General features: G+C 44.6%; 1 protein-coding gene across 1 annotated transcript; it reads left to right on the top strand.

Annotated features, from left to right (window-relative positions):
• The first annotated feature begins 37,597 nt into the window (after positions 1-37,597).
• Positions 37,598-40,850, top strand: Nkx2-3 (NK2 homeobox 3). The gene is made up of 2 exons (XM_008831942.1): positions 37,598-37,940; positions 39,353-40,850. Exons 1-2 carry the CDS (start codon positions 37,598-37,600, stop codon positions 40,084-40,086), a joined length of 1,077 nt encoding a protein of 358 aa, XP_008830164.1. The 3' UTR covers positions 40,087-40,850.
• The last annotated feature ends 31,239 nt before the right edge of the window (positions 40,851-72,089 follow it).

Here is a 72,089-nt window from a genome sequence, read left to right as displayed (position 1 = left end):
CAACAGATAAGTGGACATAGAAAATGTAATATATAAAGACAATAGAATAAAAAAATAGAGAAGGGGGCTGGAGATATGGCTCAGTGGTTAAAAGCACTGCTCTTCCAGAGGACCTGGGTTTGGTTCCTACATGGTGACTAACACCCATCTTTAACTCCAGTTCCAGGTGATATGATGCCTTCTTCTGACCTTTGTAGGTACTGCATACATGTAGTGAATATACATACATACATACATACATACAGGCAAAACAGTCATACACATAAAATAAAAATAAATAAATCTTTTTTAAAAATAGAAGATGGACAAAGAGGAAGGAATCTTGTCATTTTGGCAATATGGATGAACCTGGAAGTCATTATGCTAAATGAAAAGAGCCAAACACAGAAAATCAAATACCACAGGAGCTCTTATATAAAGTCCAGCAGAGAGTAGAATGGTGGTAAACAGAAGCTGGTGGTGGAAAATTGTTGGCCAAAGAATAAAAATATTCAGTTAAATAAGAGTGAAAGATCTATTGCAGCTTGGTGACTATAGTTAACAATAATATATCAGACACTTGGAAATTGCTTAGGGAGTATATATTAAGTATTTGCCCCACAAAAACTAGTAAATAAAAATCTGGGAAATTATCTGAATAAATAATTCTCAAAAGAAGAAATACACGGGCTGGAGAGATGGCTCAGCAGTTAAGAGCACTAGTTGGTCTTAGGCCAGACATGGTGGCACACGTCTTTAATCCTAGCACTTGGGAGGCAGAGGCAGATGGATCTCTGTGAGGCCAGCCTGGTCTACACAGTGAGTTCCAGGCCAGCTGGGGCTTCAGAGAGATCCTGACTCAAAAAGGCCAAAAAAAAAAAGCACTAGCTGCTCTCGTAGAGGACCCAGGTTCAGTTCCCAGCACTCACCCACATAAGGGCTAACAACCCTCCATAACTCCAGTTCCAGGTGATCTGACGCTCTCTTCTGACCTCTGCAGCATTGCACAACACGGGCACACTCACACACATGCAGGCAACACACTCATACACATAAAATAAAAATCAAAAAAATAAATAAATAAAAAGAAGAAATATAGTCAATAAACATATAGAAAAATACTCAATATCTTTTTTTTTTTTTGGTCTTTTTGAGACAGGGTCTCCCTGTAGCCCCAGCTGTCCTGGACCTCACTATGTAGACCAGGCTGGCCTTGAACTCACAGAGGTCCACCTGCCTAAAATATTTTATTATTTTTATTTTATGTGTATGAGTGTATTGCCTACGTGTAAGTGCACCCGTGTTGTGCAATGCCTGCAGAGGTCAGAAAAGAACTTCAGATTCCCCTGGAACTGGAGTTAGAGATGGTTGTTACCTGCCATGTAGGTGCTGGGAATTGAACCCGGGTCCTCTGCAAGAGCAGCCAGGGCTCTTAACCGCTGAGCCATCTCTCGAGCCCAGAAAAATACTCAATATCTTAGCCATCAAGGAAACACAAATCAAAACTACAATCAGGTTTTACCTCACCCCCAGTTAGAATGATTATTATCAGAAAAAAAATTTTTTTAAAAAATGACATCGTCAAAGATGTGGGGGATGGGGGAAACCCTTAAATTGTTGGTGATAATGTAAATTAGCATGGCCCTCTATGGAGAATAACATGGAGGGGTCTCAAAAGACTAAAAATAGAAGTACTATATGATCCAGCTACCTTCTTTGCGTTCAAGTGCACACTTACGTGCGTGCGTGCATGTGTGTGAAGGTAATGCACTCAACATACAAAACAGGCACTTGCATACCCATATTTATCACAATACTATTCACAATGCACAGCTAAGATATAAAAGCAGCCTAAGTGCCCATCAGCAGATAAAGAAAATATATTATTTATTTACAATAGAATGCAATTCAACCATAAAGAAGAATAAAATCCTATCAGTTGTAGGAAAATGGATGGAACTGGTGGGCATCACGTTAAGCAAAATAAGCCAGACACAGAAAGGCAAATATCACACATTCTTTCTCTTGTGTAAAAACTAAAACACAAAACAGTAGAAGCCAAGCACATTGCCATAGACTTATAATCCCAGCACTCAAGAAGTAACAGCCAAAGGATTGGGGAGTTCAAGGTCATCCTTGGCTATAGAGTGAGTTTAAGACCAGCCTGGGCTACATGAGAACTTGTCTCAAAAAATAAAAAAAAAAAAACCAAAAAACAAACTGAAAGTAGAAGAGGGATTACTTGGGTCTGGGAAGGGTGCCTGGGGAAGAAAGGGAAGGGGCAGGGCAGACAGAAGAGGATGAATGGAAATTATCAGTGCATGACTTATACACATATGGAACTATCACAATGAAGCCTATTAACATACAATTAACATGTATCAATAATTATGATAATTAAGAGTGGTCTCTTAAAAATGAGCACATGAAGATGGGCGTGGTGGTGCATGCCTTTAGTCCCAGCACTTAAGATGCAGAGGCAGGCAGATCTCTGTGAGTTCGAGGCCAGCCTGGTCTACACAATGAGTTCCAGGCCAGCTGAGGCTACAGGGAGACCCTGTCACAAAAACATCAAAAAAAAAATGAGCATATGAGGAAATTGATCTGTTAATTAGCACTATTAAGTATTCTACATTGTGTGTATATATAAAACATTGTGCTATATATCATAACCATATTCTTTTTGTCAAATAAAAACAAGATACAAAGTATGGTGAATGTATTTCCTTCTACCACTTTAAATAAGTTACTTTAGGAATTTCTTCTTTGTAGAATATCTGATAAAAAGTCATTTTGCTACATAATCACCATCTTTGAATATGATAGTACACAGAAACCACTTCTTATAGTGCTTGGCTCATAGTAGATACTCAATAAAGTGTGGCTGCTCTCCTTATATGTTTGTTTTATTAATCCTTTTGTGGTAGATTTGACGGATTTTTATTCTGTTCTTGTCTGGTTTAATCATCCATGGCTGTTGGTCCTTTTTCCAATTCTGTTGCTGACTCACCACATGACCTTGGGCGAATCTCATGTCTTCTCTGAGCCTGGGTTTTTCTTCAATAAAGCAGGGTTAGCATCTGTCCAATACGCTTCTCAGGTGTTTATGAGGATAATGCATGTGAAAGCACCATGAAATGCATAAAGTGCCCAGCAAATCTGAGGTATTACTAGGATTAAGTCCTGTGTGAATCATTCCCCCAAATGGAATGTCCGTCGCCCCAAAGCTGGGGTGAGGTGGAGCGAAACTAGGTAACTACATCAAACTAGTTAACGCTTAGACCCTCTGGGATAATCCCACCAGCAGTGTGGTACTACTGTGGGGGTATCTGATTTGGGGCACCTTGTGAGTTTAAGCGAGCCCCTTAAATATGACACTGCAATTGTAATTTGAGGTTGGAAAAGGAGAAAACAAATGGTCATAAGTATTTACCAGGCAACCACAGAAACCGGCCACATATACTATCATAAAAACTAGCATAATTCTCACTCTAGGAGTTTGAAGATGCTTCCAAGTGAGAAGAGAGGAAGAGAGGATGAGACCACCAGCTGTTAAGCATATACATGAATGCAGGTATCCATGTTCAGAAACATGGAGTAGGTCAGGATTATGTTCACCTTGATAAATGGAATCAGGACACCAGGAAAATGTCCTATCAAATACCCCAGAGGAAAATTAGGCTGGCATGGAACTACAATTAACTTTGTTGTTTAAGCCCCCAATTGTGCTAAAAGCAAATAGTAGAGAAAATTTCACAGAAAATGGCTAAGTTTTTAAGTCAGTAATACAGTGAAAATCAAATATACAAAGACCATACCTGAAAGGTCTTTAGATTAGCCATAAAGTAAAATTAATACAGTTATATTTGCATGACCCTTTAAAGATATCACTGTAGGTCATCCTCCACGGTAAAAGCAGTGTTTTTAAATTGAGTGCTAGAAGGAGTGCTTGAAGGTTTAAAGACTTTGTTGTTCTCTGTCCCCTGTGTCCCTCCCCTCCTAAAAAGCAAGCAAGCAAGCAAGCAAGCAAGCAAACTACCTTTAACCCCTAGGATCATTGCAACAAAAAGCTGCATCATAACCAGCACTCTAAAAATGAGGCCAAATAAACTGAGTAGATTTACCTGTCTGATCTCACTTGTTCTCTGAATAGATACTCACGGTAGTTCAGCCTTCAAATTTCAAGCCCTGCCTCTGTACTCCTTGGATCCCATTTCTTCTCTGAAGGATAGCAAAACAACCTCAAAAGTTTCCTTCTCCAGGAGAACCAAGAATGGAGAACAAAATGGGAAATGGTCTGGCCCTGTCATCTGCGGCAGCAAAATTCATGATTTATAAATGATGGGCTGCACTTCTGATGGGGAATACTTAGTGGGCAAATGAGGCTGAAGAGTCAAGCACGTGGCTTTCCGGAGTTATTAACATGGTTGTAAGCATAGTTGTCCTCGACTGAACACCTTTCATTCTGAAAATCTGGCTGCCTCTATCAGATGGCAAAGGACCCTACCCCAAGGTTAGTAAAGTTAAATGCCTTCAGAGGCTGGGTAAACAGTGAATAAAGTGGGTTAGGAATATGCCAATATAGAATGTGGGAACTGTGGCAAATCAGAAGAGTACATGCCCGAGTTAAAATTTTAAAAATCTAAGTTTTTTTAAAATTTTATACATATGAATGTATTGCCCGCATGTATGTGAGTGCACCCATGTTGGGCAATGCCACGGAGGTCAGAAGTGGGCTTCAGATTCCCCTGGAACTGGAGTTAAGAACAGTTCGTAGCCACCGTGTGGGTGCTGGGAATTGAACCCGGATCCTCTGCAAGAGTAGTCAGTGCTCTTAACTGCTGAGCCATCTCTCCAGCCCCCAAAATCTAAGTTTTTTAAATGGCATGTGGCCAATGGCAAGAATATTACTTCAGGGCTGGAGAGTTAACTCAGTTGATAAAATGTTAATTCCTAGAACCTATGTAAAAATTAAAAATACTGGGCATAGTGGTGCACACAGCACTGGGGAGACTGAGACAGGAAGATTCCCAGGGCTCACTGGCTAGCTAGTCTAATCTAATTGGTGGGCTCCAGACCAATGAGAGATCCTGTCTCAGGGAGTTGGAGGACCTTTCTGAGGTTGCCCACACAGGCACACACAGGAACACACACACATACTCAGAGAGAGAGAGAGAGAGAGAGAGAGAGAGAGAGAGAGAGAGGCATTTTTAAAAGCATTACTTCTACAACTAAGCCCTTGGGTTGCCAAGCTTCAACCTGGCATTATATAACGACTCAGGATGGTAAAGGCCTTTCTACAGGCTGCTCTTTGAACAGTGCTGAGCACACAGTAGTTTGATGATGACTGCTTCTAGAATTGATAGGTCATGATAATGAGGTTTTATTGAGTTGAGGAATCTGAAGTAATTTCCTTTCATAATGTCTCCTCCCTTGCTCCCCAGTCCAATGCCCATTCCAATACCTGCTTATTCATTTATTTCTACACTTTCAGCCTGGTTACCCTGAAGCACGCTTGACTTCTAGAAGTTCAAAATACTTGAGTTTCCATTCATCAGTGTTGGGGTGCCTCCCACCCGCTTTCTTCCGCTCCTCCTCCTGTCTTCTCTCTGTATCCCTCTCCCTCACTTTCTCCTCTCATCCTGTTTGGCCATTACCCCTTCCTCCCATATCAGAAGTTGGGTTACTTAATTCCACAATCTTCCATCTTCCTCATTAGTTCTGATCCTGGTGTCCCGGGATTCTCTTTCTTAACCCTCCAATTTCACACGCCCCTTTTCATTATAATAAAAACCATCTAGTAGACCTATTCACACAATGGTAGAACTGGCAATATATTATTCTTCCAATATGTTTAGCCTCAAAGAACAACACTGAGTACAAACAACTTGGCCAGGCAATGGGCAGCATTAGTATTTGGCCAACTGACCTTCTAGATGACCTTCAGATCTCAGTATCACTTTCACCTTAAATGTAAAATGAAGATAATAAGACCCAGGTCAACTTTCTTCTGCTCTAAAGTAGGAAGAACACAGCTATACTGGCATAAGTTCACTAGCTATGCACATAGGTTCATACCTCAACTTTACTTCTTACTAGATTTTGGACAATATACTTAGCCTGTCTATGCCTCATTTTCTCCAGCTTCAGGAAGAAGATAGTAATAATGCCCCCTTAACAGGTTACTGTGAAAACTAAAAGAGTTAATATATTTAAAGTCCAAGAAGAGAAGTTAGTACATACAAAGATATAAGTGAGTGGTATCTGTTATTGGCTGTAAATTAAGCCCTATGGGGCTGGAGAGATGGCTCAGCGGTTAAGAGCACTGACTGTTCTTGCAGAGGACCTGAGTTCAATTCCCAGCACCCACATGGCGGCTAACAACTGTCCATAAAATAAATAAAATATAAAAAAGAGTAATACATATTTCATTGCACTGGAAGAGTAAAGAGACACCCGCATTAAGGCATTTAGCACAGTACTTTGCACCCAGAAAGTGCCCAATAAAGTGTTCAATAAATCTATAGCACACTTGATTGTGTGGTAGACTAAATAATGACCCCTGTTGTTAGTCAAAGTTCTCCAGAAATACAGAACCAATAGGAAATAGATAAATGATAGATAGATAGATGATAGATAGATAGATAGATAGATGATATAGATTGATACACACATACATAAATACATACATACATACATACATACATACACCTACAGATACATAGATGAGATTTATCACAGGAATTGGCTCATGCCACTATGAGGCTAAGTCCCACAATCTGCTGTCTGCAAGCTGCAGAGCTAGAAATGCATGTGATATAATTCAATCCAAATCTGAATCAAGGGAAAATGTTAAAGTGCTAATCTGAACCCTAAAGTCTGAACCAGAAGTACTGGTGTCTGATGTCCAGTACTCCATGTCCTAGGATGGGAGAAGAATGTCTCAGCTCCAGCACAGCTCAACTTCCCCTTCCTCCATCTTTTTGTTCTATTCAAAAACCTAACAGATTGGATGATACTCAATTGCACTGGTATGCGTGGACCTTCATTCAACTTACTGATTCAAATGCTAATCTCTTCCAGAAACACCTTCAAATATACATCTAGAACTATTGTTTCACCAGCTATCTGGGCAGTTCTTAGTCCAGTTAAGTTGATATATATAATTAAACACAATACCCCCCCAAATACATGCAGGTCCTATTCCCAGAACCCTGTGGATGTTACTTTATGTGGCAAAAAGGACTTAGCAGGCCCTCAAATGCAGAGATTAGTCTCAGTTATCTAGATGAGCCTAAATAAATCACAAGTGTCCTATGATAGGGAGACAGAGGGGTTTGGACTATGAAAAAGAAGATAACCACATGACAGAAGCAGAGGAAGTAGATTCAGAGACAGAGGATAGCGTGCTACTGGCTTTGAAAGTGGAGGAAGAATTCACAAGCCAAGAAATACCAGTAGCCACCACAAACTGGCAGAGGCAAGGAGCAGACTCCCTTCCCCCTGTCCTGGATCCTCCAGAAGGAACTAGCCTTACCCGCACCTGGATTTCAACCTCCTAAAATTCAGTCTGAACTTCACGCTTCCATAACCATAAGAGAATAAATGTCTGTTGTGTAAACTACTAAGCTTGTGGTCATGTGTTGCAGTAGCCATAGGAAGCTGATATCAACTGTGCTCCTTTTATTCTGAGTCCCTTTATGGCACACCAGGACCTTCATGGGAGTCAGAGAAACAAGAATCCTCAGGGAGAAAGAGATATTAACACTGTGGGAAGCTGGGCGTGGGGGCATGGGCCTGTAATTCCCGAATTTAGGAGGGTGAAGCAGGAGAATTGTGAATTCAAGGAATACAGAGTAAACCCGTTGTCAGCCTAAGTATTCTAGTACAGACATATCTCTGAACAATAAACAAAAGGGCTGGCGATGTAGCTCAATGGTAGAGTACTTGCCTAGTATGCATGAGTCCCTGGGCTTGATCTCCAGTGCTGGGTTGGGGGCACAGACACTGAGGGTGTAACACATTCTGGTGCCTCTCTTGACCATGATGAGAACCCAGTTAAACTTTCTTTTGCCCTGGGTTTGGAGGGAAGGGAAAGAGCCTTATGGTCCAGATCTATTTGCAGTAATCCAAGAGTCAAGAGCCAAAATTGTTGTTTTTGCAGTTTTTAAAACAATAGAGTTTATGTCTTTTCTAAATGCATCAGCAGGACCAGTTGAGAAGGCCTGGAAAGCAACAGCTAAGATTAGCTTCCCAGCTCCCACAGAGACCTTGAGTGGCTGTCAGCTCTGGAGGGAACAGCAGCAAAACCTCACGCAAATGGCCTATAAAAAAGGCCTTGTCAGAGGCACCTTGACCTGTGGAACTTCTCTGGTACTCAGATTCCCAGCGGCCCTCCCAGGGTTATGCTCCCTCGCATGATGTATTTCCCCTGCCTTTTTTAGAGCTGCATTATGCTTGCTCCAGGAAACAGCCTCTTCCTTCTCATAAACACAGCCTTGGGTTCCTGACCAAGCGCCGTGCCACTCCTTGGCTCCCTGTCCATCCATCACACCTTGCTGTCACCCTGGCTGTGATTATGGAGAACCAGTCCAACTCCAGAGGTGAACTCAGGATGGGGAGAAGAGGGCAAGCCCTGGAGGAGCTGAGGGTCACACACACTCCAATTCCAGCTCACTGGTGAATTCCTTGGAAACTAGCCTGTACAGTGAGCAAGTATTTCCAATGACCCAAATGAGCATAGTGGAAAAGTCCTGATAAGGTCACCACCAGGAAAGGTCTTTCTTGTGTTCAGGGGCCAGGCATAGGATAAGACAGAGATACCACAGAGAGACTGAATTCTTAAAGGAGTGTGTACCTTATAAAAGGGGGGATGTACAGAAAAGCCCTGGATCCTTATAAGCAAAAGTAGATTAGTTGACTACAGGGAATTGAAGGATCAACATGACCACACCCAAACACATGCTCCATTGGCTCTGGCAATGTATCTAGCATTCCCACTGGTGGCTTAAAAGAAGCTAGACACTATCCTCAGTGGCCCAGTCCATCTTCTCCGTCATCTTGCTAAGTAGGTACCTTGGTGGCATACATGAGTAATCCCAGCACATGGGAAGCTGAGGCAGGAGGATCAAGAGTTCAAGGCCAACCTGAACTACATAGTGAAACGTTGTGTCCAAAAACAAATAAACAAACAAAAAGTAAATATCGGAGGTTGTAGCTCAGTGGTAGAGCCCTTGCCCTGCATGCAGGAGGCCCTGTGTTCAACTCCAATCGCTGAAAATAAAGGAAAAGAAAGGGGAGAAGAAAAATAAAATGAAAGAGAGAGAGAAAGAGAACGAATAACCCCCTGCACCCCAAAGTAAGTGCCTTTATAGGAAATTAGAGCAATAAAAAGTAAGTTGTAACCAGCACTGGAGGGTCAGGGAGGAAAACGGGGAGGCAGGCAGATCTCTGTGAGATCAAGGCCAGCCTGGTCTACATAGCGAGTTCCAGGCCAGCTGGGGCTACAGGGAGACCCTGTCTCCAAAACAACAACAAAAAGTAAGTTGTGAAAAGTCACAGAGCCAATAAGTGGCAGAATCAAGATTCAAGGCCAGGTAGCGGCCAGGGTCTGCTTTGTGCTCTCAAACTGTCAGGGTGCAATCCTGCTTCTCGGGAGCAGCTAAAACTTTGAAGTCAGGACTGTCAGTGCTGATATTATCCAGGAGGGTAAATGTGGTGTTTTAAAAGTATTCTCGTCACTGCTCTCGAGGTTCCCCCCTTTTTTCCCCCTCACTATGGCTCTCTCTGGAATTTGATCAGTTCTCCACAATCATAGTCAGGGGAATTAAAAAAGAATTTTATTTTATATTTTATTTTATTGAAGCAAAGTCTCTCAATATTGCCCAGGCTACCTCAAATTCCTGGGTTTAAGCGATCCTCCTGCCTCAAGCTCCTGAGCTGGGACTCTATGGACATGCCACCTTGCCCAGCTGTGGGAGCTTTTTAGAATGCTGGAGATTCTCTATACCAGGGTAAAAACAGCATTACACAGCATATACTGTACAAAGCTCCAACAGGCTGTACATTTGAGATCTGTGCACGTTCCTATACGTGCAATTGCACCTTAATTAAACATATACCAAAAAAAAATCTCTCATTGACCCCTATGCTTATTACCAGGATCTTTTTTAATTCCCTTTTTTTATTCTTTGAGAATTTAATACAATGTATTTTGATCATATTCACACATAAATCCCTCTTCCCCAATTCCCAGAGCCACTCTCCTTCCCTACCTGCCCAGATTTGTGTCCTCATTAAACCCATTACATTCTATTTGTGCTATCCATACATCTTGGGTATGATACGGGCCATCCTTTGGAGCATGATCAACTGACCAAGAGTCATAGCCTTAAAGAGAACTGACTCTCCCTCTCCCAGCAGCTATTAAATGCCAACAGTTTCCCAACTAGGTGCTTGGGCTTCATGCCCACCTCCCTACTCCATGCTAGGATTTTGTCTGGCTTGAATTTGCCCAGGTCTTTATATACTGTCACAACCTCTATGAATTCATAAATGCAACTTCACTGTTGTACCCAGAAAACAATTTCATTGCAGCCACCTACTGCCTCTGGCTCGTCTTATCAATGTTTTGATTAGCAGTTATATATGAGATAGGGCAGTAGAGGGCAAAGGGACATTTACATTATAACCACTTGTCATTTTTTTAAATGTTTCTGGAGCTAGCAATCAAACCCAATACCTGGCACATGCTAAACACAGATTCTTCCACTAAACTATGCCTTGGCCTTCTTGTTGACGATTATGTTTAAGAACAACAGCATTGGATCTGATGCAATACATACCTGTAAGAAAATGGAAGCTGAGACTTGGAACAGCAGAGAAAGAAGGGTGGGGCTCACAGTTTTGCCTGGCCCTGGGCTGAGGACCCTTTACCGTGAGCATGTGGTATATGCTTATTTTATCCATACTTTACCCTATTCATAACCCATCAACTTGATTTGCCCCCAAAACTGCTTTGATGATTAATATTTATTGTTAAATAGTCTAGATTTAAAATCATTATGGAAATATAACTCTGGGTGTGTCAGTGTGTCTGTGACAGAGTTTCAAGAAAGGTTTAACCAAAGAAGGAAGACCCACAATGAATGTAGGCAGTGCTATCAAATACGGTGGGGTCCCATACCGAATAAAAAGGAGAAAGTGAGCTGAGCATCTCTCTCTCTCTCTCTCTCTCTCTCTCTCTCTCTCTCTCTCTCTCCCCATTTCCTGGCTGTAGATGCAGTGTGACCAGCTCCACCCACCACCCCTTCCCTCCTATGATGGACTGTGGGACTGTATCCTTGAACTATGGACCAAAATAAATCCTTCCAAGTTGTTTTTGTCAGGCATTTTGTCATAGCAGAGAAAAGGAATTAATACACCACTGGATTCAGAGCAAGCACTCCCCTCTGATCCTAGCCAATAGTCTTCTCATTATCTGTGACATTCTACAACCTCTGTTTGTTGATCAGCCCTTTGGAGGCACCCTATCCTTCCCCCACCCCATCTCTCTTGTTCTTTCCCTGTCTGTCTCCCTCATTCCTCTTCCCTCCCTCCTTCAAGTGCTTCTACTCTGTCTTCTTTGTGTCTCTTTCTTCTGATGACCTTGAACATGACTCTACTTCAAGATCTCAGCTTTGGCCCTCTTCCAGCTCGCTGTCTATTCTATCTCTATGCATCTCCTGCCATAGCCAAGCAACACGGCATCCAAAACTCAGAATTACTGAGTCTTACAGATTCCTTTTCTAAGCTATCCCGAATCTCCAAACACTACTCAACATCTTTATCTAGAAGTTTTTCAAAAGACTGTCAAAGTGAAGGGATATTATTGTCCTTTCCCCCATAATCACAATCGGCTCCAAGCTGGAATTCTTCCATTCACGTTCAAACCTTGGCATCTTTCCTGATAGTTCCCATATCCTAAGATCTCTCCTTTTGAAAAATCTCCCCCAACTAATTCCTTCTCCCAGACAGACCCTCATCAGCTTACCTCAAACTCCCAGGGGAGCAGCCAGAGAGGCTAGAGGTTTTGGTAAAGTAATTCTTTCCCCCAAATAGTTTCCACTAAAGCCTAAAGCTCATATACCAAGTCATCACTTTGTGTAAAATATCACTAACTTCTGAGTTTTTTCTTTTTTTAAGATGCAAAATTCCTGGGAGGAAGATCTCTGAGTTTCAGAATAGGAAGACAAGTTTGAATCTCATCTTTGTTCATATAGCAAGTCCCTAGCTTCATAGAACCCACATTTTCTGTATTGTTACTGTCGTTAATGTTTTGAGACAGGGTCTCACATAGCCCAGATTCATGTGGCTCAGGCTGGTCTCAAAATCACAATGCAGCCAAGAATTGCCTTCAACTCTTAAACCTCCTGCCTCTCCCTCTCAAGTGCTGAGATTACATGTGTATGCCGCCATGCCCAGAAAAGTATGTGTGTATTGATTGATTGATTGATTGACTGATTAATAGCTTGATTAGTACTAGAAACTGAACCTAGAGCCTTGTACATAGGAGGCAAGTACTCTACTAACCAAGCTAAATTCCCAGACCAGGGAATTTTTTAAACAAGGATTGAATGTCTTCCCTATTTTGAAATTAATATTGGTTTAAGGGGAAAATTTTAAAGACTTTAATGCAACCAAGTGCAGGAGCACATGTTTGTAATCCTAGCTACTTGGCAGCTTAGGCAGAAAGATTACTTTAGCTAAGGAGTTTGAGGCTAGCCCAGGGAACATAGCAAGGCCCCATCTCAAAACAAAGAAACAAAGAAGGAAGGAAGGAAGAAGGAAAGAAAGGGACTTATGTGTATATTGTATATACAGTGTATTGTTTTATACCCTCAACAACTTTGTATGAATGGTTTTGCTGGGTGTCTTAGAGAAGACAAAGATACTCAATACTAAGGATACAGAGCCTGCTTGAGCCTACATTCTGCCTTAGAGAACCGTTTAATTCTAGTATATAAACAAATAGTTGCACAACTATATTTGCATAGTATATATATTTTTGTCTCATAACATTTTATGTATAAAATCACTTGTAATAATGCCAAAATTAGGAGAGAACTGAGGAAGAGTGGTCAACTAAAATCTAGGGGGAAAATATTTAGGGTAAAATCACAAGAGGGGCTGGAGATATGATTCAGCAAGCACTTGTTGCTCTTACAAAGGATCCAGATGTGTGGCAGTTCACAACCATCTGTAACTCCAATTCCAAAGAAACAGATGCCCTCTTCTGGCCTCCTCAGGAACCAGGCACACATGTGCTATGCATACGTGCATGTAGACAAAACACTCATACACATAAAATAAAAACAAACAATTCTTTTTTAAATGTCAAAATAGCCCCCCAAAAAGTATGTTAAAATATTCAACAAGGAAAAAGAAGTGGATAACATAAAATGGAAAATGTTAACAATTTTTAAATCTAGGCAATGGATATTCATTATGACACTCTGCCTACCTTTATGTATGTTTCAACATTAATTTAAGAATATGAAAGAAAATAATAACAAAATATTTTCCATATTCTATTAACTTTATACACAATAAAGTGCATGTTCTTATGTGTGGGTGGGTATGCAGGTGTATGTACACATATATTCTATTAAATTTGAAAGTGAGTTATGAGGAGCTGGAGTGATGGCTCAGCAGTTAAGAGCACTGGCTGTTCTTGCAGAAGACCCAGGTTCAAATCCCAGCACCCACATGGTGGCTAACAACCATCCATAATTCTAGTTCCAGGCGATCTGATGTCCTCTTCTGTTCTCTGAGGGCATTACATGACCCAGATGCACTGGCATACATGCAGGCTATACACTCATATACATAAAAATAAAATAGTAAAATATTTTAAAAATGAATTATGAAATAAATATGTTATCATATTTTTACCCCAAAATTGGGAAGAAGCCAATGAGGTGGTATACCTGCAATCCCATCACTCAGGAGGCAGAGGGAGGAAGAGCAGATGTTCAGCAATAATATGAGTTTGAAGCAGGCCTGAGTTACATAAGAGCCTGTCTCAACAAGCAAACAAACAAGGTACAGGGGAGAGAAAAACACTATAGACTTTGGCAGTGGTAGTAATACTCCCAAAACTATAGTTTAGCTATTGCTGGATGTGACTATGATTATTTTTAAATTTTTTATATTACCTTCCTGTATTTTTAAAATTTTATCAACTACTAATCCTTTTACCAAAGGCAATCACTTACCTTTTGTATAATTAGATTGTGAAAAGTGCTTGAGACTGGGTGGGAGTACAGCTTAGTGGTAGAACACTGCTAGCCTGTAGGAGGCCTAGGTTGTAAATTACAACTTATGAAGTCCATAATTTAACAATATCTATTAAAATTTTATTGTATGTGTGTGTGTGTGTGTGTGTGTGTGTGTGTAGAGACCAGAGGTTGATGTCGAGTGTCTTCCTCAATTGCTGTCCACCTTCTTTTTGAGACAGGGTCTTTTGCTGAACCTGGAGCTCAGTGCTTCAGCTAGGCAGGCTGGCGGGCAAAACCCAGGGATTCTCCTATCCTTTCCCCTTAATGCTGGGGTTCTAGGCACACACACTGCCACTCCCAGCTTTTCACATGGGTGCTGGGTGCCCTAACTCAGGTTGTCATGCTTTCATGGTAGCACTCTACCTACTAAGCCATCTCCCCAGTCCTGTCCATTAAATTTTTAGATGTTCATACCCAAATTTCAGAAATGAAAGACAAGTGAAATAAGCAGGCTAGAAAATAAATCTCTCAAAATAAGAAAGTAGGAATGGAATGGCCTGCGGGTTCCTCTGCAGCGTAGGCTTGTCCCTACAGCAGAATGTTATGTAGAGGTGGAAGCCACATTAAGAAGGGCCATCCCAGAGAGAGACAGGTGCAGAAATGTTGTGAAGAATGTTCTCACCTATGCAGAAAGTGAAAAAGAAGAAGGAAACAGTATGTGCATACTTGCATGTGAACAAAATGTTGTTTTTTTCTTTAAATATATTTACAATGCTGATAGCATTGGTTGCCCTTAGGGGGAATCGAAGTAGTGAACACCAGGAAAATTGAATACTTAGACTTTTTTTGAAAAACATGAATGAAATACCTATTTAAGCCAGACAGGGGGGTGCACACCTTTAATCCCAGCACTGGGGAGGCAGAGGCAGGCAGATTTCTGTGAATTCAAGGCCAGCCTGGTCTACATAGTGAGCTCCAGGCCAGCTGGGGCTACAGGGAGACCCTGTCTCAAAAAGACAGAAAGGAAAAAAAAAGAAAAGGAATACCTATTTAAGAAAACTAATAGAGGGGCTAGAGAGATGGCTCCATGGTTAAGAGCATTGGCTGCTCTTGAAGAGGACCAGGGTTTGGTTCCCACCACTCACACAGTGGCTAACAACCAACTGCAACTCCAGTTCCAGGAGATCTGACACCCTCTTCTGACCTCCTTGGGCATTGCATGAAACAGGTGTACTTACATACATGCAGACAATATAGTCGTACACATAAATTTTTTAAACTAAGAAATAAAAATTTAGAAAGAAAATTAATAGAATTAAAGTTTAATAGAAAATACTATAAAAGAAAAAAAAGGAGGAGGTGAAATCAAGTCAATGCATTTCTAAGTGTGGAGAATTTCTAGAGAATGAACAACCAGAATGCCACCCAAGGCCACCCTAGAAGCTTCTGGTTACTACACGTTACTGTGATGCTACCAACAGAGGCTGCTGGGAATAACAATATTCTTTGTTGACTTGCCCCATAGCACAAATTTAACGCTACATTTGGAGCTGGGAGTTCCAGTCCTGCATTGTCCCCAGTAGGACAACAGGAAGTGAGAACCTTCTTCATTATCCTTCATAATCATTCTTTGATTCTCTTTTCCAGTACCAAACTTTCCCAACTGTTCAAAATTTTATCAAGGGGGGGTGAACCCTGAAGAAACAACCTTTATTCCATTTGTTTTGGTGCATTTGTGAGTAAATCATCCACCGGGCATATTGCTCTGAAAGTTTCCCCTTTATCCAAATCCCTGCTTCTGTGCTTCCTCTGTTCCTTGGAGAGATGTGTGCTAAGGGTCCTGGAGTGAGTTATACTGGGCTAATAAACACAGATCTCAGAGAGTGCATTCTGGAACAGATATAGGACACTGGCCTACAGATACTTTTCTGCACATATATCAGGCTTGAATTATCTCCAAGCTGCTTTCCAACTTTTACATTCTGCTGTTCTGGGAATCCAGAATTCTCTGATACACCAGTTGGTTAAACAGTTTGTGAAAGCCAAACATATTGATGCCTGTCTGTAATCCCAGCACTTGAGAGATTGAGGCAGGAGGAATGGGGGTCTGAGGCTAGCCTGGCTGTGGAAGGGTGTTAAGGACAGGTAGTTAAAAAGCTGGATAGATTACCTGATTATTTTTTTTTTTTTTTGGATACAGGGTCTCACTGTGTAGCCCTGGCTGATGTAGAACTGGCTACATAGACCAGGGAAGCCTTGAACTCACAGAGATCTACTTGCCTCTCTTCCCAAGTGCTGGGATTGAAGGCTTGGGGCACCACGCCTGACCGGTTTATTTTTGCACTATTATTCAGGTCTGATTCCTTTCTGGAATAAAATTTGACATGAGGATCCAGAATTTAACCTCACAGAATAGCACTACCTGTGTTGTTTAGTTTTTTCACTTTCCAATTATTGAGGAGAGAGAAAGAGAGAGAGAGTGAGAGAGAGAGAGAGAGAGAGAGAGAGAGAGAGAGAGAGAGAAACAGAATGAAGAAAGCTGAATCCCAAACTAGCAGTTGAGAAGGCTGAAAACCAATCCAATTTTTACCTCAGAATCCTCAAAAGCTCAGAAGAGGTAACACCTGGAGATTCTTCCCTGAAAATTTGACTGGTCTAAGGGGAAATAAAAATTCTGACCTTGGAGTTTCCGAAAAATAAAGCCAATTCACGCAAAGCAGAAATGCAATGAAGTCTGTTGTCAGAAGCACCACTCCCACTTTCAGATCTGAATCTGGACAGTTTTCCAGACATGTGCTGAAGGCCGTTATCATGAAATGCAAGGGCTAGGGATGTAGCTTAGTACCACTAAAGAAAGGAGGAAACTGGGGCTGATGACTCAGCAGTTAAGAACACTGGCTGCTCTTGTAGTACATCCGGGTTTGAATCCCAGCACCCACATGGTGGCTAACAACTGTCTGTAACTCAGTTCCAGGGGATCTGAGACCCTTTTCTGTCCTCCATAGTCACTGCACAACACAGGTGCACTCACACACCCACAGGCATAACACTGATACACATAAAATAAAAATAAATAAATCAAAAAAAAGAAAGGAAACGAAGCAAAATTCATATTTCTCACGAAATACAATAATCACCAAAAGATAAAGAGCTGAAGGTGTCATTTTACTTATAATACTCTTGCTCTAGATTAGTACAAGACCCTGAGGATGAAACCCAGTAGAGAAAGGAGAGAGGAGGCGAGCAGAGGGGAGGAGAAGGGAGGAGAGGAGAGAAAGGGGAGAAGAGAGAGAAAAGGACAAGCGGAGAGGGGTGAGGGGAAAGGGGAGACAGAGAAAAGAAAGGGGAGAAGGAGAAGGGAGAGAGAGAGAGAGAGAGAGAGAGAGAGAGAGAGAGAGAGAGAGAATACAACTTAAGGACCAGGGGGTGCAGCTCAGTGATAGAGAGATTGCCTAGCATGTGCAAAGCCCTGGGTGTCCTAGTACTGGGGGGAAAAAGCAACTTGGAAGATACAGCCATTATACAGAGCAGAAAACAAAACAAAATGATCAATAAGACAAGATACTGCAACCATGAGACAAGAGCATAGTGTTAGTGTCCTACAAAGTAAGGGACAAAATTTAAAAGGACAACAAAATGTAAAGGACAAAATAAAGATTTAAAACATCAAAGCAGGGAAAGCAAATGCTACCCAAGCTTGAGGATTGGAATTCGGACCCTCAGCACCCCAGTAGATGCCAGATGGGTGCGGCAGCCTCCCTATAATCCCAGTGCTCGGGAGGCAGAGACAGGAGATGCTTAGGGCAAACAGGGAAGTTAGACTAACTGAATCTACTAGCTCCAGGTTCAGTGAAAGACCCTGCTTCAGTAAATAAAGTGGGGAGTGATTGAAGAAGACACCCAATGCCAACATCTGGCCCACACAGGTACATATGTGTCTACATACATGCAAACATACAAAGACCACACACATATATACATGTAAAAGAACCCAAAATCCACATAATAGGAGAAAGAAAATGGACAAAAATCAATAATCTAAGAAAACTTCCCAAACTAAAGGGCATGAATTAAAAACCTAAAAGGGTTCACCAAATGTTCAGCACAGTGGATAAACCCTCAGGGCCATATTATTGTGGAAGTTCACAATACTTGGTGGGGAAGCTTCTACAAGATTCCAGAGAAAACACAAGTGATTTAGAGGGGATTAAGATTCTCAGCACTAACATGAAAAGCTAAAAGACAGTTTATTAATGTTTCCCAATTCTAAAGAAAAAAAATCCTAAACAAGAATTCTAGATCTAGAAGTCATCAATTAAATAAATATAAGGATGGAGTGCAAATTTTCACATAGCCAAGATGGCTGGCCTCCCATGAGCCCTTCCTTTATTTATTTTTTATGTATATGAGTGTTTTTCCTGAGTTTCTGTAAGTGCACCCATGCTGTGCAATGCCTGAAGATGTCAGGATATTGGATCCCCTAGAACTGAAGTTATAGGTGGTTGTGAGTTGCCCAGTGTGGGTGCTGGGAACCAAACCCCAGTCCTCTGCAAGAGCAGTCAGTGTTCTTAACCACCGAGAAATCTCTCCAGCCCCATGCCCTTCTTTTTTTAAACACTCTTGGAAGTGTGCATACAAAATAAAGCAATAATCACACGGAGAAACCAGTATGGCACATAGGGAGGTAATCCTTAACAAAACTAGAGATTTTCAAAGAACATTTATGCCCACATTGAAGAGGACAGGATAGTTCAGACTAGGGCAGTGAAATTCAAGGACCGAGTACTGTCATCACCAGGATTTCCTTTACCCTAATAGCATCTTTTAACCTGAAGTGCCCAGGTGAACCTGGCTCTGATTCTTGCCTAGACTCGCTTTACCCTGACAGTGTACGGATTAATTCTAGCTATCCCTTCCATGCCAGGTGACTGGGCCAGTTAGAGCCCTTCATTTCACCCTTCTGGGATCTGCTTTAAGAGTTAGATAAAGTCTATAGATGCTCAGAAATGAACCACACAAATCACCCCAGTCTCTATGCCCCTCTATCTACTGCACAGCCAGACCCCAGCCCACACTACAGACCTATCAGAATCCTTGCTCCTGAGTGCTAGTTTCAGGACTTAATTATGATCTTCCCCATTGATGTCCCCAAGAAGTTTCAGGCAAATTCTCAGGAAGGCTGCAATAAGTCTATCTCTCAGGCTGTTTGCCTCCTGAGAACCTTTATCTAATGGCGGCAGAATTGAGTTTGGCCCTTGGGTTCTTTCTTCACCACCCCTCCCCCCCCAAAATCCTCCAGAGTAATAGGATGGTTAAAGAGACACTCACAGATTGTACATTTCTAAGGAAAAATAATAGTTCACATACTATTACTTGAGAGCAAAAGAAGGCATCCAGTGGAGAAAGGGAACGTACGAGTCCCAGCAATGTTTCATTTTTTACATGGTGGTGAGTTCATAAGTACTTGTGTTGCTGTTAGTAAGACTGAACATATTTTAGACTCTTCTGAGAATTTAGTACATACATACATGAACACCCATAGTGATTATATAAAAGAAAAATATTCAGAATCCTAACACCTAGTGACAACAAATGTTAGCATTTTCAAGTACGTTCTTCTATCCCTTTTCTCTATATTTTACGTAACTGAGATATGCACGTACAATTTGTATATTCTTTTTTAAAGACTTTTACATAAGCATTTATGCTACTAATTTCTTTGCATAGCTACCATTTTAGGAACCAGGTAAGACTGCATTGAAACTATTATCTCTCTCAAAGAGCATAGCTCTTAGAAATAGCATGACCTGAATTTTTTATGCTGGTAGCAGCTTATAACTGAACATGATTATAGAGTCACATAGACTGGATCCCCACCACTCCATCACCCTGTACAAACCCCATCTTACTTCTGAGTCCAGTTCAACTTCCATTTCCTCCATAAATCCTTCTCAGAGAAATCTTCTTCACCCTTCCAGAGTACTAGTAATATATTCTACCAGTTTTAGAGCTATTTCTGTTCTTTTAAAAAAAAAATATTTTATTATTTTTATTTTCGGTGTATGAGTGTGTTGCCTGCGTGTATGTGAGTGCACCCATGTCGTGCAATGCTGCAGAGGTCAGAAGAGGGCTTCGGATTCCCCTGGAACTGGAGTTAAGGATGGGTGCTGGGAATTGAACCTGGGTCCTCTGCAAGAGCAGTCAGTACTCTTAACCGCTGAACCATCTCTCCAGGCCCTCATTTCTTTTCTATACTATAAATTCTCAGAGACTAGAAACTTGGCAGTTGTCTCTAGAGAGCCTAGAAAATGCTAAGTTCTCCATAAGTAATAAGCAAATAAATTGCAAAGACTGCTTTTTCAAGTCTGTCTTTTAGTGTTCTGCTTTACAGTTTCTCTGTAAGCAATCACATATGGGCTTCCATGCACATTGAATATTCTTGAATGAAAACACATTCTGTTTATGTGTAATTATCACATTCAGAAATTGGAAACATGATCAATCACCTCTGCTGGTCCTGATAATGGATTTGATATTTGGTTTGAGGGCTACATTAAGGAATATTTGAGCTATAAAAATAATATTTGTGTTTACTAAGGGCCTATTATGTGCCAGACACCAGCCCAAGAAGTTTGTATGCCTCTATAATTTAGCTCTCACAGTTACACCATGAGGTAAAAGTTATTTAGTTTCCCCATTACACAGCTGAGAAAACTAAGTCATTTTTCCGAAGGCCAATCAACTTGTATATGAAGATATTAGAACTCTATCCCAGCTGTATCTGATTCTCATAGCCCTCATTTCTGAACCATAATACCTCCTTAGAGGTAAAGTATAAAATCTCAATCTTTTTTTTTTTTTTGACAGGGTCTCACTATGCTGCCTTGGAACACACTATGTAGACCAGACCTACCTCGAACATATAGAGATCCACCTGCCTCTGATTCCCAAATGCTGGGATCAAAGGCATGTGCCATTACACACCCAACTCAAATCTAAATCTTGATCCTCATCTCTCAGGTCCACATCGCAAAACAAATTCTGTAGCAAATGGTTAACGCTTGTCAGTATAGTTTTATGGATAAGTCCAAAAGGACATTAGATAATGTTTTAAAATAATGTTCAAAATAGGAGTGCCAAGGGAATCTACTATTTCACCATTTAGCAAATACTAGTTCTTAGCTAGTCTTCTCATATGAACCTTAAGAAAAGGAAGAGGAGGAAGAGGAAGAGAAGAAGAAAGAGAAAGAGAAGGAGGAGGAGGCGGAGCCCTATATCCCCAGACAGTTCTTTGTATGTTCTTAAACAGAGGAGTGTGTCCAGTGGTAGGGTAAAGACAGGAGTAGCAGGAAGACAGACCTCAACTGTCCCACAGCTTGGCTGGGGCTCATCTCCATTGAAAGGAAATTTGAAAATGTAACAAAGTCTAAAGTGCAACTAAGAAGGAGCTGATTTCCTGAGCATGGGAGGATAAGCTTGCATGCAGCAGGGGAGCCCTGTGTAAGAGGTGGGGCTACAGCTAAGCTAATAGGACTAGCATGTAACTAGACTGCCATGTGTTAAGTCTACAGCTACCGAATGTGTGGCCAGGAGTAAAATGGAATTTACTAGAAAATATCAACTTTCAGCTGTGTCCAATTCTTCTGGTCATAAATTTCTCTTAATAGAAATATTGGAACCAGATCTTCTGATTTTAATCTCTATTCCCTATCCAGTCCATGTGTTGTTGTTGTTGTTGTTGTTGTTGTTGTTTTCCTTTCAAGATGTGGTCTCCCAATGTAGCCCAGGCTGACCCTGAACTCCAGATCCTTCTTCTGCCTTCTGAGTCCACTCTTTGTCCACACAGACCCACCTGCTGTCTCTGAGGCTGTGATCTAAGACATGGACGATTACAAAGAGGGGAGATGGTACTGCTAGAGTTGAGGCTCATGCCAGGTTAAAAAAATTTATTAACTTGAGCTATGTTTACTCTGTGCTGTCAATTATAATCACTCGCTTAATCTAGGACTAGCGGCTTCTTGTTGATGTATTTTTCACATTTCTTAACATTTGGAACAAGCCCCATTTTGGCACTTTAACCTTGTAACTATGTTCACTAAAGTTCATGGCCTAACTAGTTACCCATTACAGTAGGAAAGACAGGTTCCCAATGAATATGCTAAAGGCTCTCCCTGTCTTCCAATAAGACTTCTTTGCCCCTTGGCAATTACACAGATATTAAAGCAAGCCTTGTCAAAGGAAGCTTGATGCATATTGGCTTTACTAGCCTGGATTACATACCAAGAACTGGCCTAAGAAAAGAGGGAGAGAGACTGACAGACATGCGAAAGGATGTCTATGAACCTATTAAGGGTAAGGATCTCTTCTTTACCCACTTCTACATCTTCCGTAATATCTACATCAATTCCTATGAGGAGCAGTTGCTCATTGAGTGAATGAATGAATGAACAAATGAAAGTTCCACAGGTGCCAACTCAGGAAGATACTGGAAAGAAGTTCAGAACATAGAGGCACTTGAAAGCAAAAGGGAAGACAGTGCTTATGTTGAGTGAGAAGGAAGCTGGAGCATGGCTTGCCACTGCCCCCTTAGTTATGTTCTGAACTTACCATCACGTGCAAGATAAAGCTTGGCATTTCAGTATAGTGGACTATCTCTGTCAGTAACAATGAGGTCTTCAACAAGTTTCCCTTTCTGTGTGCAAATACAGGCTCAAGGTAGAAATGGGGACCCAATAGTTTCTGAAGTCCAGAAGTTTCAGAGACTCTGCCAGCATGCTGGGTCCCTTCACTTAGACACTCTGCCCTTGGTCTAGTTTCTTTCTCTGTTACTCTCAAATGCCCTCTGCCTATTGTGCCCACCAAATTCATGTATGCCTCAAACTGTCTCAGGGGAAGAGCTTCTATCCAGAGTTCACATTTTTCCGATCTCTGTTCTAACCCTCAAACAAATCTTTCTTTGGTTATTCAAGGAGCCAATCCAAATGCTGAGGCAGAATGGTAAAGTCCAAATGCAATGATCGTCACACTTCATGTAAAAACAATTGACAGTATCTTCTGAATGTAAGCAACAAACTCAGGACCATTAGTAGCATCTGTGATTTCATCAGCAACAGAAATCTCTGGTATAGAGCTGATGAGATGGTTCAGTGAGTTAAAGCACTGATAATCTGAGTTTGATTCACAGAACCCACACTATGAAAAGAGAGGACCAATGTTGTCCTCTGATCTCTACACATGCACCTGTGCACACCTTTAATCCCAGCACTCAGGAGGCAGAGACAGGCGGATCTCTGTGACTTTAAGGCCAGCCTGGTCTATGTAGTGAGTTCCAGGCCAGCTGGGGTTACTGGAAGACCCTGACTCAAAAAAAAAAAAAAAAAAAAAAAGGAGCCATCTGTAAGCACACATGCCTAGAAACTGACCTTGACTAGATTAGGAGAGGCAAGCTTCTCCTGCAGTTCCCCTTGGCAAGGAGAACTTGTGCCTTTGTTTTCCCAAACTGAGCTGCACTTTTCCCAGTTCCAGATCCACTGTTTGATATAAATATTGACTTGAGGGGTTAAGAAAAGCACACTCTAGATGAACAGAAACTTCCTGGAACAAGTCAACACCAATCAGAAATTGAAAGTGAGCAAGAGGGACTAAGATCACCCGTTTTGCCCAGTGCCAGCACCACCATCCTTGCTTAATTTCATGTTTACCGGCTGGCATCAGAGAAAATAGGGTGTTCCTGTCCTTTACGAAAGAAGCAAGGGCATCCAAGCTGGCCAGACGCTTGGGCAAATGCCCATCAGTGACAAGTCCCCGGCATGCTTTACAGCCGCCTAAGGAGCTGCTGAAAGTCCTATCCAGTTTACAAATGAGGAAGGAGCCTGGAACACAGGCATCCTGGCCCCCCGGTGGAGGGCATCATCCACACTGGCTGTTCCCAGCTGAGAGTTTATCTACGTATCCACAGCCGGAAAGGAATCAGCATTCCTGGGCTTGTGACTTAGAGAAAATTAATGACTAGGTCAGCTGCTCCTGAGGACCCCCCCCCTTGCACTGCTAACACCCCAGGGCGGGATTTCTAGGCTTGGGGGAACGCCCCACTCCTGGTTCTGGCTTAGACTGGGGTTTTTTAGAAAGTTGGGTGGGGGCGATCATCAGTCATAAATCTTAAGGAACGTTTACGGTTTTACAAGGGAGTTCGCGGGGGCTGCTCTTCTCCCTCTCGAGGTCTATTTACAACGCCCAAATCTCGGTGTTAATGGACCTGGGATAATGGTGTTTACTTGACCGCGATAAAGCGCCCGGCTTCCTGGGGGAGCGGCTGTAAAACCTTCTGGGGGTCGAGGTGGAAGGGGGCTCCGTAAAAGCGCGCGCTGGAGGGGCGGGGGCACCAGGTTCTCTTCCAGGCCGGCCCCCACACCCCACCCCTGAGGCCAGGCAGAGCAGCCCAGGCCTCACCGGCCCAGTACTGTTCCCACATAAATCACCAGCGCCAGAGTCTCGGGAAAAGGCGCATTTTTCATAGCTGGCTGCAGGGCAACTCCAGACAGGGAACGAGAAACAGAAGTTGCCTTTAGATAAACGGTTTACCAGAGCGTGCGTCCTGGCAGCGCAGTGCTCCCAAGCACAGGGCGACTCCACCGGTGCTGCGCCTCCACCAACAGACACTTCCCAGAGTCCCCCACCCCAAACACCCATATCCTGCAGGGCAGGCCCCACGTCCTCAAGGCAGGCCCCACGTCCTCTGGTCAGCTGGTCTGGAGAAGAGAGAGCCAAGAGGGAAGGAAAAGGAGAACTTCAGGGTCTGGGGACACTGCAGAAGTGGTACCCAGAAAGACTGTGGAGTCGGAAACCCTGAGACTCTGCCTCCGTGTTTACGCTGTTTGATCTCCAGCAAGCGACTTTAATGCCTTGAGCTTCAAAATCTACAACTGGAAAAGTACCACCATCCTGGTATGTGTTCAAATGTATAACCTGTATAGCCAAAGTTATTGATCAGAGGTCTGTGGGTCTACTGGGTTCCACGAAGCCGCTGGCAAAATGGAATAGTGATGATTCTTGTCTGCACATGCACTCTAGTGTCCCTAGCTCAGTGGATATCCCAAACGACTTTTCCAAATCCAGATGAATGTGCAGCACCATTCTAAACTCTGTAGATAGTTCTCAGTGTCTAGAGTTCTGGCCCTGCCACGTACTACCTGCTAGATGGCCAAGTTACTGACTACTGTTTCCTCCCCAGCCGAGGATAATAGCGCGGAGGATTGCTGGCCAGAGTCCAGTGTTACAGAGTACTGAGGAATGACACTCAGTAAATGCTAACTAAATGTTGACTATTTCTCCGCATCAGCCCCAGGCCCTGTAACAAAGATGGCCGGCCTAGAGGGGAAGTGTCTTCTGCTGATACTCGACTCTGGCAACCCCTCTTCTGGTCCTGGACAATCTCAGCCAATACCCTCAGCCAGGTGGAGGCCTTTCCGCTGCTGGTAGGTGCTCAGGCGATATTTTATTCCACGCGGTGCAAGGGTATTGGGTACCTTAGGCCAGGTGCTTCTAAGCCATCCCAATTTAAAGAACTGCGAACTGGGCAGCCGCCCTTAGAGAAAGGCTTTAACCTTGCAGGCCGCCAGGCGCCCAGGGCTTGGCTACAATCTGGATTCGGAGGCTAAATCTCTAAGCCTAGAGCCACCAAAGTGTCCGGCATCCTGGTAGCTCCAGTCTTGTTTACTTGTTGAGGTGTGCGCACCCAAGCGGGACGACCTCCAGTTTGGAATCCGCCTTTGGAGAGAAGCGTGGGGGCCCGGGAGCAATCATCTCCAGCCCCCACCCAGCTTCCTATCGCGAGTAGACACGTTTCCTTTCCCCTGGAAGGTCAGAGGCCGCGCCCAGGAGAGGCCTGTTCCCCCAGCCCCAGGCCCACCCCGCGAGGCATCCCGGAGCCCTGTTTCCAGCCGCGCCTGTTCCCCCTCCCAGCTCGCCATCCATTAGTGTAATCCCCTGTCCAAACACTGTGGCCCAGCCGGCCAGACGTTGGTGTAAACAGACCCGGGGGGGACAATTCTAACGATATAAATAAAATAACCATTAATAGCGCAAATCGTTCGATGAGCCGCAGGCCGAGCACCCGAGACTGCAGCCCCGCTCGGGTTTGTGTACACAGCGTGGACACAAAGCATCCGTCAGGTGAACCAGAGGTTCTTGGCGTAGCTGAAATCTAAACCCAGCGCAGGTGAGGTTGCCACAAGCGCGTCAATGCTGCTTGGACTCCTGACAGGCACAGGCTGCTGCACGCACCCAACTGGGAACAGACACACCAGCCAGATCGCAGTGTGACCGCCGCTTGCTTGCGTTAATGTGACGGTAGAGCCGGCCCCAAACAGCACAACCCTTTTAACCCACCCTTTCAAAAAAACTTCCGCCCATGGGCGCCACCGAGTCCTATCCATGGCCTCGGTGCGCTTGGGGATCTAGAGCTCACACCCAGAAACGGAAAACGTTAGCCTCCACTTGTCCCGGGGTTAATAATAATAAACTAACATTTATTGAGCGTTGATTGTGTCAAGCACTGTACTAAGTGCTTCGCAGAGGTAATCTTGAATCCTCAGGCAACCTGTAATGTAGGTATTTTCGACAAAGAAAAGCACGACTGAGAGGGATAAGTAAATTACCCAGAGAACAAGTGAAGACGGATTTGAACCCAAAATTCTGCTCCAGGAAGTGCACGGTGTATACCCAAAGTACCTCAGTAACACAGATTCCCGAAGTTCCCAAAGTCCAGAGCCCGGCTCCAGACCATCCCTAGGGTCCGGATGGTTTGCCCCAGGGCAAAGTGGCCTGAGAGGTCGAGGCAGAGGCCAGAGAGCGCCTCCTCAAAAAGCCTTTCTGCCTGTTCCCAGGGATGTGGCTTTGCAACTCCCTGTACTCCCAGAGGTCTGGACAGTGCAGTTTGGTGGGAGCTGTAGACCTAGGAAGCTAGGGTCTGGCATGATCCAGGAGGCCTCCTGTGAACAGGGTCAGCCAGGGACACCGACATCCCCCCCCAACTCGGGGGGGGAGAGAGAGAGAGAGAGAGAGAGAGAGAGAGAGAGAGAGAGAGAAAGAGATCCCCTGGGCAGAGTGACTGTGGGGTCCAGGTTCCTGGATCTGACTGGGACAAGATATTTTTCTCCAGCCCACGGGGATGCAGAGTGGCTACCTGCAGGCCTGGAAAGTCTTGTGCCAATCCTTTGCCTGATCTCTTGACCCTGGACAATCGATGGATTTCACATTTGCTGGCTCTAAAATTCGGGTTCGGGAGGCGGAGGGCAAAGACGCTCATCTAATAAGTATGTTGCGATTGGCCGGCCATAGAGATCAGGCTTGTGTACTGCTTGTTCACTGGCAGGAAGCTTTATTATGATGGTTAATAATAACTCAATGGTAGGTAGTAGACCCAGAAGGCAGGGGTGAGGACCAGTATCTTCCAAGATGAGAGAGATAAAGGGAGTAACTCTGGGGGGTACAGGGGAAAAGATAGAGGAGGAGGCTCTGGAGGACCTGGCTATTTTGAAGGCAGCTTCCAGACAACTCTGCCACCCAAGCACATTCTTCTTGGGGGCTGTGAATCTCTGCCCTGGCAGGCAGGGAAGTTTGAGGAAGGGGAGGGCTGTGAAGGGTGAAGCAGGAATCAACAGAAGCTGAGAGAGTAGTGCCTGAGCAGCCAACCCCAGAGGGGCCCAGCCTGGCTTTCCAAAGAAAGAAAAATGGTGAGGAGACAGGAAGCCTCATGTGGGGATCAAAAAACTTAAGCAACCTAGGGCAACTTATACTTCATTGGTGGAGTCTCAATGTCCTCCTCTGACATGGTCTATTCATAGGTCCGAAGACAAGAGTTGTTGCAAGAAGCAGAAACATTAGTGGTAGACACTTAGCAAGAGTTTAAGCCTTAAAGCCATACAACTCTTCTGCAATATTCATATCCATGAGCTAGATAATTAGCCCAGACCTGTAGACGTGGCTTGTCCAAGGTTTGTTAGTCCAGCTGAGGGATGAGAGAAGGGGAAGTCTCTTAACCACTGAGCCATATAATACTCATAGGAAGCCATCAACAGTAGCTAGCATTATCCTATCCATGGTCACTGATGGAATTATTATTGCTGCATTGCTGTCAGCTGTATTAGTTCTAGTCATACCACCAATCCTCAGAGGTAGTCATTATTAACTCCTCTGTGGAGAAGGAAACAGACTCAGAAAGGATAAGAGACTGCTCAAAGTCACATAGCCAGCTTGGGATCTAGTGGAACAATCACCATAGTTCCAGGAAGAGATGTTCTTGCCCAAAACCAGAAGGGAAGGGAGAAAAAGAGCCAGGAGGGAGATGCCCACCTCCAGGGTAGGTCCAAGGCAGCTGATTTATTTGCCTTCCAGAGAGGACACTAACTGGTCAGATCTTTATCTAAACATGATAACAATGACATGAGACTTTTGAGACTTGTTTACAGAAGCTGAAAATGATGCATTCATGGGAGCAGGAAGCTTGGTTGGAGTTTGGAGTTTGCTAGGACTGGGTGGGGGATGAGAATGGGGAGGGGTGTCGAAGGAGGCCAAGAGACTATTGGTATCTCCACAAGTATTTCCTAAAGATTAAAAGAACAATTCCTGTTTAGGGACCTACAGACAGACAACCCCCACCCCCACCAGAAAACTGAGGGCCTGGGAATCCTCCCCACTCCAAACTCAGACAAGAACAAGTTCAGCACTTCTCTGCCTGTGCCCAACAACCATCCCTCACAATTCCCATCCAGGCACTACCACAAAAACTTTTCTGATGTTTCTTTGAGTTTGTTTGTTTGCTGATTTGGAGACAGGCTAGCCTCTAATTCATTATATAGCTAAAGCTGGTCTCAAAGTCCTAATCCTCCTGCCTGTACTTTCCCCAGTGTTGGGATTACAGGTGTGTGTCACTACACCAGGTTCTCTGACTTCTGTAAGTATCTTTCTTTGACAACTTATTTAATTCTTACTGCAGGCCAGTAAAGTCTACACCCTAGAGGTTGAAGAACTGGATCAAGATCACAAGACTATAAAATTGGAAGGATTCTACTCCAAACCTAGACCTGGTGGACCCCAATGCCCTGCTCTGGCCCAAGACAGAGGCGTGAGGTGTGGATATGACTCAGAGAAAACCAAGATTCCCTGGACCCACCCTGTGGGTCCTCCTCTCTTTGGAGGATCTCTCTGAAGAGGAAGGAGACATAGGGGCCAACCCTATGCATATGCATGCTCAAGAGATCTGGGTATAGCCACCACATACATGTTTGTGAGATTACCAGTTATCAGAGGTACAAAACATTCATGCCCACATACATGTTCATTCAAGGTTAGGGCAAATATATACACATATACACCAACACACAGGCCACCCTCTGTACTTCACAAATACAGGGTCATGGCATGTGGAGCAGAATGTTTCAATGTAGTTTTATTACTTTCAAAACACACAGTCATGAGGCTGGAGAGATGGCTCCATGGTTAAGAGCACTGGCTACTCCTACAGAGGATCCAGGTTTAGTTCCCAAACCCATGTAGCAGCTAACAACCACCCTTAACTCCAGTTCTGGGGGATCCAATGCCCTCTTCTGGCCTCCATGGGCATTTCATGCACAGATGCACTTACATGCAGGTAAAATATACACATAAAAAATAAAAACAATGAATTTTTAAATATTTTATTTATTATTTTATGTGTACGAAGTGTATTGTCTGCATGTAAGTGAGTGCACCCGTGTTGTGCAATGCCGCAGAGATCAGAAGAGGGCTTCGGATTCCCCTGGAACCACCATGTGGGTGCTGGGAATTGAGCCCGGGTCCTCTGCAAGAGCAGTCAGTGCTCTTAACTGCTGAGCCATCTCTCCAGCCCCAAGAAATGAATCTTTAAAAAAGAACACACACAGTCATTACAACTCTAGCAATAAAAATATATTTCTTCTCTGACTATAGCTTAGACAGGTCCTTATGGGATCACATTGAACAAGACTAATTGTAAGGACCCTATAAACTGCCTTATGAAAAAAGTGCATCCAGTCATGGAAGTTAGTTAGAGCATATAAACATTTCTCTCCAAATCTCATGTCACGAACAGTAATTCACATTACTGGGGGAGCAGGGAATAATGGGAGAGGGGGAGAATTCAGTATTGACCCACGTAATGACCATTCACTCTATGAGAGTAAAGCTTTATTGTGCAGTCTATGAAAAGTCCTGAGTGCCTTCATTCCTGTGTGCCTCCACATATGTACACTGGATTAACACAGGAAAGCAACTTTGTCTTATTCAAGGAGAAGGACATGTATTTAGACAGCAGAAGTCAATCCTGTATCCATCTGTTGAAAAATGCATTTCTCAAAGTGACAGTTGAACATGGAAGGCAAAAGAGTGAAGCAGAGTGGCCAGAGGTCTGCTATGTAGCTGGGGAGCCTGGGGACAGCCCTAAAGTCTGGTTTCTTCTCTGAGGGCCAGTGACTCAGTGGCTCACTGGGCCCCATAACTGACAGCTTAAAAAAAAAAAAAAAAAGTAGGAGTTGTGGTTGGACTCAAAGCAGATGCAAAGTGCTCAGTTCTTAGCCAGGCTGGCTAGAATGAGAAGCTGAAAAACCTACTATTCTCTCCCAGATTTGGCCTCTTCTGTTTAAAGCCATCCTGGGAACAAATCCTAGCTGGAGTGATCTCCAGGCTAAACAACCCCATTATGAAGTAGAGTTTGCTGGAAAGAGAGGACGGTCAATCTGCTTCACCTGTACAATAGTATGGAACCATAGTGCCTCTCTGGAAGGCCCCCCTCTACTCTCTAGAGATACCTGGAGAAAGGCCTCCAGCTCACCCCAGCTCTGCCTGGGCTTCTCTGGGCAGCCACAATAGAAGGAAACAGAGGCTCCTCAGGATCAGCCTGGAGGGGATTTCCAGGAGGCAGCGGCCAAGCCTGCCACCTGGAGTCTACACACCCAGCACCCCCGCCCCCCCCCCAGCTGTTGCAGGGGAGGGACTGATGTAGGAGATGGATGTCTTAGGAGGTGGAGCTGGGCCGGGAGTAGGTTCCCTTTCTCTTAACCAACGATGTATGGGGGGGGGGCATTTTCCTGAGCAGCCCCTGAACACAGAGTTGGGATGTGGGAAGCGGCTCTGGCGCTCAGGAGCAGGGCCTTGTTTTAGTATTTCGATTCTCGCAGCCCTGCTTTGTAGCCCTAAGATTTTCTTTATATGAAACACCTGTAGGGATCAGGGGCAAGCAAGCGTGAGAGCTTCAAAGTAGTGGAGCTAAGATACAGGTGAATGAAATAAAATAGGGAGAAAATGAGGAACCAATAGGTGGGAAGGAGTGGAGACGGAGTTTGAAAGGAAGCGGGAAAGATGGGAGAAGAGGAGAGGCAGAAAGGAAGTGGGGGTAGGGTAGGGAGGAAAGGGGGGAGTGAAGAAGGGAAAGGGTGGTAAAAAAAAAGGGGGGGGGCTCTATGAAAGAGGAAGAGGCCTCGAGGTGGAGAAAGATTGGTTGCGAAAGGGGGAGGAGGAGGGCTGGGAGGAGGAAGGTCGAGGGAGTTCTGGGGTCCTGGACCTGCGGGGTCTCTGGAAACGGCGAGCCTGAACTGTTACCACCCGTCTGCCCGACCGCGCGGGGAGGTGGTGGCATGGAGAGAGTTTGGAGCCTAACAGCAGGTAAAAGGACTAAGACGCAGCCTGCTCTGCCAGCCAGGTCTCTGGTGCGCCAGAATCCCACCCTGGCCCCGCAGCTGGAGAGACAGCTGCATGAAAGCCTACAGTCTCTGGGACTCACTGCAGGAACCCGGAGAGGCGGTTCAGGTATTCGAACTGGACCAAATTCTCATCACCTTCACTCCCCAGAGCCTGGAACGCCCCTCCCAACCCTTGACCTTTGACCTGACACTCCGGAACGTCTGCTGGGCGAGGAAGTGAAGTCCAAAGGCGACCCAAACCTGGCTCCTAGGACTCAACGCGCCTCTGGGCCTGAGGCCGGGGATCGCCGGCCACTGCACCCATCTGGGGCCTCCACGCTCTCCACCTCGGGTCGCTAGCCAATTCAGAGCAAAGCCAACACCTCACTGCCGCGCCCCACCCCCACGTCCGCGCGCAGTCAGGAGAGCAGGGCTGCTTCGGTAGATGGTCCAGGAGCTCGGTGAACCGAGGGCCAAGATGTCCACAGACTGTGTCGGCTAACACAGCGAGGGGCCCGACCAACCTGAGAATCGCTCTCTCTGAGCAGAGCTAGATTAAAACATACAATATTTTAAGCCACCAACTCCGGCAAAATTTCCTTTCCAATGGGAAAGATCTTTTTTCGTTCTCAAATGGCTTAAAGTTATTTTCCCCAACGTTACCCAGGAAGGTTGGGGAGAAAGAGATAGGAAAAATCTCTACTGCGTGGAACGCACTAATAGCTTTTCTTCCTCTTTCCCCCTTTATAGCTCAGGGACCCACGCTCAATAGGCAAGGCGGTTGGTCTAGCTGCAATGAATTAATTCGCCAAAAACTTCAGCCACCGACCCGAAATTAGATTATATTTTAAAAGGTCTGTAGACGTTATAGCTACAGGAAGTTAAGCTCGCGCTTAAAAAAAAAAAAAAAGAAAGAAAGAAAAAAAGAGAAGACGACGACTATGGAATGCGTTCCGAATTCCAGTTTAATCCTCAAGTTAAAACTGTTCACAACACTGTCAAATAGCACGCACATCGATACAAATAAATGCCTAGGTACAGGCATCCTTTATTTTAGGAACTTTTGTTTGAAGAAATATTGATTTTCATTGGACAAAGATAGTCTTCTGACTTCAGTGTTTTATTAGCATAATGGAGCTGAGTTTGGTGAGGAAATCTCAATTCACATTTTTATCTTTAAAAGTTTTGGAGTGGGTCAGACATGAATGGATATTGGTGAAAAGTCCTGTCCTGAGAAATCGAAACTCACTTTCTCAGCAAAGGCTTGTAACTTACTAAGATCCACACAATTTGCTAGATTTGGAGTGATTTTACTGCAGGGAAGTGAAATGTTGAGTTATTTAGAAAATTAGTTCCAAACAAAAATCTAAAAATAAAACACATATACAAAACAAGTTACATGCTCACAACACACTAAAAAAAATTCCTCCTACAAAATTACTTCAACAAGGAAACACATACTCAAGAAATGAGATCAGTTTAATGCTTTCTATTATATTGCTAGAAAAATGCCATGAAGTTGGCATTTATTTAAAAACAATGTATTTACCCTTCTCACAATTAAAATACTTTTAACTCTAGATTGCTCAGGAATTTTGGGCAGCTTTCAAACATCACTAAACTAAAAAACCCAAAGGTAGCACACACCACTATTGCCACCAATAAATTAACAAAATTCCATTTGGTGCCTACTACTAAAAAAGGGGATCTTTCTCATTTTTTTTTCTTCTCTTTCTTGATGTCAGTGAAAATAAAATTTCTAGGACATCAGTAAAAAACGATTAAAAAGCCACCTAAAATGTTATAGAGTTTAGATTAGCTAGGTTAATTGCAACATTATTTTCATAGAGAACAGAAAAATCACTGCCGTGCCACATTTAAATTAGAATATCATGGCACCTTTCAGCTCTCTGTGGTCTTAGTTCCATAATAAATTTATTCAATGGGATAAATATCAACAGATGAAGCCAAAACCATTGGATGGATGGCTATTTTATGTGTAAATGAGGTAAGCTCTTGTTAGAATATAACACAGAAAACATTTCATAGCTTTCAAAAAATATCACATTTTCACTTGATAATGCATTTATTGTAATGGCTAACAAGTGGCTTTTTAAGGCATAGTTTTATTTATTATATATGCATCTATAAAGTACACCCCTCCCCAGAATTTACCACTGCTTCACCAAGTTCTGTAAACAAATATCCAATGGGAGGAGCTTGGGAAATGTAAGACTTTACAAAAGTGACCTAAGTCAGACACATTCGACTAAAACAAACCCATGCATGCAAACCTATTTACTTTATCTGACAATAATTGGTTAAACTATCTGGAACGAAAACCTATTATTAATTGAGCACAGCTCAATTTCTAAGATCTTTTCAGAGAGGAGAATGTAAATGCCCCAGAACGTACTATTAGTAATTGGATACGAGCTGAACCAGATCCTACACTCTGATAAGCCGCTGCAGAACGCCGCACTTGAGTTTTCCTGCCCCACAGCAGCGCGCAGCTGGCGGCACACAGGCCCACTGTCGGTCGTCTGTGGGCGCGAGGAAAGGAGGCCACCTCGATGAGATTGGCCTGGCTGGGATCCATGATAGGACGTCCCACTACTGGGAAATCAGTCTAAATGGGCTCTGGGCAATTTGGAAAGGGCTACTAAAGATGACTCAAACCCCTACTCTGGGCACAAAACAAAAATCAACCCTTGGGAGGAGGTCTCTGGAGCGCTGGATTGGCCTTGTACAGAGATGAAGATGGTACTACAAAACGTAGATGGGCCATAGATGTCGCATGCTAGGCCTGGTCACTGAGCTCCCCACAATCAGACTTCTCACAGGACATAGGCCCTGCGACTGAGTAAAGAGTCCTGCCCAGCCTGCTGAAGAGCAACTTGGTCAGGGTCCTCTAGGAAGAACTGCTCAGGTGTGTTTTGAAGGTACCTGACCAGGTAGTTGCGGCAGCGGGTTTGGGAGAGAGCAGGCCTCGTGAAAGTGGGAAGGAGACCACCATCAGCTTGGGCGGGCTCCCAGGGCTGCAGTGAGATGTGGGGCGTCGGAGTGACGATTTGACCTAGCTGTGGTTCTAAGAACGAGTTCTTGGGACTCGGTTTAAGTGAGAGCGAAGCACAGCTAGGAGGGTGGGGGAAAAATAGCAGCAAGAAGGAAGACACGCTTCTGTGGGAAACTGGGAAAGAAGGAGATCTTCTTTCACTGTCTTTTTCTTCGGTCTTAAAATCCCCTGAAAGCTAAGAAAATTAAAGACCAGAAAAGAACAGAAATATTTCTCCACCATCGTTTTGGCCGGTGGTTGGCTTAGGGTGTGAGACTGAGTCTGGAGCAGCTTCCTGCTGGTACAGGATCTGGCCACCGTGACGCACTCACTCAGGGTCCCCCCACCCTGCAGTGCAGCACACTCACCCCACCTCTCTCTGGATCTTTGCGCCCGGCATTAGCCGCAAAGCAAGGACGTTCTTCCTTCGGCAGACTCTGGGCCTGGTGTGGAGACAACAGCCTCCGCCTTCAAGCAGAAAGGCACTGGGTGCTCCCGTGGCACTGGAACGAGGGCCCACCAGATCTTTCCCCATCACCCCCAGGTTGCTGTTTCCCCATCGCACGTGGCGGGAGCCACAGCCCAGCTCCCCAGGCCCAAGGCGCTACCTTCCCGCAACATTTCCGCTGCTTTCCCCCAGAAGAGCCCCGCCTCTCTCCCCTCCCAACCCGCTGTTTTCTCTTTCCTGGGCCTGGGGCACCAATTCCTCCCGCAGTTGCGGGGTTCTGCAAGGACACTTGCCACTCTAATCCCCATTCGCCCCTTGTCTGCCAAGTTCCCAGGATTTTCTCCTCAGTCCCTGTACCTTCCTGTGCTCTCTTTCAACCGAGGCAGTCTCTCCCAACTCTGCCATCCTAACTGAAAAAGAAGAGAAAGAAAGAAAGAAAGAAAGAAAGAAAGAAAGAAAGAAAGAAAGAAAGAGGAAGGAAGAAAAAAGAAAGGAAGAAAGAAAGAAAGAAAGAGAAAGAAAAAAAGAGAAAGAAAGAAAGAATGAATAAAAACCTTGGGGCAGCCTGGTGAGGAATGGTTGCATAAGCATCTCTCCTTGTACCCCTCCCTCCCCCCCCCAAGGCCAGTGCCTTTTCTGTGAGTCTGACAGTTGTGTCCTCTGCTACTCACAGGACTAAGCCTGTGGGCAGTTCTGTACAAAGATGGTCCCCACTAGGCAGTTTTCAGAATCTCTGAGGAGACTACATATATTCTCCTGGCAAAATACAACCAGGGTTTGTCAATGGGGGGAGATCAAGGCCTAGACTCCAGCTCCAGATTTCAAAAGGCTGAAAGGACTGTAGCCACAGCTAGGCTTCCTCCCTTCTGAGAACAGACCCTGCTCTCAAAACTCCAGAAAGCTACCCAGTGTGTGCAGTGCTCCAGCCACATCAGCACCTATTGCAATCAACAATTGCAATCACCTATTGCGTTCACCTGTATGCTGCATTCACCTGTGACACAGAATAGCCATGGTTGACACGTATTGAGCACTTAACATTTGTAGACACCTCACTATGCAGCTGGCGTAGTTAGCCTTATTTAACCAGAGCAAGAACCATCAAAGAGGGTATTAGTCTCCTTCATACAGACGAGGAAACTGAGAAACACCCAAGACCAAACACTTCGACCAGAACTGAAAGCAAGAGCAACTGGACCCCAAAGTGTAGAAAGAACGCCATCACCCTTTCAGCAGCTGCGAGGGCTATAAGGGCAAATGCAGCCTGAACCCTGCCAGCAAGGACTCACAATCTAACGGGACAATCAGACAAACACGTAGCTACAGAACTAGGTGATGGAGTGACAAGTGACATTACTAACAAAACTGCAAGCAGACTTCGGCAGGGCGTCTGGCAGCGCTTCTTGGAGGAAGTGGTATTTGAGTAGAGCCTTGAAGAACAATTTTCCACTCATGGAGATGAGGGCGGGAAAGACATTCCATGTGGAGAGATCAGCTTGAGCAAAGGAAACAGGGTGAATTTGACTCGTCGTTCATACATCGATAGACAAAGCAATCCATCTCCTTATGAATCCACCCGTCCGATATTTACTGGCCAGGAAGTTTTCCTGCCACCGCAGCAGCTGGAAAAACCACAGTCCTGTGGCATCCTTCCAGCGTGTTGGTTCATGGACACTGAGCCTCTCAGAACTGCCCCCAGGTCGGGAAGGTGCGGCCAGGTGGAAAGGGAATCGTTGATTCGGACACCCGGATCAATGCAGGCTCTCCCACAGCGACTTGGACCTCAAGACCCTAAACCACTACTCCTAGTCTTTTTCTGGTAATGCAGCAACATCCTACAGGGTGGACGCGGAGGGCGTGACCCATATAAGCCAGAACCAATGAAGAAGGAGGTCAGGATGCCGACCCCGCCCCTCGACATGACGCAGGGCCCCCGGACAGAGGCTTTGCAGCCGCGGTCCCAGTCCCTGCAGTGGCTGTAACAAAACCCAGACCCCCAGGTCCCGGCCAATGGAGGCGATTTAGACTGGAGCAAGACCGCGTCTGTCAAAACCTCGACTGTGCAGCCCTGCCGAGTCCAGAAGAAGAGCTGGAGCCGCCGCACTGCCTCCCCGCCCCCGCCGGGATTTATTGAGTATTTGGACTGGACAATTAAGTGGCCCTGATGATGTTACCAAGCCCGGTCACCTCCACCCCTTTCTCAGTCAAAGACATTTTGAATCTGGAGCAGCAGCACTTCCACGGAGCTCACTTGCAGGCGGATTTGGAACACTTCCACCCGGCGCCCTGTATGCTGGCCGCAGCTGAGGGGACACAATTTTCTGATGCAGGGGAGGAGGACGAAGAAGAAGAGGGAGAGAAACTGTCTTATTTGAACTCACTAGCTGCTGCGGATGGCCACGGAGATTCAGGTCTCTGTCCCCAGAGCTATGCCCATACAGTCCTTCGAGACTCCTGCAGCGGGCCCAAAGAACAGGAGGAGGAGGTCGTGAGGGACCGGAGCCAAAGTGAGTACAGGGGGAAGGAGACTCACCCGTGCTCCTGGAGCTATGGCTCCACTCCGGTACACAACCCACAACCTTGCCAGCACGGCTACCTGACCCTTTCACCTTTGGTTAGGGTCTTCTCCCCTGGGTTCAAGAACAACTTTGGAAAACACAGGTACCTGACAGGGAGCGAGGGAGGGGGGAGCAGAAGGGGAAAGAGCGGTGATCCTGACAACTACTCTTTCCCAGAGCCGGCGTCGATGCGACCCCGGAGTGAAGGGAAGGTAGTTACTGCTGCCCTGGTTCTGAGAAGTGATAAGGGCCCAGCTGCCAAACACCTTCCAGTGATTCAGTGACTGTTTTCTGTTCTTTCTTTCGTTCTCTCTCTCAAAAAAGGGTCAGTGGTCAGGCCATATTTCTGCCTTCTTTCTAATGTAAGATGAGTTCTCCAAGGCCAGGGCAGCTATCCCCTCTTTGAAAAGGCAAAGTGAGCAGGTTACTTCTGAGCTTGGAGCTCAGTGTTCTTACGCTCACTGGGAAAGGAGAGGGGATGGTCGCTGAGTGTGTGAAAACAACATCCATTCCAGATGACCACAGCTTTCATAGCCTTGAAAGAAAAAAGAGAAAACCTAACGTTTTGCTTTGTGTCTCAGACTGCAGGCCCAATAGGGAAAGTGCGAGATCCTGGCCGCTCAGTCGACCAGAGGTGGATTAGGTGGATAAGGCCCCAAAGAAGTGTCTGGAAGGCGGACAGAATCCAAGAATTTCTTGCCCAAGTGGAAGTTTGATGTGGCTGAGTCCAAGGCCTATTTTGACAGTTCCTCAGGTCTAAAATTGACCGGAAACTGTTTAAACCAGTCTCTCAAACTTCTCTGAGGTAATTTACAAACATTGTCAGGCATATATTTCCACTTAGCTTTTTTATAAGAAAACAAAATTTAAAAAGAAGTTCCTGGACTATGCATACGCCTCACACTTGGACATTACTGAACACAAAACTTTTCACAAAAAAACCATGCACACCGGTCCCCTTCCCCCCAAACCAACAGGTTGGACACCTTCAGTTATCCATGGTGAGTGGAAAGGCAAACGAGTTTGCAAATACTGTAGCTATTATGCAGTCGCAAGCTTTGATCCTGAAAATAGTCATTAGCTCCTGGAGCCACACACTTAACATAGGACAATCTCTCCTCTCACAGATGCTCCTGTTTTAATAAATGCCAGCTAACTACTCCCACGGAATGCGACACACCGCTGAGGGCGTTCTATAGGTGTTCAGTCTGTCTCAGGGTCCTGGGACACCAGGAGCCTCAAACTTTCACCAAATCCAGGCATTTATTATCTAGTGCTTCGCGCGTCCACCCAAGGGGGTGGGGTGGGGTACCGCGAGCTAGGAGCAGCTAATGGGCGCTGTTGTTTTGCTTCTCCGGCAGAAAGCTGCCAGCTGAAGAAGTCTCTGGAGGCGGCGGAAGACTGCAAGGTGACTGAGGACAGCGAGAGGCCCAAGCCACGCAGCCGCCGGAAGCCCCGAGTCCTCTTCTCGCAAGCCCAGGTCTTCGAGCTGGAACGCAGGTTCAAGCAGCAGCGGTACCTGTCGGCGCCGGAGCGCGAGCATCTCGCCAGCAGCCTGAAGCTCACGTCCACGCAGGTGAAAATCTGGTTCCAGAATCGCAGGTACAAGTGCAAGAGACAGCGGCAGGACAAGTCTCTGGAGCTGGGGACGCATGCCCCGCCGCCGCCGCCGCGCCGCGTGGCAGTCCCGGTGCTGGTGCGGGATGGCAAACCGTGCGTGACGCCCAGCGCGCAGGCCTACGGCGCGCCCTACGGCGCCGGTGCCTATTCCTACAACAGCTTCCCCGCCTACGGCTATGGGAACTCGCCCGCCGCCGCCGCAGCCGCGGCCGCAGCCGCCGCAGCGGCCGCGGCCTACAGTGGCGGCTACGGCTGCGCGTACCCTACGGGCGGCGGCGGCGGCAGCGGCGGCGGGGCCTCTGCCGCAGCCACTGCCATGCAGCCCGCCTGCAGCGCGACCGGAGGCGGATCCTTTGTGAACGTGAGCAATCTTGGAGGCTTTGGAGGCGGCGGCGGCGCACAGCCCTTGCACCAAGGTGCAGCAGCCGGGGCCGCGTGTGCACAGGGCACCTTGCAGGGCATCCGGGCCTGGTGAGGACAGGGAGGGTCACGCGGCGGGCGTCCTACCGCAGCTTGGCGCCGCAGGAATGAAGCGCGAGAAGGGCCAGACCCGAGGGCCAGGTCCCCTCGTTAAAATAAAATACACAAGCATCGCATCCCAGGGCGCAGGGGCGCTGCACACTCTAGGCCTGGGGGATGGGGCTCAGGAGAGAGAAGGATGCTCGGGTCCAATCGCCCAGACTGTCTGAGACAGAAACACAGCTGGGCGCCAGGGAGGAGGATGGCCTCCCACCTTAGCGCGGAGAGGAGCGGGAGGCTGGGACTCTGGCTGTCTAGTCCTCTCCCAAGGGCTTCTCTCCTTCGGCCTTCCCGTGGCCTCCGCGAAGCGTTGGCGGGGAACCTGGACCAAAAAAGAAAGAAAGAAAAAGAGAAAAGAGCATGAAGAAGAGAGAAATTGGGGTAGTGGCTTGGGAAATTCTACCGATCCGCTGTCCCCCCTTTGCCAACCCGGAGCGCCACACCACAATTTCCATTTTCCAACCGCCTCCCCAAGGCGAAAGACTCAGCCGGGATCTCTGGAGGGTCAGAGGCCTGGAGACTCCGAGGACAACCAGCGCAGGGAGATCAGAAGTTGGGGGAGGTAGGGAGCCCAGCAAATCCAAGACCTGGTGGCCCTGCTTAGGTGTCTCCAGGTGCCCTTTCTGTTTTGTATTCTGTATTCAGCACACATTATCTCTCTATATAACTGTATCCACGCGCCGTGTACACACCCGCTGTCTTACACTACAGGAGTCAATAAACAAGGTGCAATATTTCTAAACTGTTGGCCTGCTGCAGACTTTGTTTAGCCCAAAAGAGTGGGGTGGGACGCTCCTTTAAGTTGGGCAAGAATGGAGGAAAAAGGCATGTAAGGAAAGTAGTCTATGCAGGGCATCATGGCTTGGTGCCCCTCAGCCAGGCCCCAGGGTGCAAGTCTGGTCTCTCCCTGGCTTTGTTCATTAATTTCTCTTTACTGATGAGGGCAGAACCTTTACTGATGTGGGCACAGGAGCCTTCAAGGTCTTTTGAGATCCCAGGCTTTGTGATATCCCCAAACTTTACCCAGATGCACGGATAGGTGCGTGGACCTGCCTCGGTCTAAAGACTCTGCCCGACCTGGAGGGTCTCCAGGGAAGAAGAAAACCTGGCCTTCAGGCCCAGTCTAGGGCGGCTCTAAGGCGGCTCGTTCCTCGGCCGCCGCCAGGGCTTCCAGTGCGCCCGGGGGATGCTGCGCTGCGCCCCGCCGCGGCCGAGCTCTCCCCCTCGGCCGCCCTCCCTTCTCCCCCGGCGGCCGCGGCTTTATGCGGCTCCTTGTCACTTGCGGAGAATGCCTGCGCGAGGCCTGTGCTGCCACACGGCCGATTGTGAGCGTGCCAAGGCGGGTGAATGGGGAGGCCTCAGAGCGCCGCGCCATTGTGGGGCCGGGCCTCGCTGAAAGGCGGCTTCGGGCCGGGAAGGTGCGGAAAGAATGGCTTTTTATTGGAGTCCCGAACAAAAGGTGTGGTAGGAAGGCGAAGTCCCCTGCGCGAACAAAAACCCCAGCGCGTCGGATTGACGTCCCCCCCAGCGCCCCATTGCTTCTCAGAGCGGGGGCATTGTGCAGCAGTCTGCTCAACAGAGGGACGGAGAAATGCGCGGGGGTTTTGTTCCCCACTTTTTGTGTGCTGGGGGAAGGGGCGGCCGGGGGGCCGGGGGCTGGGCGGGCAGCAGGGAGGGGCGCTGATTAGGCCGGGCGGGCCTGGGCGCCGAGACGTTCAGCGGGAGTCGGAGGCCTGAATGCAGGGTCATTATTGCTACAAGTTTAGCAATTTCGCCCTTACTGGAGGGGGTGGGGGGCTGTTGGGCTGCTGCGTGGCCACAGGCTGAGGAGCTGGAGAGACAAGAGGAGCAGGAATTAAAAAGAGAAAGGGAGCGAGGCAGGCAGGTTAGATAGCCCTCGGAAAACCTCTGACCGCCCAGGATGCCCTCGGACTCATCCCAGAAGGCCTAGAGGGAGGCTGGTGAAGAAGGGGGGAGGAGGGCGGTAAGAGAAGATCCTGCCTCCTCTGTAGGAAGAACAACCACCCCAGAACTGGGTGTGAGCTAATGTAATCAGACTCCTGGACCCCCCAGCCCATTTGATCCTAAGATGCTGTGGGACTGCCATCAAACCGAGATGCTCCAAGCCCCCTTCTCACAGAGTTCCCTGTCCTGGGGTCATTTAGTCATGGGTTTCTTTATATATACACATATAATTTTTAAAGGTTTTTTAAAAAAGACAAATTTTTTTTATTTCTTATTTTTATTTTATGTGTATGTGTGTATTGCCTGCATGTAGGTAAGTGCACCTATGTCATGCAATGCCCACGGAGCTCAGAAGAGGCTGTCGGATCCCCTGAGACTGGAGTTAGAGACAGTTGTTAGCTGCCACGTGGGTGCTGGAATTCAAACAGGACAACCACTTAACCACTGAGCCATCTCTCCAGCCCCTATATATACATATAATGTTTTATTCTTTTATTTTTATGTATTGACTGCTTGTTTGTAACCCGTGGCGTGCAATGCTGCCGCCAGAGATTAGAAGCAGGCGTCAGATAGCCTGGAACTGGAGTTACAGGCGTTTGTTAGCAGACTTGTGGGTACTGAGAATCCAACGTGGGTCCTCTGCAGGAGCAGTCAGTGCTCTTAACCTCTGAGCCATCTCTCCAGCCCCTAGCCGTGGGTTTCTTAAGCTAGGGCTGGAGAAGGAATTCATTTTCTTATCAGCTGTGGAGATTTATTCAGTCAGTCATTGATTCAACTATGTACACCTAGAACCTAGTATATGTTTATTTGCCCTGTTCTGGATGCTGGAAATGGAGATGGTTGGGAACCAGTGATTCCAGTTGATTCCTGGAATTCATTTTCTGGTATGGTAGATGGACTGATGGGGTATGAGAACAACCAAATAAATGTTTTTTTGTTTTGTTTTTTTGGAGGTTTGTTTTTTTTTTTTGGAGACAGGGTCTCCCTGTAGCCCCAGCTGTCCTGGAACCCACTATGTAGACTAGGCTGGCCTTGAACTCACAGAGATCTGCCTGCCTCTGCCTCCCGAGTGCTGGGATTAAAGGCCTGCAATGCCATGCCCGCCCAGCTGTTTGTTTTTTAAGTAGGTAAAATTTAAAGTGGAAATAAAATTCTGGGCCTTGGAGTTCTTTGAGATAGGTGGTCATGGAAAGACTACATTTAAGTTGATGCCAGGAGGAGGAGGAGGAGGAGGAGGAGGAGGAGGAGAAAAAGGAGAAGATTGTCCAAACGGCAGTGCTATCTCAGCCTTCCAACCTCTGCAATTCCTTTTCCTGGTCTGGGACATCTTCCACCCTCATCTTTCTGGTAAACTCTTGCTTCAAAGCCAAACTTCTTTCCTGAACCCCTCAAATGGAGGTAATCACCCTCATTTGTGTCACCAAAGTCTTAGGTACTTTCCAATGTCATAACATAGTGTGGTGTAAAGATTTATTGATGCTCTCTCTCCACATAAGGTCATAGAGAGCCAGGTTGACATCTTTTCTCTTTGAGATAGATGTTATAGTAGGAATGTCATGGGGGCTATGGTGATCCCATAGGCTCCTTCATCAACTCCTTCCCTGGAGCTCCGGAACCACGCAGCCCTTGTGCTGTCAAGCTGTGACCTTGTTGTTGGCTGTGAGGGAAATACAGAGGGGGGGCTCTTGACTCACCTGGGCCTAAGCAGGATACCTGACAACCCATGCCAACCCCAGGCTAGGCCCTGACTTCCATACATGAAGGCACTGCCTGGGGAGCACCCCCCACCCCATGTATCACACTTCTCCCTACAGCTCAAAACGTAGGCAAAGAAGCTCAGAATGTGGTGATGGTTTTACACCAGGACACAAAGTCGGAGGATTGGGAGAACTTGAAGATAAGGAAGAGCAAGGTCTGGCATATCATTGAGTTTCCCTACATTCACTAGGCGCTGCTGAGAACCGTGGATGAGAGAGGTCAGCCAGCTCACCGCCATGATGGAACTTTAGTGCCTGTGCAATAGGAGATGAAGTCTCTAGGATCAGCCAGCCTTGCTCCACTGGGGTTTCCTAAATAAGCAACTCCTTTTTTTTTTTTTTTTTCCCCCAACCCAGTCCTGCATCCTGCTTGACTGTGGCCTCTTCGTGCTCCCAGCACCAGGTCCTCACCTTCCCTGCCCGGCTTCCTCCCAGCCAGTTAGCCTTCCTTCATTCTGCATCCTCTTCTATTCTGGAAGAGGATCGGGCCCTCCTAGAGGAAACACAGCTGGGCCTATGGACTGGCTTCCTCAAGGTTTGCGTGCCTTATGATACTTAAAACCAGCCTGGACCATCCCCTCCCAGCCTTCTGCCCCACTCCTGGAGTCCATAGACTCTGAATATAAATAGCTTCCATCACTTTGTTGAAGGATTTCCGTACTGGTCATTGCTGGGGTTCCAGAGCCAGGGACATCAGCCTGTAAAATTCTTTGACCAACACAACTACATCTTAGTTCAGCTCCCTCGCCAAGAGAAATTTTCCCAGGACCAAACTGCTTCTTCACAAAACTGTCCTGCGAGCTTAGAGGAATTATAAAATTCTCCCAGGGCCTTCTTACCCAAGAGCCTTTGAGTGGATAAGTTGTCTCTCTGGACTCTGCTGGCTGAGCTCTATGTTAAAAGAGTAAAATCTGATTTCAGAACTCCCTTCTGGCTGGAACCCTCCTGAGCCTCCCTGAAGCTGTGTATATATACCATTCCCAGTGACTTGTGCCACACTAGACTAGGGAGGTGTGTACGCAACTCTGGTGGCAGAAGTAGAATAGATTCTAACTGGCCAATTAGATCAGATTCCTGCAGAGCCTTATCTTAAGGAGTCAAGAAGATGGATTTAGAAGTAAACTGCCTCTTTCTAATCTCAGAGCCAACACCACAAACAGCATTGACTGAGAGTCCTCTGAACCTCACTTTCCTCCTTGTGTATGCTTATAAGGCCTCTCAGATATATATATATATATATAACTTTATTTTATTTATTATTTTTATTTTGTGTGTGTGAGTGTATCACCTGCATGTATGTGAGTGCACCCGTGTCATGCAATGCTGCAGAGGGCAGAAGAAGGCTTCAGATTCCCCTGGAACTGGAGTTAAGGATGGTTTGTAGCCTTCATGTGGGTGCTGGGAATTGAACCCGGATCCTCTGCAAGAACAGTCAGTGCCCTTAACCGCTGAGCCACCTCTCCAGCCCATATATATATTTAAACCTACAATAAAGCGCCCAAATAGGAAATGTAAAATCGGTCAGTATTTATAAACACTCATATACCAATCCCCTTGGCTTTGAAAAATTAATGGAGATAACCCACATGAAACTGGCTTTGCACAGGTGTGGTTCTAGATAGGTGCTAACCGCTGAGCATGCTGAGAACCAAGTCTCAGGCGGGTGTGGACAGCAGTGTCATTACTGGTGAGCCCTGGGCGGGAGGCGCAGGCCCACTGCTTAGCACAAGGTCTGGCCTGGGTCGCTCCCTGGAGAGATCTACCCAAGGAAAAGATGCAGGGACCCTCTAGGCCGAACCACAAATCCTCTTTAGCGGATCACCGCGGGAGGAAAGGGTCAGGAAGGGAAACCCAGTCCAGCTGCTGGGCTTCTCCAGGACCTGGTGTACCGGGGATAGATCTGTTCTTCTCTGCCAGGGTGGGGCTGGGTGGGCCGGCGCTTCGTGGAGAGAAATGCCTGCAGGAGGCGGGGAGGTTCTAGGCCGGAGTCTGCCTCCTCCCTCTTTGCTTTAGGGTTCAGGGCCATTTCCCGTTCCTACTCTCAGCACTGAGGGCCTGGAAGGTCGCAGTGTCTGTGAAATGGCAGGGTCGGCTCTGCAGAAAGACTTGACCCTTGGATCTTCCAGCCGCAGCGCAGGTGCTAAGGGCAGGATGGCGTCCGGGCAGACCCGGGCGGTCAGAGCCGCTGGGCAGGGAGCGCATCAGCGAGCCCCGCCCCGGGAGAGCCTGGCCCGCAGTCGTCGGGGAAAGCGCCCAAACTGAAGAGCCATCAGCCCTGACCACCACAACCTGGACGCCAAGCCAGGCCAGCGGAGGAAAGGTAAGATGTTAGCACCTGTGTCCTGTGAGCGTCAGTAGGATGTCAGAGGCATCTGGGTAAGGGGACTGTGACCTCAAAAGCGCATTTGCTGTACTGAAGGAACAGCTTTTTGCATTCCTCCTCCTCTTCCTCATCCTCTCCCCCCTTCTCCTCCTCCTCCTCTTCCTCTTCTTCTTCCAGCCTAGACTGTAGGTACCAGACAAACAGCAATAACGTTTTTCTGAGTAAAAGTTTAGAAAATTTATGGAACTATGAGATACATACTGAAAAAAAGGGTCATACAGAAAAACTGTTAACACCCAGTGAAGAAAGGACTGCGCTCAAATCCCTCCCCCTTCAAGAGTAATGGCTCTCCCAACTTCTAACACTATGGATTAGTTTTACCTGTTGGGAGAACATTACATAAATGGAATTATATGTGTGCATTCTTATATGCCTGGCTTCTTCTGTTTGTGAAGTTTATTGTTGCATGTTGTTATGTGTAGTTTGCTTGAATTACTTTAGGGTAGGCAATTATATTATATACCATAGTTAATTCATCCATTCTACCATTGATGGGCAGTTAGATAGTTTCAAATTTAGGGCTGTTGTAAAGGATGCCACAAGAACAGTCTAAAATAATGTTCACTAGTATTTTCTGTGGTGATAGAAATGTTCTATGTCTGTGCTGTCTAAAAAGGTGTTTAAGTACTTGGAAATGTGACAGGTGTGACTGAAGAATTGAATCTGTAATTGTCTACAATTGCAATTACATTAATTTAAATGTAAGATTTCCTCACATAGCTCAGGTTACTGTATTAGCATAATTATAGTCCAGCTTTTGGTAATTTTAATATATATTTGGTATATACTGGGGAGTATACATTGGTATGACGCAGAATTGCAGAATGTAAAAACAAACTTTAGATGTTAATCAAGCATTTTTCTTTCTTTTGAGAGTGAGTTTTGTTATGTAAACCAGCCTCAAACGCAAGATCCTCCTCGACTACAGGCATGCACTACATGCACACTGCAAGCACTTTTCTGTAGTTGGTCGCACCAGTTTACACCTCCCCCATCACAAACACCACGTGGTCCCAGTACTTCATATTTTCATTTCATCTGCCTTGAATTTTAGTCATTTTAATGAACATGGAGATTTTTTTAAGTTTTATTTATTATTTTTATTTTATGTGTATGCATGTATTGCCTGCATGTAGGTAAGTGCACCTGTGTCATGCAATGTCCTTGGAGGTCAGAAGAGGCTGTCAGATCCCTGGGACTAGAGTTACAGACAGTTGTTAGCTGCCATGTGGGTGCTGGGATTCGAACCCGGGTCTTCTGCAAGAACAACCAGTGTTCTTAACCGCTGAGCCATCTCTCCAGCCCTGAACATCTTTTAACATGCTTCTTAGCCATCTTTACTTCTTTTGAGAACTCTGTTCAGCTCGCCTTAGCCCATCTTTTAATTGGGTTACTTCCTGTCTTGAGTTTTTTTTTTTTTAGTCTTTTTGAGACAGGGTCTCCCTGTAGCCCCATCTGGGTTTTTTCAAAGCTTTTGTTCAGTCTTACATAATGTGAAATTGTTTAACCATAGTGATGATGGTGGTGGCAATGACCACGATTTGCGGGAGGCTGAGAGATGTTAGGTGCCACCACCCCACAACCAGTCAGGAATGGGATGCAGGGCACATCAGGACATCAGGGATAGAGCTTCTTGGAGTCTATCCAGCTTTCATTACCACTTACCCCTCTAAAATCAGCATCCCCTCTTTCTTTCCTGTTGCTTACTGGACTAGCTCACCAAAGGAACCAGTGAGATTGACCCAGCAGACTTCAGTCAGGACAGAGAAGACAGGTTTGGTCCTGGCTGCAGTTTTAGTTTGCTTCTTGGCTCTGTCATTCATAAGCTAGCATTAACAATCCTTGGGTGCACTATTTCACAGACATATTGGAACACAAATCAGCCCTAGGGAGGTAGCAGAGGGACTTCTCACTATGTCAGGCTGTGTGTGTGTGTGTGTGTGTGTGTGTGTGTGTGTGTGTGTGTTGAATTATAGACATTCCCTCCTAGTCTCAGAATAACCTTGTGGCTCAATTATCTTATGTTTACACAAGAAGAAACTGAGGCTCAGAGAGATTAAGTCACTCACTGAAGAGCCACAGTAAGATGTAGCAGTGACCCAATAGCACTTTTAGCTCAATGCCATGGAGAAAATCTCTGACATTTTCTACTTCTCTCTCCCCAGGCAAACAGAGCTCTGACTGGGGCAGATCTTGACATTCTAGATCAAATCAGATGTTCTCTGCTAAGCCTTCCTTTGGATGGACCTAGACTGACTATTGGCCATTTGTGTGTTCGCAAATAATCAAGGGAAATGTTTGTTGTGGAACTCACTTTGTGGGACAGAGTAGTTCTTGGATAGTTGTGAGCAAAGAACTTTTTGCCTGGGGTTAGAGAAGAAAAGCTAGTGCATTTAAAGCCCATGAATGGAATTTCTAACCTAAAAGGATTCGTTCAATACTCTGCTTTCTTTTCACAACACATGAATATTTCACCTTTTATTAAAAGTGTTCCAAAGTGAATCACTTTGTGAAGGATCTCCGAAATGTGAATAATCCAATATTTGTTTTGTAACTTTAGGGTTTTAAGTCATAAACAAAAGTGATGAATAAAGTTATATACAAAACTCATCCAATATTTCATATATGGTTCCTCATCCCTTGAAAAAGGTTATGAAATGTTTCCCTGGGCCATTTTTTGAGAGGCTCTCCCAGTAGCCACAGCAGACTTGGAACTTGCTATGTAGACGAGGCTGGCCTCTGTCTCACAGAGATCCACCTGCCTCTGCTTCCCAAGTGCTGGGATTAAAGATATGTGTCACCTGGCTTCCCTGGACCATCTGGAGAATGAGTTCTTAGAGAGGTACACAGATTAGTTCTCAGTCGAGGAAACAAGGAACTAGAAATCCACTGCCTCTAATGGCTACTGGTGGATTCAGTCTTGGCTTGGATAGGTATTAAGTCCCTGGTCACTTGGTAAGCCTCTCACCAAAGAGCTCAAAGGTCAAACATATTATAGATTAGATGTCCTTTAAGGTCCCCTCTATCCTGGGGATTACTTAAATTTGTTATGTACCGATAGATTCAGCTGATTTCAGCTAGGAGTCACCAAAGTCCACTTCTCCTCAGATCCCAAGTCTGGGTCATTCATCCATCCAGCTTTCCTCCAGCACCTTGTGGGTGTGACTTGTATTTGATGAAAGGATGGGAACTGGAGATGACTGGGAGTGGAGGCTATCATCCTGCATGTCTCACTCCTTTTGGGATTCTCTTTCTGCTTCCCTTTAGAAGAGGAAATGTCAGCACCAGAAGGGATCAGCCAACCCAATTTAAAAGATGGGAAAATGACCTGAGAGAGGACCTCTCCCCCAGCTCACCAGGCCTCTCTGTGATCCACTAAATTCTGAGGTTCCATTTGTTATTTTCCCTGCTGTATTCCACAACTCCCCCTCCCCTTCAAATTTCTATTCCTTTCCCCGTCTCTTTTAATGCAAGCAGAGCTCTGGCTGGGGCAGATCTTGACATTCTAGACCAAATCTTGACATTCTAGACCAAATTAGATCTCCCAGCTCTGTACTCTGCATGTTCCTAGTGTGTATTCAGTGTTACCCCATGATACTTGTGGGAACACACACACACACACACACACACACACATTCACACTGGGAGTTATGAGTACACACTGTGTGGCTGTCTGGGAGAAACACAGCCTCCATCAGGGAGCTGCCATTCAGAACCTCTTTATGGGTTCTCTTTGGGGCTCAAATACACTTTAAGGAGTTCCCTACTATAAAAACATAGTGGTTTTTGTTTGGTTGGTTTTATAGCATAATAAACCATAGTCCAACTCCTTAAAATGCCAGGCACCACTCTAGTCATTTTAGAAGGCTCAGAGCAGCTCTACAACTGCAAATCATGGTAGCTTCATTTTTTTTAATATCCTATTTATTTATTTATTTATTTTTGTCTTTTTGAGACAGGGTCTCCCTGTAGCCCCAGCTGTCCTGGAACTCACTATGTAGACCAGGCTGGCCTTGAACTCATAGAGATCAGCCTGCCTCTGTCTCTTGAGTGCTGGGATTAAAGGCTTGTGCCACCACGCCCGGCTTTATTTATTGCTTTATTTTATGTGTATTGCTTGCATCTGTGTAAGTGCACCTGTGTGGTCCAATGCCCAGGAGGTCAGAAGAAGGCTTAGGATCCCCTGGAACTGGAATTACAGACAGTTGTTAGCTGCCACGTGGGTGCTGGAAATTGAACCTGGGTCCTCTGCAAGAGCAACCAGTGATCCTAATCCCTGAGCCATCTCTCCAGCCCCTCATGGTAGCTTCATTTTACAGATTGAGGAAACTGAGGCTCGGAGTGGTGAAGCAACTTACTCAAGGTCAAAAATTAGTGTAAGGGTAGGAGATAGATCTGTCACTTCCAGAAAACTCTTGGAGACCCACTTGCCCCAGCAGCTGCTCCTGGTGATCCTTGGAACTGCACCCATGTCCTGTGTCTATCAATGGTCTCATCTGTTTTGAATGCCTGGCAGATCCCTGCCGGTGCCCTCTAGTGGCACAAAGAGGATGCACATTCTTCTTGGCTGGTTTAGAAGACCTGTCACCACCCTCTGGAGTTGGCCAGGGACCCAAGGCATAGATACACACATTGCAAGGGGCACAAGTCTCCCAGCCTTGCCTGGGCTGTTCTTTAAGGAAGGTATGAGGTTTTCTGGGTCCCACTCCTTGTCCTTCAAGGAAGACCCATTTGACCCTGCTTGACAGTGACCAGAATAAGAAGAGAGGGACATGGCCACAGTCCCAAATTCCTTTTGAGGGAGTCAGTAAAGACATCTAACTGCATCTGTAGCCAAGGTCAGAGCTTAACTTCTTTAGACTTCTGCTCATGGGCAAAACCTTCTGTTCAGCATTGTTCTAAATTCAGGAATATATTATTTCTCAGTCTCTCTGAGCAACACTGCCCTCCTCTGACTAGAACAGAAACCCTGCCTACCTTGCTCTATTAGGGGTGATGAACAGCAAGCCAGACAGCAAATGTAGCATGGTTGGAAGGTTCAGGGTTCCTGTAATTCACCTTCCTTTTCCACTGCTGCCTTGAAGCACCAGAGACCTTATACAGATGAGGTCCCCAGAACTGTCTACATTGTCACAGTGCTTCTTCAGATAAATAGGCAAATTCCTCTGGTTGAATAAGGCCCATATAGCACTTATGGGCAAATTAGAAAAGAGCATCAGGGTTGGAGAGATGACTCAGTGGTTAAGAGCACTGGCTGCTCTTACAGAGGAGCAGGGTTCAGTTCTCAGCACCTACATGCCAGCTAACAGCCATCTGTAACTCCAGTTCCAGGGGATCCAGCACCCTCTTCTGATTGTCATGGGTGTTACATGACAGGGGTGCACTTACATACATGCAGGCAATATACTCATACACATAAAAATAATAACTTTTTTAAAAAGAAGAGCAGCATTTCCTCAAGGTAGATGAAGCTTTTCCCAGGGCTTTTCCTTGGTACATAGATATATGGTCTCTTGGGCTGGCACTTTTGTTCAGTGAACAACCTGTCCAACCAAAAATGGAGGTTCCGGTGCCATGTGCATCTATTAACCCTTGCCTCAACTCCCTGAATAACATGACGCTAAATGAATATTGTGGGCACATTTACATGACACTAAACAATCACTTTTAGGACAAATTTAACAATTTTTTTTTTTAGACAGGGTCTCACTGTGCAGTGTTGGCTAGCCTGGAACTCATTATGTAAACCAGGCTGGCCTCAAACTTACGGAGATCTGCCTGCCTCTGCCTCCTGACCACCCAAGGGTTGGGATTAAAAACATGCAACCACCACTCCAGGCCAGATATTTTCTTGTTGCTGGTCCTACAGCCTAAAGAATTCCTCCTTTAAACTGACTGTGATTCCTACATTGTATTTAGTCTTTAAGTCACTAAAAGAAGTGATTCAGGAGGAGGAAGAGGAGGACGAGAAAAAGAGGAAGAAAAGGTTAAGGAGAACAGACTCCCAAATGAAGACTTGGGTGTAGGCAGTGATGAGGTGAAACTTAGCACTCTGAGGGGAAATGAGACCAAAAAATGGCACAGTCAGACCGGACCTGGGAGAGAGTGGGGCCAGTCGGGGGCATTCTGGAATCTATTTTCATGCCTCCCTATGGGCATTTGTTGCTCCCTCTCTCTCTCCTTGAACTTTCTCTCTCCCCTTTTCTCTCTCTTCCCCACTTCTCCTCCCTGCTTTCTGCCCCATTCTCTTGAGTGCCTACCTGCCTCTTAAAAGCCATGCTTGTCCTTTGTCTTCTTCTCCTTCTTCTTTCCCTCACTAGTCTCCTTTTTCGCTGACTTATAGTAGATAGAATTGGAATTATTCAACAGCTTTGTGCGTTTTAGGTATAATCAAGACACAGGCAGTTTGGATCGCTCATAATTCTTTCATAAAATGCCTGCATTGGGGGCTGGGGAAGGTAACTGAATGATGAAGCACTTGACCTAGCACTTCTAAGGCCCTGGACTTGATCCCCAGCACCAAAAAAGAAAAGCTATATTTCATTCATGTACTTTTATCTTTTTTTATTTTAAAGGATTATCTGCATTTCTTCTGTAATTTAAGAGGTATTCACTCATTTGATCAAATTGGCTGCTTAGCAATTGAAACATTAAACAATGATGGTTTTTGCTGTCAATCCTTAATGGTATCACAGTCATGGTATCTGAGATTGGTTAGCTTTCTCTCAGAGATAAAGAAACCCAGGCCCACTTCTTCACTGTTCACCTGAGTGTTTTGACATTTATATATGTTGTAAGGTTTGGTAGTGTACGTGTTTAATCTCAGCACTTGAGAAGCAAAGGCAGGCAGATCTTTGCGAGATTTAGGCCAGCCTGGTCTATCTAATGAGTTCCAAGCCATAGGGGCTACAGGGAGACCCTGTCTCCAAAAACATTTATATATGTATTGGCAGTACTGGGAGCTGAACTTAGAGCCACAAGCATGCCAGGCAAACACTCTACTACTTTGCTATATTCCCAGCCCTTTTAAAATTGTATATTTTGAGGCACGAAGTTGCCTAGGCTAGCCTTGAACTTACAGTCTTCCTGCCTTAACCTCCAAGTATCTGGGGTTATAGTATAGTATAGTATAGTATAGTATAGTATAGTATAGTATAGTGCCTCCATAGAGAGTTAAAAGCTACATTTTAAATAACATGTTTCTGGAAGGTGGAGAGATAGCTCAGTGGGTAAAGCACTAGCTGTGAAAGTGTGAGGACCTGAGTTTGAATCCCCAGAACCCCTGTAAAGATGATTGTGGTCATACCAGCTCTCCTACAGCAAGATGGAGGTCAAGTAGAAGAAGCCCGGAAGCTTGCAGGCCTAGCACATGCAGCAGTGAACAAGAGACCCTGTCTCAAAGTGGAAGGGGAGGGCGTTCCCTGACATCCATATGTGTACCATGGCATGTACTCACAACTCACACACAAACATGTACATATACACATAAATACATACACATCATATACACATATGGTAAAAATAGTGTTTTTCTTTGCATATAAGTCATAAATACTTTTCTGTATTAATGGTCTTTGAGAGAGAAAAGCTTTATGTTTTGTACAATGGCAAAAAGTCAGGGAAACTTTCTTCCATTCAGCATCGGGGAATCCTCAGGACACTTGCAGCAAGGAAGGGTTAGGGTGGTAGATGTTAAGGCAGATTCTCCAATCCAGGCTTCTTGCTTTGTTTCCAGGCTCTCTCTCCATCTCACTCCCTAGATAGAAGTGGAGGGTCAGAGAAGTTACCTCATTTCTCCAAAGACACAGACAGTTCATGGCAAAGCCTTGAGTAGATCCTAATTGTTAAATGCAGTAAATGTATAACACAAGATGTATGTCTTCCTGTAGTAGCTACAAGAACTCAAACAGCTTAATAAGACCTAGTCACTACTTAAGTGCAATTTGTAGCCTCCAGGGAGAAGATAGGTCATTTAACCTACAGTCATTTACCAGGTGGACAACATCAGATTTAACCACGAAGTCTATAGATTAGTTGTCAAATCCACACACCCATGCCATAGGTCACTCTAATGGAGAGTCAGGGATGGGCTATCCACACAGGAGAGGGTCTGCTCTCCTTTTAGCACTTGTGTACATGAAGGGCCTTACTCTCTGACATGCTAGACAGCCACAAACAGCTGCTCCCCTTACTGCAGCCCTCCAATGTCCTCTAAGTACCTTCTTCTGCAATAAGACTGCTTACCCACGGCAGGCAGTGATCTGCAATTAGCAGGCAGTTTTGCTGACTGGATTTGGGTTTATTAAATAGTGAATTCCCAGAACACTTTGGTTTTTTTTTTTTTTTCCCTGTTGGTGCAGTGATGATGTTTTTAACAGCAACTGTCATTTTATGTTCAGTTACAGAAAACATTTCTGGGGTATTTACTATAGCCATGTCCTGTGCCAGGAACTAGTAATACAGTTGTAGTAAGGCAAGACCCCCTCCTTGTGGTGGGTTAAAGTGACACTGAGCTGGGGGAGAGGACAAGACAGATTCACAGAGAACATTTCCCTCCATCCGTGATACACGAGCTGTACAAGATGCTATTGGTTCCATGGGAATGGTTGGGACAGCCCTGCAGCAAAAGTTGATACCTGAGCTAGGTGTTGGGGAAGGACTCGAAAGGAGTGGGCCAGGGAGAGTGGAGAAAGTTACACTAGGTCTATAAAAGGAAAGGTGGGGAACAAGTGGGAGAAAGGTTGAAAGGGAGCTCATATTGAGGAAAAGTGATTAGAGATGCTTAGATTTTGTTTTGACTATGAGAACAATTTCCTTTGGCTTTAAAACTGATATTAAACAAAAAGTCACATGGACAAGATCTCATTCACATGTAAAATCTAGAAATGTCCAACTCTGAGGCAGAGAGTAGGATGGAGGTTTCCAGGACCAGGGTTGGAGTGATGTTGTTCAAAGGACACATTTCAATTAGGAGAAATAAATTTGAGATGGATGCACAATGGGGTAACCCTAGTTGCTGACTATGTATTGTATTCTTGAAACTTGCAAGGAACAGAAGTTTTATGTGTTCTCCTCACAAAAAAAGATATGTATATAGCAACACATATGTTAACTCCTTTGATTTAGCAATTCTGCAATGTACACATATATGAAAACATGTCATAAAAATGAGCCATTTTATTTAATTAGAGAAACAATTTTAAATAAACAAAACATTTTTTGTTACGTTTACTTATTTTGTGTGTACGCGGGGGAGGGAGCACAGTGCATGTGTGATGATCAAAAGACAGCTTGTGGGAGTCAGACCTGGGGAATTGAACTCAGGTCACCTGGCTTGGCAAAAAGTGCTTTTACCTGCTGCATCATCTCACCAGCCCTAAAAAAAGCCCTTTCATTGGAGTAATAAGAGGCAACGGCAGACAGGAGCGTACAAGAGTTCTCTTTAGTATCTAAGTTTTATTTCTACAAATCTAAAAATTTTTAAATAAGTCTATTAATTTAACAATTCTTAGATTGGGTTGTTTCATTTAATTTTGTTTGAGGGAACAGCCAAGTTATTTTGGTTGACATTGAGAACACGGAAGTTCGTGGAAGCCCGACACGGAGTCCATGGTCTTCCTTCTCCCACCCATTTCTCATCATCCTCACCCACGTCATAAAGGGCACAGAATCACACAGCGGGAGGGTCAGAAACCTGGCAATCAAACTGGACTCTTTGGCCTCCTTCACCCCACGTCTGATCAATCACCTGCTTCTGTGGCTTGTGTTTTAAGCACCCTCTGGAATCCATCTTCTTCCTCCCTCTGGAATAATCACTCCTCCCAGTTCCACTACTCAGTGGCCTCCTTTTAAATTTTATTTATTTATTTGGTGTGTGTTTTTGTGTGTGGTGTATGCATGTGTACTGTGTGTGTGTGTGTGTGTGTGTGTGTGTGTGTGTGTGTGTACTTGTGTGTGCCTGTAGGTGCACATGTGCTTGTGGAAGTCAGGGGTTGGCATTAGGTTGACATTAGGTAGCTTCCTCAGTCTTACTCTTCATTGTAGTTTTTTGAGACAGGGTCTCTCCCTGAACCTGGAGCTCACCAATCTGGCTAGACTGGCTGGCCTGCCAGCCCCTTGGATCTCCTCTCTGCCTTCTTGGCACTAGGAATACAGGTGCATGCTGTAAATGCCCAACTTTTTACATGCCCAATTCTAAGATAACTCCTAGGTTCTTGGACTAGATGACAAACTGAATGATTACACATTCCATGGAGGCTGAAAATCTGTAGAGACACAGAAGAGGAAAGGAAGAGGACTGGGTTGACTGAGTGTGTTGGGGACAAGCCTTATCACCCTGCTGTAAGGCTCCTTTGGAAGATAGAGACTGTGTTGAAGCTCCCTCTTTAAATGCTTTGCACCCAGTAGGCCCTCAGGAATCCTAGCTTGGTACAGTGCATGTGGACCACCACACATGCAGCTTGTGTAGACTCTCGTACCTGTCCACACCCTGGGACACCTTAAGAATTTTGCCTCTCTGAACTCACCTGTCATTCACACTCTACCACCCTGCTCAACCTGTCCCGTTCTCCTTCACCCCTCTCTTTTCCTGTTTTCACCCTTGGCAGAAACAAAACAAGCCTCAAATACATGGCCAACTGGCAAGTCATGAGTGATTAGCCTCCTGTCTAGAAAAGGCTTGGACGAAGGCCTTTCAGTGCTAAGTGTGGTAACCCTAGCCCTGGGCTTGATATACCTGTAAAAGCTTTGGAACCTGAAAACTCTGTCTTCATAGGAATTAGTACCATTCTCTGAACAAAGAGGTATTTTTCATAGTCAAAATGGAAGCTGCTAACAACCACACCACCATCACCGCTACCACCACCACCAGCATCCAGGTATAACAAGTACAATTATAGATATAGCTATCTGTTTTGTAGGTTTTAAAACTGTGATGCACCGCAACTACAAGATTCTCTTTTTCAAAATGCACAATTTAGTGATTTTTTTAGCATAACCACAGAATTTGAAACCATGATTACTACCTAATTTCAGAATACTTTCATTACTCCAAAATAAACTCCATAGTCATTAACAATAATTCCCCTTTTGCCCTTTTCCCAAACTCTAGAAACCATGAATCAAAATCAACTTTCTATCTCTATAGATCGGGCTATTTCAGTACATTTCATATGGAATCATGTGGCCTTTGTAACTAGCTTCCTTCACTTAGCATATGATTTTCACAGTTCATTCATGGGGTAGCATGCATTAGTATTTTATTCCTAATTATGACCAAATAATACTCCATTGTATGGCTTTTTCAAACTTTATCCATTCACTGGTGAATGGACATTTGGGTTGTTTCTAACTTTTGACTATTGTGAATAATGTTGCTATGAACAGATGTGAGCAAGCTTTTGTGTGAGCACATTTTCATTTCTCCTGACTTTATACCTAGGATTGGAACTGCTTGCTGTTGACAGCTCTTGCGTGTACATTGTAATGCATTCAGGTCAAGCCCTTTTTACACCTGAAGCCTTCAGCCTGGGCTGAAGGAGGCAAGAACCCATTTCACCAATGATGGGGTTATGGGATAAGTCAGTTGGAAGGTCTAGCTTGCTTACTTCTGCAATTATTTTAACCTTTCCCCCTACCTTGAGGGGCTCAATGTTTTTTTCAACTCGAAGATACCATCTACTTAGTAACTACTCAGAGGGCCAGGATTGGGGAAATGGTGACATGGAGGTTTCTTCTGATAGTAATTATAAAATACTTCCTGATTTTAAGATGTTCAGTTGTGGGCCAAGAGATGTGGGTCAGTGGTTAAGAGCACTTGCTGCTTTTGCACAGGACCTGAGTTCAGCTTCACTCACATCAGATGACTCACAGCCACCTGTAACTCCAGATCTGGGAAATTCAATGCCCTCCTCTCGCCTCCTTAGGTACCCCCCCACATAACTATAGCCACATATAGAACATGCCTATACCTACACATAGGCATGTATACATACACATACAAATGAAACATAAAAATTTAATAAAAATGTTAAATTGTATATTGAGGTAAACACTGTATTTTAGACTTGGGGAAATTAAGTACAGTTTTATTTATTCATTCACTTTTAAGGAATTTATTTTGGCTCACAGTTTCAGATGTCTGATCCATGGTTGGTTGGCTTCATTTTAGGTTGCACCAAAGGAGAAACATCCTGGCAGAAGGACACAGCAGATGAAGGCTGCTCACTTCAGGGAAGCCAGGAAGGAGAGAAAGAAACAGCCTTAAGTTTAAATGTTGCTCTCAGAGGTTTAACATAACGGTTTATAATGGTAGAAAAGGAGGGAGGACTCCACAGCTTGGACAAACATTTGCTAGCCTGCAGGGTCAAAGGCCCCAGAGAGAAGTAATGTACACACAGAAGAGGGAGCCAGGTCTATCTTCTGAGCAACTCCAATGTGGTCTCCAGAGATACAAGGGAAGAGAGATGCAACTCTGATCTCCATCAGATTCCAACCACTGAGTATCTGTGAAATAATTCTCCACAAGGCTTATTACAACATATTCTTTTGAACAGTTCAGAAATACAGAGTTAGGAACTGGAGAGATGGCTCAGTGGTCAAGAGCACTGCTCTTCCAGAGTTCTTGCAGAGAACCTGGATTTGGTTCTCAATACCCACATGGAAGCTAACAACTGGCAACTCCAGTTCCAGGGAATCCAACACCCACTTCTGGCCTCCACAGGCATTGCACATATGTCATGCATTTACATACATGTAGGCAAGACTCTCGTAAGCATAAAATTTTTAAAAATACAGAGTTATGCCAGGCATGGTGGCACAGGCCTTTAATCCCAACACTTGGGAGGCAGAGGCAGATAGACCTTTGTGAGCTCAAAGCCAGTCTGGTCTACATAGCAAGTTCCAGGTCACAGGGGCTACAAGGAGAGCCTGTCTCAAAAAGACAAATAACAATAATAATAATAATACAGAGTTATATTCTAGTTAACATATCTCTCTACTTCCTCCCTACTATGGCTTTTCCTCCCAACGACCTCATTGCTTCTTTCCCAACATGTTATGATGTGTTGTTGAAAGGTCCTGTGGCTCAAGAGCAGGGCCCAGAAAAGTGACTCTCACTGAGTCTCCATTCCTTTATCATTAAGTGAGAATGGGGATGACAACAGCAGCAATGGTTTGTAAAAGCCTCCTGCCAATGTTGGGCAGAACACGGTGCAGTCGGCAAGCACTAAAAACGCAGTGGGTGTCACTCTGTTCCAGAAAGTACTACCAGCATCCATTTCAGATAACTGGCAAGAGTTAAAGCTGAGTCATCTATCCATCTCTTTGGGTGACTTGAGTGTTGTGGAAAGTAACCACCAGGGGGCACACTTTCATCACTAGAAAGCCTGGGTCCCAGTTCCCTAACCCGGAAATGATGCAGTGTTAGGGCAGCTTTTAAGGAGGGAGACCCAGGCTTCTCTAGAAAGAAGCACTAGTTTTTCTTTGAATGCTTCATACCTAAATGTTACTTATTATTTCAAAATACTGATCAAGGCTGCTGTGGGGGAACTCTGGCTTACAGAGCTTTTTCTTCTCTTTGGTCTAACTCCGAGTGGCTTCCAAGACCCAACAATATTATCTGATTATCTTTCTCAGTCTGCCAAATCTTACTTGGTAGATTAAGACCATTTAGATCAATGGTTCAAGACTATTCCTAAAATAAAATTTTGAAAAAAGAAAACCACTTCTTTTGGCTGGAGTGTGCTGTATTTCTCAACCTGCTCTTGACAATGACAGCCAGAGTCTCACTTTGCTTTTCAGACTTAGAAGGATCCCTGCTCCTCATTATCCTGCTGTTAACATTTCTAAAGTTTTAGTGTGAGTAATAATCATGATGAAGATCATATTAAAGAGGCAGATTTGTCATCTCACACCAACGCAGGTGGAGAGAGAGAGGAAGAAGGAAGAAGGGAGGGGAGGGAAGGAAGGGGGAAGAAGGGGGGAGAAGAAAAGAAGGGGAGGGTAAAGTTATAGTGGGCCAGGCACAGTGGCACGTGCCTGTAATCCCAGCACTGGGGAGACTGAGGCAGAGGTGCTGCAAGGTCAAGGTCACCCTTGTCTAAATATTGACACCAGGGCCTATGGAAATGGCTCAGTAGGTAAGAACACAGGCATGAGGACCTGGGTTAAAATCCCAGGACTCAGCCAGGAGTGGTGGCACACGCCTTTAATCCCAGCACTTAGGAGACAGAAGCAGGTTGATATTTGTCTGTTTGAGGCCAGCCTGGTCTACATAATGAGTTTCAGGCCAGGTGGGCATACAGGGAGACCCTGTTTCAAAAAGACAAAAAAAAAAAAAAAAGCCCCAGTAGTCATATAAGAGCTGGGTGTGGTCATACACACCACACACACAAACACACACACATAACTGCACACAATAAATGAAAAAAAGTAAAACAATATCACTAACATTTTAAATATTTTATTATTTTTATTTTATGTGTATAAGTGTATTGCCTACATGTGTGTAAGTGCACCCTTGTGGCGCATTGCCTTCAGAGGTCAGAAGAGGGTGTCGGATCCCCCTGGAACTGGAGTGAAAAATGTTTTTTAGCCTCCATGCAGGGGCTGGGAATCAAACCTGAGTCCTCTGCAAGAGCAGTCAGTGCTCTTAACCACTGAGCCGTCTATCCAGCCCCATATACCTGTATACCACTAATATTTAAAAGAATTGTGAGACTGTCTCAACAAAAGGATGTGGAGAGATTTGAATGCTTGTGTGCTGCTAGTAAGAATGCAAAGTGGGATTGCTGCTCAGGCAACCAATATGGTGTCTCCTCGAAAAAATGAACATAGGGGCTGGAGAGATGTTTCTGTGGTTCAGAGTACTGGCTGTTCTTAGAGAGAAACCAGGTTCAGTTCCCAGCACCCACATGGCAGCTAACAACTATCTGTAATTCCAGTTCCGGGGGATCCAACACCCTCTTCTGATCTCCTCAGGTATTGCAAGACACAGGCGCACTTACACACATGCAGGCAATACACTCATACACATAAAATAAGAATATTACATAAAATATTTTTTTGAAAAACGAACATAACGTTTTGTCTCTCATAGACTTGTTCTAAAGCTCCATGACAGGGTTTTGTTATTGTGGATGTTGCAATTGCATCTTTTTATAAAAAGGTCAACTTTTCCACCCAGTGTAAACATTCACCTATTTCTTTTCCCGAGGCTCTCCCAGTATAATCCAGCTACCTGTGGATCTATGCTTATATTTGCTCCCCACTAATTAAGTTTTGTATATTATTTCCAATGTTTAGAAAGTTTTTATAGCCATTTTGGTATTTCCTTATCATCCCCTCCTATTTTTAAAAAATATTTATCAATCTGAACCTGTGCAGTGTGGTAAAGTTTCAGGTCTTCTGATTGAGATGTGTGACCATAATAGAATTTTAAGTAAACTGGTGATTTTGAATAATAATTTTTTATAAACTGTTAGAGGCATACAGTTATTTATCTGTTGGACAGATCTGATTATAGTTTTAAATGTGTAAAAGGTTGCACTTATTTGCTTTTACTGTGTGTGTGGCAAAACATATTTTCTGTTCACAATATATGAGAATATGGAGTAATTTAAATAGTGAATAAACATTCTGTGGATGCTAAAAAAAATTGAGCATAAAAATGCTATGTGATCCAACGATTGTACTTCTAGGTATACTGTAGTCCCCAAAGAATTGAAAACAGAGACTTGAACAATATGTCTACATCAATTTGCATTTTAGTCAGTGTTATAAGAATTATATACGGCCTTCCCTCTCCCATTTAAAACAGCACCAGCAATAAAAACACTGGGCAGGGCTAGGGTGATGGCTCAGTGGGTAAAGCACTTGCCTTATAAACATGAGGAACTGAGTTCAAATCCTTAGCACCCTCATAAAAGCTGGTCACAGTCAAACTTGCTTGTAACTTCAGCACTGGGGAAAGGAGACAGGAAGGTTCCAGGAGTTTGGCTACCCAGCCTACACAAAATGGTGACCTTTGGGTTTAGTGAGAGACCCTGCCTAAAGAGATTAAGATAGAGAGCAATAGAAAAAGGCATCCAACATCTTTCTCTGGCCTCCTCATGAGCATATGCACTGTCCTGGTTTGTTTCTTCATTGCTGTGACAAAACACTCTGACCACTACCAATTTGGAGAGGAAAGGGTTTATTTATCTTACATCTCCCAGGTCGCAGTTCATCAGGGAGCCCAAGGTAGGAACTCAGGGCAGGAACCTGGAAGCAGGAGCTGGAGCACAGGCCATGGAGGAATGCTGCTTACTGGCTTGCTCCCCTGGCCCCTGCTCAGCCTGCTTTCTTATGCAACACAGGCCCACCTGCCCAGGGGTGGCACCACCCACAGTGGGCTGGGCCCTCCCACATCACACAACAATCAAGAAGATGCCCCTCAGACATGGCCACAGGCCAGTCCAATAGAGGCAATTTCCCAATTGAGGCTCCCTCAACCCAGGTGTGTCAAGTTGACACTAAAGCTATCCAGTACATGTACAGACATGCATACATATAACACATACACAGAGATTTGTGTGGACCTTAGCTCCTTTTCACAGGAAGCTGAAGTGTCACATGGTTTGTGAAGAGGTGTTCTGGCTGTACAAGTTTGGGCAGGGCATCCCTTGTCACTTACCTGTCCATGTTCCTTCAAACAAGTGGCTCTCATTGATGATTTTGCTCACCATACTGTAATTGCAAAGATGTATTTGGATATTTATTTTTGCAACTGTGGTCATGAGTGGTCATAAGAAAATGAAAAATGAATTGGATTTCACAAGTATTTCTTTTTAAATAAGGATAAAGTCTCAGATAAACCTGTAAGCCATGGGTCCCTCAAGGACTGGCTAAATAACATAGAGGATCCAGTGCAAGATGAGTATGAAGGGTCTTTTGTTAAGAAGTTAAGAATTTGTGGGGGCTGGAGAGATGGCTCAGTGGTTAAGAGCACTGGCTGCTCTGGCAGAGGACCTGGGGTCAGTTCCCAGGACCTACATGGCAGCTAACAACTGTCTGTAACTCCAGTTCCAGGGGATCTGATGGCTTCTTCTGCCCTCCACCGGCATTGTGCAACATAGGTACACTTATATACATGAAAGCAATATGTTCATACACATAAAATAAAAATAATAAGATATGTTTAAGAAGTTAAGAATTCCAAGGGGCTGGGTTGCAGCTTAGTGGTGGCATTTGCTTAGTGTGCAGAGGACCTGGATTCTATCTCTAGCATCAGCAAAGGAAAGCAAGATGATAATGTCAGAGCATTAAAGCAATAGAGCCTTTGCAAATGCAGATTCATATCTAAGGCCAAGCTTGGTTCTCTTACGTTTAAATTTTCAATGTAGGGAGCTTGATCTGAATTTGGTTCCCAGCACCCACCTCAGAGGGTTCACAGTTGCCTGTAACTTCAGCTCCAGGGCATTTGACACCCTCTTCTAGCCTCAGCAGGCACTGCACTCATATGCACAAACCCACATGCAGACACACATACATAACACATAATTGAAAATAAAAATAAATATTAAAAACTTCAGTTTGTGCTGGGCATGGTGATGGATGCCTTTAATCCCAGCACTCAGGAGCCAGAGGCAGGCAGATCCCTGTGAGTTCAAGGCCAGCCTGGTCTACATATCAAGTTCCAGGCTAGCTGGGGCTACAGGGAGACCCTGTCTCAAAAAGACCCCCCCAAAAAAATTCAGTTTTTCTATTGATTGGACTAGTATATTAACATGTTAAAAAAATTTTATTAAAGATACAAAAAAATAAATCCTGTCTCTAGCCACTGTTAGCAGTTTCTTTATATCTTCTGAGAGACTTTCATTCAATTGTAAACATGCACATAGAATGTATTCTCTGTCTTCCTTTAGTACACACATATGCACACAATAACATACTTTACTCATTGTTCTGCGTTATTTACATAAATGCTTTACCCATTAAAAATGTTAATTTTGGGCCAGTAAAATGGCTTGCTGCCAAGCCTGGGAGTCTAAGTTTGATCCCTGGGACCTACATAGTAGAAGGAGAGAACTGACTCCTGAAAGTTGTCCTCTGACTTCCACAAGTAAGGTGAGGCATGCACATACACACACAAACATACTAACAACTAAATGTAATAAAATGTTAGTTTTGGTTCATGATTTATTCAAATATATTCCCCAAACGGTTTTGCTTTTCTAACTTTGTTTTGCCATGAAGAATATTTCAATGTAGGTCAACGTACTAATTTTTCTTTTGTGGCTTCTGAATGTTGCACCACACTCGGACCTGCTTTCATGCTTCCTTCTAGTGTGTCTTTGACTTCATTCTTATGTGTGAACCTTTGATCCATTTGGAATTTATCTCAGTATAAAGCATAAAGCAGGGAATCAGCTTTATTTTTCCAATTGACTGCCCAATTGTCCCAGCAACATTTATTGAATAACTTGCTTTTCCTTCATTGATTTGAAAGCCCGTCTTTATCAAACAGTAGATTCCTATTTATATTTCCGAACATTGAATTTCATGTACATATTGTGTTTATTTCTGAGCACTCTATGTCATTTATAAGAAGGATTAAGCACAGTGTATCAGAAAGGGGAGCAACTGAATATAGCTCAGTGGTAGAGTATTTGTTTACTTCTTAATGTGCTAATTCCAGTATACAATTACTTTCATATATATCCAAAGGAAAAAAATGATCATGATCAAAAACATGGGTTTGGGAGTTGGACAGACCTGGGTTTCAACCTCAACTCCGTGCTTACTTACTGTGTGACCTTACCTGCCTTACCTGATCTTCAGTTTCTTCATTCATAAAATGGAAATAAATACAGATGCTTTGTCACTGAGTCAATTAAAAAAGAAAGAAATGCAAGGTGCTTGTAGTAGTGCCTGATATAGAGTAAATCTATATTATCTATGATGGCTGTTTTCGTTGCTCATAGGACTTAATCCTCAGGCGATCAACTTGCCTCCATTTGCTTGGATTCTTCCCATTTTATCACTGAAATCCCCAAGTCTGGGGAAACCCACCAGAAAAACCAGGGCATTTGTTCACCCAGCTATTGCTACATGTGATCATGAGGACTCTCTGCTTGTTTTTCTTCTATCAAAGTTGTGCCGCTCAGTCCTTACATTTATTGAATCAACTTTTTCAGAAATATCATAAAATGCATGTTTTCTTCCACAAACATAATCTATGCTCTTATCTGGTTCCAGTAGAGTGACCCCTCCCTGGGGCTGGTAGACATTCTTGGGCCATCAGAGCCTAATCTAGGATTTCCTCAAGTTTCCACCTGAGAAAAGATCAAAGAAGATGAGGGAGGGGGTCAAACAGGGCTCAGTGGAGACAGAAGGCAGAGGATTCCCTGGCACAGAGACTGGAACACTTTGCTTTTAGAATAGAAACAACACTGCAAAGCCAGCTCCCTGACTGACTTGCTAGAAGTGTGAAGAGCAGCTGTCTTCCTCATCCACCACCCTGCTTGCTTTTGGCCATGTCACCTGCGGGGTGGGGTAGTGTATTATGTGTTTCCCAAATGCACCTGCTCGGAGTCCACATAGACAAAAGTTAACAGGTCATGGCTGATTAGAAGAGAGAGAATTCTGTGTGTCAGAGAAGTCAAGTTGAGTTTAAATTTAATATAATGGTGCAACAGAAAGGGGCCTGGGCTGAAACTCAGAAATGAAGTTCTCAACCTGTTCCTTTCATGGACTAAGTCTGAAACCCCAAGCCACCACCTGTTGTCTCCCTGCATACCTACAGGGCAGGGTTTTGTTCAGACAGCAAAGTCCCCATTTCACAGGGACTACCATATCCTCTATGGTCCTCCATCTCTTCTGTAAAAGGAAGAACTATCATTTAATTAACAGGCCTGGTCACTGACGTGATTAGTTGGGAAAACCCTGTTTTGCTGCTTCAGCCACCTGGATTTTTAGTGATTCCCTCCCTAAAGATGGTAAAGGGAAGCCAACAAGAGACTGAAGAAAGTGAAAAGCTAATGTGGGGAAAGCCTACCATTGCATCATCTCCGTGTACTTCTCCCTTCCAGGGAAACCCTTCATCTGGCCTCAGAAGACAAACTCTGGCCTGGGTAGAGTCTGATTAGGCAAGACGACCCATCCTTCCCTGGCCAAACAGCACCTGAGTAACCCAAGTTCTTTCTGCCTATCACATGTCCTCTTCATTGAATTTGAATCATGAGCCAAGTGACATGAGGTCTAAAAATAAAACAGGTCCTTGCAAAAGGAAAACCTCAAACAAGGGCGGTAAACTATGGCTACCAATCAAATCTAGCTGCCAGCTCTTTTCCTAAATAAAGTTTTGTTTGAACATAGTCACAGACATCTGTTTATGTGTTGCCTATGTTGCTTTGTTCTACGGTTACAACATTCAGTAGTTATTATGAATACTATCTGTCCAACAAAAACTGAACTATTTATTATCTTGGACTTACAGAAAAAAATTGCTCATCCTTACCCTAAAGGGATTTCTCATTAGTTCCTGCTAATTAGATCCCAGCGCTATACAGTTCTCCAGGGTTTCCTTGGATTTTGTGAGCCACTCCATATTTTTCTTTTTAAGTTAGAGCAAGTCTGTTTCTATTGCTTACTTAGGCTCAATGACATCTAATATTTTAGCATTTCATTTTTTTAAATCCCACTATGCTGAGTATAAAAGTATAAATCTCAATTACTTTAGAGGCTAAGCCAGGAAGATGCTGAATTCAAGGCTAGCCTAGTGTGACCTACCCAACACCCATCAAAAGAAGGGAAGAAAAGATGGAAAGATGAAAGGAAAGAAAAAAGAAAGAAAGAAAAAGAGGGGGACTGGAGAGATGGCTCAGTGATTAAGAACACTGGTTGTTCTTGCAGAAGACCCAGGTTCGAATTCCAGCACCCACATGCAGCTAACAACTGTCTGTAACTCCAGTCCCAGGCGATCTGACAGCCTCTTCTGTCCTCTGTGGGCATTGCATGACACAGGTGCACTTACCTACATGCAGACAATACACAAATACACATAAAATAAAAATAATAAAAATTAAAAAAAAACAACAGAGAGAGAGAGAGAGGGAGGGAAAGGAGAGAGGAAAAAAGAAAAGAGCATTGTAAATAGTGATTAGGTCCCCAGCTATGCTTGATCTTTGGTCTTATGCAGGATAATTTTTAAAAGGAGAAAAGAAGAAAAAAGGAAAGAGAAGAAAAAAGACCTGCGCCCATAGGTCAAAATTGAAACTCACAATGACACCTAGAATGTTCGACTCTTCTGCCTCCCCAGACTGAGGTTCTGCCAAGAGCAGAGGGTTTTCTGGGACTGAGGAGCTCATGGAAGGCTGGATTATTTTAGTTCCAGAACTGGGTCAGTCTCACAAACATTGTGACAACTCATCACTCTAGGATTTTATATGATTGAAGTTAAGTATGTATTGCTTTTAAAAATCAAACAAGGAGACAGGCATGGTGGGACACACTTGTAATCCTTGTTCTCAAAAGGCTGAGGGCAGGAGGATCAAGAGTTTCAGGCCAAAAAAAGAAACCCAAAACCACAAAACACCAAGCAAGTAATATTTCATATTTCTTTTCTTTTTCTTTCTTTCTTTTTTTTTTTGTGTCTTTTTGAAGCAGGGTCTCCCTGTAACCCCAGCTGTCCTGGAACTCACTATGTAGACCAGGCTGGACTTGAACTCACAGAGATCTGCCTGCCTCTGCCTCCCAAGTGCTGGGACTACAAGCGTGCACTACCACACCCGGCTCGTAATATTTCTTTTAATTCTTATTTATTTGATTTTGTTTTAGCCACAGCATTTAAATTACCTTTATTTGTTTGTTTGTTTATTTATTTATTCTTTATTTATTTATTTTGAATACTGGTATTTGAACTCGGTCTCAGGCATGCTAAGCACCACTGAATTCTACCTCCAACCAATTTAAAATAGTTTAAATGTTCAAACAATATTAAAGCACAGTGTGAGATTTTCATGTTCACCTAGGGATTTGTTACATTTAAAGAACCTCATGTTGCAATGGAAATAGCAGTACTGATTTATGGCCCTGTGGGGTAGGAATCCAGAGCCCTGGGTCCACATCCTGGCTCTGGGATAAGAGTATTTTATATGGGAACATGACTTCTGAGAAGCATACATTGTGATAATGTAAGTGCAATATGCCGATAATTACTGGTGGAAGCGAAAGACAGTACAATCTTAGATAATTTCTTCAACCTGGGCCAAGAAGCAGAGCCTGGTTGGTGCCAGAGATTTCAGAAATGAAACTAGCACCAAAGCTTGTGTGAAGGAAGGAGACTGATCCTTTGGATTTGCAGAGTCCTGGAAAATACCTTCAGTGATGAAAAACATCTATTTGGATTAGGGCAGCCTCTAATAAGTAAGCGGATTATCTGGCTTCCTTGGTGCAGAACTGACTGGACTTGTTAGGCGACTTTGTAGCTCTCAGGAAAGAGGAAGGGAGGCAAGTGCATGTTAAATCTAGCACAAATATGAAACAGGCTGAGTTGGCAGGTTGGACCAATTTCAGGTCTATGAACTTGAGTGGAGGGAAAAAAATGACACTGCTAACTTCAAGTGAAATATAGCGTTTCCTTCAATTGCCAAGAAATATCATGGCCTACAATTGTGTTAGTGAGAATAGTCACCCATTAAAATTACAGATGTTTTCAAATCACAGTACTTTGTGGTAGATACCATGAAATATTTCTATTTATCACTACTTTGAGATTATGGTAGAAATTAGACCCACTGCTATAGACCTTGTTACTTAATACACAAAGTACATAAGTACATGTATTATTATTACACAATTTTATTTTTATTATTTAGTCTTTTTTTTTTTTCCTTTGGTCTTTTTGAGTCAGGATTTCCCTGTAGCCCCAGCTGGCCTGGAGACTAGGCTGATTCACAGAGATCCGCCTGCTTCTGCCTCCCTAGTGCCAGGACTAAAGGTGTGTGCCACCATGTCTGGCTTATAAAATATTTTTTTGCTTATGATTATTTATGGGTGTGTGCGTGCACACAAGCATGTCTTCAGAAATCAGAAAACAACTAGAGGGTGTCTGTTCTCTCCTTCTTCCATGTGGATCCTGGGGGTTGAACTCAGTCAGGCTTGGTGGCAAGTATCCTTAGCTCACTGAGCCATCTTGCCAGCCCTGTTTTTTTTTTTTAAAAATTATATTACATTTTTAAATGTTAGTGTGTGGTGTGTGTGGGCTAGTGCATGCCACCATGTATGGAGGTCAGAAAACAACCTCTAGGAATTAGTTCTCTTCTTCTGCCACATGGGTCCTGGGGCTCAAACTCTGCCATGTGGGTCTTTAGGCTTGGTGGCAAGTACCTTTCCCTGCCGAACCATCTCACCAACTCCATAGTTTTATTTTTATTTCTTTTTTCTTAAAATATTTTATGTTTATTTTATGTTTATGAGCGTATTACCTGCATATATGTGGGTGCACCCGTGTCATACAATGCAGGAGGTCAGAAGAGTGTTCCAGATTCCCCTGGAACTGGAGTTAAGTTCACAGCCTCCATGTGAGTGCTGGGAATCGAACCCGGGTCCTCTGCAAGAGCAGTCAGTGTTCTTAACTGCTGAGCCATCTCTCCAGCCCCTTATTTTTATAATTATATTTCAATGTAATTTGTTTATTTTCTAATCCTACATATTTAATGCATCCAACAAGGGCTCTAGGGACTTCAGGAGACTGCTAAGGGGTTGATCCTTGGAGTTATGGTCTAGAAACTGCCAGATGGAATAGCCCTACACCTTCCCACACCCATGCTTTTCACCCCTTTATAGAAGCCATTTAAAGGAACGTGGGCAAATGTTTCGGGTATAGCATGACTAAGGGCTATAACAATGGAAAAATCTGTTTTGTTTTTTGTATGTGAATCAGAAGTAGAAAATAACAAAACTGAAGATGGCTAGACTCACTTTTTAGAAAAATATTTTATTTATTTTTTAATTTCATGTGTATGAGTGTTATGCCTGCATGTAGGTAAGTGCACCCATGTCATGCAATGCCCACAGAGGACAGAAGAGGCTGTTAGATCCCCTGGAACTGGAGTTATGGACAGCTGTTAGCTGCCATGTGGGTGCTGGGATTCGAACCTGGGTCATCTGCAAGAACAATCAGTGTTCTTAACCTCTGAGCCATCTCTCCAGCCCCTGACTCACTTTTATAATGCTATTACATTGCCCTTTGTGTTTTTGGCAGTGCTGGGGGTGAAACCCAGGGCTTGAGCGTGCTAAATGCTCTGTCATTGGACTACATCACCAGTCCTTCACTGTTTCGGTATTCAGAAATCTTAAAGGATTTTAATTTTATTTTTGTATTTTTAGTTTATGTGTATGAGTGTTTTGCCTATATGTAAGTGCACCACATGCATGCAGTGCCCACAAAGGCAAGAAGGTGGCATTGGATTCCCTGGAACTGGAGTTAAGAACAGTTGCTACCTACCATGTGGGTGCTGGGAACCAAACGCACTAGGTCCTCTGTAGGAAAAGCCAGTTCTCTTAAGTGCTAAGCCATCTCTCCAGCCCCTCAGTATTCACTTTTTTTGTTTGTTTGTTTTGTTTTTGAGACGGGATTTTCCCTAGCCCCAGCTGTGTGGAACTCTCTGCATAGACTAGACTGGCCTCAATCTCACAGAGCTCTGTCTGCCTCTGCCTCCCAAGTGCTGGGATTAAAGGTGTGTGCCACCACACCTGCTTTTGCATTTTGTTTTGTGTTGTTTTTTGTTTTTTTCTTATCTTTAGAATTGAAGCATCATAAACTATTAATGAGTAAAAAAGAAAAAAAACATTCAGTATTTCTTAACCAGTTTTTAAGAGTCATTCCAAATTCCATTGATACAGAGTTCTCTATTCTGATATGGAAAGATTATCTCATTTAAGTGAGAAAACAAGAACAGAGCATAAAACAGAACTCATTCTTGTTTTTAAAAAACATATATTATATATGTATATGAAAATACTTAGAAGACAATGTATCACACAGACCTTCACTTTAATACTTTGTGATTTTATGCTACTATTTTCAATACCAATTTTGTTCAAGGAAAGAAAATCCTTCCTGGAAAAACAGTGTTGTTAGGATTAGCAGCTTTGAGGTATCCAAAGTATATCCTGGGGTATCTGGGCCGCCATTTGGTAGGGTTGGAGGCGTTATTGGTTTCTATACTAGGAAGAGATTTGTCTCTGGGAAAATGGCTAAATTTATAAGGGACAGATGCATAAACCATAATCTAAATGTTTCAAATTAGGATGATAATACCTACCCACCCTTACAAATGAGAGGACATACTCAGAACTCTTAGCAGTGTGCATGGCTCACAGAAAGCACTCAGGAAACAGGAGATGTTGTTATCATGAGGCTTCCTGAGATTTGTCTGTCAGGGGAGACTAAGACTTAAGTTGATTGGTAACCAGGAGTAACCTCGAGGACTTCCCTGGCAGCATGCATTCTGTCCCTTCACCTCATCCTCACTCACCCTGCAAGGTGAGTGTGATTTGCCCATTTCACAGATGAAAGACAGGGGCACAAGGCAGTTAGGAAGTGGGACAGAGGCAAGGTGTGTACCCCACTCAGCTGTCTCTTCGCCAGGGCTGCCTTTGAGGATGGCTTGGGAGCATGAATTTGAAGCATGAGTGAGGGTGACCTGGGTGGTCTTAATGGTAGTATCTTCCAGAAGTGAAAGGAAAGAATCTCCATACTGACTGCCCAGATGTGGCTTTGGCAGGGGGTGGGGGGTTTGCCTAACACTACTATACTGCTGTTTCTTTCTCTCTAGAATGAGGATAATATTTGTGTCTATTTTCTAGGGT

The sequence above is a fragment of the Nannospalax galili genome, unplaced genomic scaffold, assembly GCF_000622305.1.
Source record: "Nannospalax galili isolate Female #2095 unplaced genomic scaffold, S.galili_v1.0 scaffold875, whole genome shotgun sequence".
NCBI classification, from domain to species: Eukaryota; Metazoa; Chordata; class Mammalia; order Rodentia; family Spalacidae; genus Nannospalax; species Nannospalax galili.
The sequence above is the reverse complement of the archived record's forward strand: the minus strand, read 5'-3'. Positions and strand labels throughout refer to the sequence as shown.

Excerpts from the sequence above, each read along its gene's own strand:
- Nkx2-3 (XM_008831942.1), top strand. The coding sequence starts at position 37,598 with ATGATGTTACCAAGCCCGGTCACCTCCACCCCTTTCTCAGTCAAAGAC. Across the intron at positions 37,941-39,352 it reads CGTGAGGGACCGGAGCCAAA|AAAGCTGCCAGCTGAAGAAG; the intron begins GTGAGTACAGGG and ends CTTCTCCGGCAG.